Raw genomic sequence first — 72,089 nt, 5'->3', positions numbered from 1 at the left:
TTTTTGGCTTTTTTTGCTGTTAAAAAAAACAGTAACAGTGTCTCCCTGACTGGTCAGACACCAATATATATGTTTAAAAGAATCTTTTGTACGCCACATAACTATAACTGTGGTTTTGCAGTTCCACGGGTCAAATATCTGTATTATACTGTTTTTGGCATTTTTTGCCGCATAAAAAAACAGTAATAGTGTCTCCCTGACTGGTCAGACACCAATATCTCTGTTTAAAAGAGTCTGGTGTAGGCCAGAAAAATAGAACTGTGGTTTTGCTGTTCCATGGGTCAAATATCTGTATTATCCTGTTTTTGGCAATTTTTGCCATAAAACAAAACTGTAATACTGTCTCCATGACTGGTCAGACACCAATATATCTGTTTAAAAGAGTCTGGTGTAGGCCAAATAACTATAATTGTGGTTTTGCAGTTCCACGCGTCAAATCTCTGTATTATCCTGTTTTTGGCATTTTTTGCCGTAAAAAAAAACTGTAATAGTGTCTCCCTGACTGGTCAGACACCAATATCTCTGTATAAAAGAGTCTGGTGTAGGCCAGGAAAATAGAACTGTGGTTTTGCTGTTCCATGGGTCAAATATCTGTATTATCCTGTTTTTGGCAATTTTTGCCATAAAACAAAACTGTAATACTGTCTCCATGACTGGTCAGACACCAATATATCTGATTAAAAGAGTCTGGTGTAGGCCAGAAAAATAGAACTGTGGTTTTGCAGTTCCACGGGTCAAATCTCTGTATTATCCTGTTTTTGGCATTTTTTGTCGTAAAAAAAAACAGTAATAGTGTCTCCCTGACTGGTCAGACACCAATATATCTGTTTAAAATAGTCTGGTGTAGGCCAGAAAAATAGAACTGTGGTTTTGCAGTTCCACGGGTCAAATTCCTGTATTATCCTGTTTTTGGCATTTTTTGACGTAAAAAAAAAACTGTAGTAGTGTCTCCCTGTCTAGTCAGATACCAATATATCTGTATAAAAGAGTCTGGTGTACGCCACATAACTATAACTGTGGTTTTGCAGTTCCACGGGTCAAATCTCTGTATTATCCTGTTTTTGGCTTTTTTTGCCGTTAAAAAAACAATAATAGTGTCTCCCTGACTGGTCAGACACCAATATATCTGTTTAAAAGAGTCTGGTGTAGGCCAGAAAAATAGAACTATGGTTTTGCAGTTCCACGGGTCAAATCTCTGTATTATCCTGTTTTTGGCATTTTTTGCCGAAAAAAAAACTGTAATAGTGTCTCCCTGACTGGTCAGACACCAATATAACTGTTTAAAAGAGTATGGTGCACGCCACATAACTTTAACTGTGGTTTTGCAGTTCCACGGGTTAAATCCCTGTATTATCCTGTTTTTAGCATTTTTTGCTATAAAAAAACTGTAATAGTGTCTCCCTGACTGATCAGAGACCAATATACATGTTTAAAAGAATCTGGTGTACGCCAAATAACTATAACTGTGGTTTTGCAGTTCCACGGGTCAAATCTCTGTATTATCCTGTTTTTGGCATTTTTTGCCGTAAAAAAAAACAGTAATAGTGTCTCCCTGAGTGGTCAGACACCAATATATTTCTTTAAAAGAGTCTGGTGTAAGCCAGAAAAATAGAACTGTGGTTTTGCAGTTCCACGGATCAAGTCTCTGCATTATGATGTTCTTGCAATTTTTTGCCGTGAAAAAAAACTGTAATAGTGTCTCCCTGACTGGTCAGACACCAATATAACTGTTTAAAAGAGTCTGGTGTACGCCACATAACTATAACTGTGGTTTTGCAGTTCCACGGGTTAAATTCTGTATTATCCTGTTTTTGGCATTTTTTGCCGTAAAAAAAAACAGTAATAGTGCCTCCGTGACTGATCAGACACCAATATATCAGTTTAAAAGAGTCTGGTGTAGGCCAGAAAAATAGAACTGTGGTTTTGCAGTTCCACGGGTCAAATCTCTGTATTATCCTGTTTTTGGCATTTTTTGCTGTAAAAAAAAACTGTAGTAGTGCCTCCCCCACTAGTCAGACACCAATATATCTGTTTAAAAGAGTCTGGTGTACGCCACATAACTATAGCTGTGGTTTTGCAGTTCCATGGGTCAAATCTCTGTATTATCCTGTTTTTGGCATTTTTTGCCATAAAAAAAAACTAGAATAGTGTCTCCCTGACTCGTCAGACACCAATATATCTGTTTAAAAGAGTCTGGTGTAGACTAGAAAAATAGAACTGTGGTTTTGCAGTTCCACGGGTCAACTGTCTGTATTTTCCTGTTTTGGGCATTTTTTGCCGTTAAAAGAAAAACAGTAATAGTGTTTCCCTGACTGGTCAGACACCAATATATCTGTTTAAAAGAGTCTGGTGTAGGCCAGAAAAATAGAACTGTGGTTTTGCAGTTCCACGGGTCAAATCTTTGTATTATCCTGTTTTTAGCAATTTCTGCCGTAAAAAAAAAATGTAATAGTGTCTCCCTGACTGGTCAGACACCAATATATCTGTTTAAAAGAGTCTGGTGTAGGCCAGAAAAATAGAACTGTGGTTTTGCAGTTCCACGGGTCAAATCTCTGTATTATCCTGTTTTTGGCATTTTTTGCCATAAAAAAAACTGTACTAGTGTCTCCCTGTCTAGTCAGATACCAATATATCTGTTTAAAAGAGTCTGGTGTAGGCCAGAAAAATAGAACCTTGGTTTTGTAGTTCCACGGGTCAAATCTCTGTATTATCCTGTTTTTGGCATTTTTTGCCGTAAAAAAAACAGTAATAGTGTCTACCTGACTTGTCAGACACCAGTATATCTGTTTAAAAGAGTCTGGTGTAGGCCAGAAAAATAGAAATGTGGTTTTGCAGTTCCACGGGTCAAATCTCTGCATTATCCTGTTTTTGGCATTTTTTGCCATGAAAAAAACTGAAAAATTGTCTCCCTGAATGGTCAGACACCAATATATCTGTTTAAAAGAGTCTGGGGTAGGCCAAAAAAGTAGGACTGTGGTTTTGCAGTTCCACGGGTCTAATCTCTGTATTATCCTGTTTTTGGCATTTTTTGCTATAAAAAAAACTGTAATAGTCTCCCTGACTGGTCAGAGACCAATATATATGTTTAAAAGAATCTAGTGTACGCCACATAACTATAACTGTGGTTTTGCAGTTCCAAGGGTCAAATCTCTGTATTATCCTGTTTTTGGTATTTTTTGCCGTAAAAAAAAACAGTAATAGTGTCTCCCTGACTGGTCAGACACCAATATCTCTGTATAAAAGAGTCTGGTGTAGGCCAGAAAAATAGAACTGTGGTTTTGCTGTTCCACGGGTCAAATATCTGTATTCTCCTGTTTTTGGCAATTTTTCCCATAAAACAAAACTGTAATACTGTCTCCATGAGAGCTCAGACACCAATATATCTGTTTAAAAGAGTCTGGTGTACGCCAAATAACTATAACTGTGGTTTTGCAGTTCCACGGGTCAAATCTCTGCATTATCCTGTTTTTGGCATTTTTTGCCTTAAAAAAAAACTGTAGTAGTGTCTCCCTGTCTTGTCAGATAGCAATATATCTGGATAAAAGTGTCTGGTGTACGCCACATAACTGAAACTGTGGTTTTGCAGTTCCACGGGTCCAAGCTCTGTATTATCCTGTTTTTGGCTTTTTTTGCTGTTAAAAAAAACAGTAACAGTGTCTCCCTGACTGGTCAGAGACCCATATATATGTTTAAAAGAACCTGGTGTACGCCACATAACTATAACTGTGGTTTTGCAGTTCCACGGGTCAAATATCTGTATTATCCTGTTTTTGGCATTTTTTGCCGCATAAAAACACAGTAACAGTGTCTCCCTGACTGGTCAGACAGCAATATCTCTGTATAAAAGAGTCTGGTGTAGGCCAAATAACTATAACTGTGATTTTGCAGTTCCACGAGTCAAATCTCAGTATTATCCTGTTTTTGGCATTTTTTGCCGTAAAAAAAAACTGTAATAGTGTCTCCCTGACTGGTCAGACACCAATGTATCTGTTTAAAAGAGTCTGGTGTAGGCCAGAAAAATAGAACTGTGGTTTTGTAGTTCCACGGGTCAAATCTCTGTATTATCCTGTTTTTTGGCATTTTTTGTCGAAAAAAAAACAGTAATAGTGTCTCCCTGACTGGTCACACACCAATATATCTGTTTAAAAGAGTCTGGTGTAGGCCAGAAAGATAGAACTGTGGTTTTGCAGTTCCACGGGTCAAATTCCTGTATTATCCTGTGTTTGGCATTTTTTGCCGTAAAAAAAAACTGTAGTAGTGTCTCCCTGTCTAGTCAGATACCAATATATCTGTATAAAAGAGTCTGGTGTACGCCACATAACTATAACTGTGGTTTTGCAGTTCCACGGGTCAAATCTCTGTATTATCCTGTTTTTGGCTTTTTTTGCCGTTAAAAAAAACAGTAATAGAGTCTCCCTGACTGGTCAGACACCAATATATCTGTTTAAAAGAGTCTGGTGTAGGCCAGAAAAATAGAACTGTGGTTTTGCAGTTCCACGGGTCAAATCTCTGTATTATCCTGTTCTTGGCATTTTTTGCAGTAAAAAAAACTGTAATAGTGTCTCCATGATGGGTCAGACACCAATATATTTGTTTAAACGAGTCTGGTGTAGGCCTGAAAAATAGAACTGTGGTTTTGCAGTTCCACCGGTCAAATCTCTGTATTATCCTGTTTTTGGCATTTTTTGCCGTTAAAAAAAACCTGTAATACGGTCTCCCTGACTTGTCAGACACCAATATATCTGTTTAAAAGAGTCTGGTGTAGGCCAGAAAAATAGAACTGTGGTTTTGCAGTTCCACGGGTCAAATCTCTGCATTATGATGCTCTTGCGATTTTTTGCCGTGAAAAAAAACTGTAATAGCGTCTCCCTGACTGGTCAGACACCAATATAACTGTTTAAAAGAGTCTGGTGTACGCCACATAACTATAACTGTGGTTTTGCAGTTCCACGGGTTAAATCTCTGTATTATCCTGTTTTTGGCATTTTTTGCCATAAAAAAAAACAGTAATAGTGCCTCCGTGACTGATCAGACACCAATATATCAGTTTAAAAGAGTCTGGTGTAGGCCAGAAAAATAGAACTGTGGTTTTGCAGTTCCACGGGTCAAATCTCTGTATTATCCTGTTTTTGGCATTTTTTGCTGTAAAAAAAAACTGTAGTAGTGTCTCCCCCACTAGCCAGACACCAATATATCTGTTTAAAAGAGTCTGGTGTACGCCACATAACTATAGCTGTGGTTTTGCAGTTCCATGGGTCAAATCTCTGTATTATCCTGTTTTTGGCATTTTTTGCCGTAAAAAAAAACTAGAATAGTGTCTCCCTGACTGGTCAGACACCAATATATCTGTTTAAAAGAGTCTGGTGTAGACCAGAAAAATAGAACTGTGGTTTTGCAGTTCCACGGGTCAAATCTCTGTATTATCCTGTTTTTGGCAATTTTTGCCGTTAAAAAAAACCTGTAATAGAGTCTCCCTGACTTGTCAGACACCAATATATCTGTTTAAAAGAGTCTGGTGTAGGCCAGAAAAATAGAACTGTGGTTTTGCAGTTCCATGGGTCAAATCTCTGTATTATCCAGTTTTTCTCATTTTTTGACGTAAAAAAACTGTAATAGTGTCTCCCTGACTGGTCAGACAGCAATATAACTGTTTAAAAGAGTCTGGTGTACGCCACATGACTATAACTGTGGTTTTGCAGTTCCACGGGTTAAATCTCTGTGTTAATATGTTTTTGGCATTTTTTGCTATAAAAAAACTGTAATAGTGTCTCACTGACTGGTCAGATACCAATATATATGTTTAAAAGAATCTGGTGTACGCCACATAACTATAACTGTGGTTTTGCAGTTCCACAGGTCAAATCTCTGTATTATCCTGTTTTTGGCATTTTTTGCCGCATAAAAAAACAGTAATAGTGTCTCCCTGACTGGTCAGACACCAATATCTCTGTATAAAAGAGTCTGGTGTAGGCCAGAAAAATAGAACTGTGGTTTTGCAGTTCCACGGGTCAAATTCCTGTATTATCCTGTTTTTGGCATTTTTTGCCGTAAAAAAAAACTGTAGTAGTGTCTCCCTGTCTAGTCAGATACCAATATATCTGTATAAAAGAGTCTGGTGTACGCCACATAACTATAACTGTGGTTTTGCAGTTCCATGGGTCAAATCTATGTATTATCCTGTTTTTGGCTTTTTTTGCCGTTAAAAAAAACAGTAATAGTGTCTCCCTGACTGGTCAGACACCAATATATCTGTTAAAAGAGTCTGGTGTAGGCCAGAAAAATAGAACTGTGGTTTTGCAGTTCCACGGGTCAAATCTCTGTATTATCCTGTTCTTGGCATTTTTTGCAGTAAAAAAAACTGTAATAGTGTCTCCATGATGGGTCAGACACCAATATATTTGTTTAAACGAGTCTGGTGTAGGCCTGAAAAATAGAACTGTGGTTTTGCAGTTCCACCGGTCAAATCTCTGTATTATCCTGTTTTTGGCATTTTTTGCCGTTAAAAAAAACCTGTAATAGAGTCTCCCTGACTTGTCAGACACCAATATATCTGTTTAAAAGAGTCTGGTGTAGGCCAGAAAAATAGAACTGTGGTTTTGCAGTTCCACGGGTCAAATCTCTGTATTATCCTGTTTTTGGCATTTTTTGCTGTAAAAAAAAACTGTAGTAGTGTCTCCCCCACTAGCCAGACACCAATATATCTGTTTAAAAGAGTCTGGTGTACGCCACATAACTATAGCTGTGGTTTTGCAGTTCCATGGGTCAAATCTCTGTATTATCCTGTTTTTGGCATTTTTTGCCGTAAAAAAAAACTAGAATAGTGTCTCCCTGACTGGTCAGACACCAATATATCTGTTTAAAAGAGTCTGGTGTAGACCAGAAAAATAGAACTGTGGTTTTGCAGTTCCACGGGTCAAATCTCTGTATTATCCTGTTTTTGGCAATTTTTGCCGTTAAAAAAAACCTGTAATAGAGTCTCCCTGACTTGTCAGACACCAATATATCTGTTTAAAAGAGTCTGGTGTAGGCCAGAAAAATAGAACTGTGGTTTTGCAGTTCCATGGGTCAAATCTCTGTATTATCCAGTTTTTCTCATTTTTTGACGTAAAAAAACTGTAATAGTGTCTCCCTGACTGGTCAGACAGCAATATAACTGTTTAAAAGAGTCTGGTGTACGCCACATGACTATAACTGTGGTTTTGCAGTTCCACGGGTTAAATCTCTGTGTTAATATGTTTTTGGCATTTTTTGCTATAAAAAAACTGTAATAGTGTCTCACTGACTGGTCAGATACCAATATATATGTTTAAAAGAATCTGGTGTACGCCACATAACTATAACTGTGGTTTTGCAGTTCCACAGGTCAAATCTCTGTATTATCCTGTTTTTGGCATTTTTTGCCGCATAAAAAAACAGTAATAGTGTCTCCCTGACTGGTCAGACACCAATATCTCTGTATAAAAGAGTCTGGTGTAGGCCAGAAAAATAGAACTGTGGTTTTGCAGTTCCACGGGTCAAATTCCTGTATTATCCTGTTTTTGGCATTTTTTGCCGTAAAAAAAAACTGTAGTAGTGTCTCCCTGTCTAGTCAGATACCAATATATCTGTATAAAAGAGTCTGGTGTACGCCACATAACTATAACTGTGGTTTTGCAGTTCCATGGGTCAAATCTATGTATTATCCTGTTTTTGGCTTTTTTTGCCGTTAAAAAAAACAGTAATAGTGTCTCCCTGACTGGTCAGACACCAATATATCTGTTAAAAGAGTCTGGTGTAGGCCAGAAAAATAGAACTGTGGTTTTGCAGTTCCACGGGTCAAATCTCTGTATTATCCTGTTCTTGGCATTTTTTGCAGTAAAAAAAACTGTAATAGTGTCTCCATGATGGGTCAGACACCAATATATTTGTTTAAACGAGTCTGGTGTAGGCCTGAAAAATAGAACTGTGGTTTTGCAGTTCCACCGGTCAAATCTCTGTATTATCCTGTTTTTGGCATTTTTTGCCGTTAAAAAAAACCTGTAATAGAGTCTCCCTGACTTGTCAGACACCAATATATCTGTTTAAAAGAGTCTGGTGTAGGCCAGAAAAATAGAACTGTGGTTTTGCAGTTCCACGGGTCAAATCTCTGCATTATGATGCTCTTGCGATTTTTTGCCGTGAAAAAAAACTGTAATAGTGTCTCCCTGACTGGTCAGACACCAATATAACTGTTTAAAAGAGTCTGGTGTACGCCACATAACTATAACTGTGGTTTTGCAGTTCCACGGGTTAAATCTCTGTATTATCCTGTTTTTGGCATTTTTTGCCGTAAAAAAAAACAGTAATACTGCCTCCGTGACTGATCAGACACCAATATATCAGTTTAAAAGAGTCTGGTGTAGGCCAGAAAAATAGAACTGTGGTTTTGCAGTTCCACGGGTCAAATCTCTGTATTATCCTGTTTTTGGCATTTTTTGCTGTAAAAAAAAACTGTAGTAGTGTCTCCCCCACTAGCCAGACACCAATATATCTGTTTAAAAGAGTCTGGTGTACGCCACATAACAATAGCTGTGGTTTTGCAGTTCCATGGGTCAAATCTCTGTATTATCCTGTTTTTGGCATTTTTTGCCGTAAAAAAAACTAGAATAGTGTCTCCCTGACTGGTCAGACACCAATATATCTGTTTAAAAGAGTCTGGTGTAGACCAGAAAAATAGAACTGTGGTTTTGCAGTTCCACGGGTCACCTGTCTGTATTTTCCTGTTTTGGGCATTTTTTGCCGTAAAAAAACAGTAATAGTGTCTCCCTGACTGGTCAGACACCAATGTATCTGTTTAAAAGAGTCTGGTGTAGGCCAGAAAAATAGAACTGTGGTTTTGCAGTTCCACGGGTCAAATCTCTGTATTATCCTGTTTTTGGCAATTTTTGCCGTTAAAAAAAACCTGTAATAGAGTCTCCCTGACTTGTCAGACACCAATATATCTGTTTAAAAGAGTCTGGTGTAGGCCAGAAAAATAGAACTGTGGTTTTGCAGTTCCATGGGTCAAATCTCTGTATTATCCAGTTTTTCTCATTTTTTGACGTAAAAAAACTGTAATAGTGTCTCCCTGACTGGTCAGACAGCAATATAACTGTTTAAAAGAGTCTGGTGTACGCCACATGACTATAACTGTGGTTGTGCAGTTCCACGGGTTAAATCTCTGTGTTAACCTGTTTTTGGCATTTTTTGCTATAAAAAAACTGTAATAGTTTCTCACTGACTGGTCAGATACCAATATATATGTTTAAAAGAATCTGGTGTACGCCACATAACTATAACTGTGGTTTTGCAGTTCCACAGGTCAAATCTCTGTATTATCCTGTTTTTGGCATTTTTTGCCGCATAAAAAAACAGTAATAGTGTCTCCCTGACTGGTCAGACACCAATATCTCTGTATAAAAGAGTCTGGTGTAGGCCAGAAAAATAGAACTGTGGTTTTGCAGTTCCACGGGTCAAATTCCTGTATTATCCTGTTTTTGGCATTTTTTGCCGTAAAAAAAAACTGTAGTAGTGTCTCCCTGTCTAGTCAGATACCAATATATCTGTATAAAAGAGTCTGGTGTACGCCATATAACTATAACTGTGGTTTTGCAGTTCCATGGGTCAAATCTATGTATTATCCTGTTTTTGGCTTTTTTTGCCGTAAAAAAAACTGTAATAGTGTCTCCATGATGGGTCAGACACCAATATATCTGTTTAAAAGAGTCTGGTGTAGACCAGAAAAATAGAACTGTGGTTTTGCAGTTCCACGGGTCAGATCTCTGTATTATCCTGTTCTTGGCATTTTTTGCCGTAAAAAAAACTGTAATAGTGTCTCCATGATGGGTCAGACACCAATATATTTGTTTAAACGAGTCTGGTGTAGGCCAGAAAAATAGAACTGTGGTTTTGCAGTTCCACCGGTCAAATCTCTGTATTATCCTGTTTTTGGCATTTTTTGCCGTTAAAAAAAACCTGTAATAGAGTCTCCCTGACTTGTCAGACACCAATATATCTGTTTAAAAGAGTCTGGTGTAGGCCAGAAAAATAGAACTGTGGTTTTGCAGTTCCACGGGTCAAATCTCTGTATTATCCTGTTCTTGGCATTTTTTGCCGTAAAAAAAACTGTAATAGTGTCTCCATGATGGGTCAGACACCAATATATTTGTTTAAATGAGTCTGGTGTAGGCCAGAAAAATAGAACTGTGGTTTTGCAGTTCACCGGTCAAATCTCTGTATTATCCTGTTTTTGTCATTTTTTGCCGTTAAAAAAAACCTGTAATAGAGTCTCGCTGACTTGTCAGACACCAATATATCTGTTTAAAAGAGTCTGGTGTAGGCCAGAAAAATAGAACTGTGGTTTTGCAGTTCCACGGGTCAAATCTCTGTATTATCCTGTTCTTGGCATTTTTTGCCGTAAAAAAAACTGTAATAGTGTCTCCATGATGGGTCAGACACCAATATATTTGTTTAAACGAGTCTGGTGTAGGCCAGAAAAATAGAACTGTGGTTTTGCAGCTCCACGGGTCAAATCTCTGTATTATCCTGTTTTTGGCATTTTTTGCTGTAAAAAAAAACTGTAGTAGTGTCTCCCCCACTAGTCAGACACCAATATATCTGTTTAAAAGAGTCTGGTGTACGCCACATAACTATAACTGTGGTTTTGCAGTTCCATGGGTCAAATCTCTGTATTATCCTGTTTTTGGCATTTTTTGCCCTAAAAAAAACTAGAATAGTGTCTCCCTGACTGGTCAGACACCAATATATCTGTTTAAAAGAGTCTGGTGTAGACCAGAAAAATAGAACTGTGGTTTTGCAGTTCCACGGGTCACCTGTCTGTATTTTCCTGTTTTGGGCATTTTTTGCTGTAAAAAAACAGTAATAGTGTCTCCCTGACTGGTCAGACACCAATATAACTGTTTAAAAGAGTCTGGTGTACGCCACATGACTATAACTGTGGTTTTGCAGTTCCAAGGGTTAAATCTCTGTGTTAACCTGTTTTTGGCATTTTTTGCTATAAAAAAACTGTAATAGTGTCTCCCTGACTGGTCAGATACCAATATATATGTTTAAAAGAATCTGGTGTACGCCACATAACTATAACTGTGGTTTTGCAGTTCCACAGGTCAAATCTCTGTATTATCCTGTTTTTGGCATTTTTTGCCTCATAAAAAAACAGTAATAGTGTCTCCCTGACTGGTCAGACACCAATATCTCTGTATAAAAGAGTCTGGTGTAGGCCAGAAAAATAGAACTGTGGTTTTGCAGTTCCACGGGTCAAATCTCTGCATTATGATGTTCTTGCGATTTTTTGCCGTGAAAAAAAACTGTAATAGTGTCTCCCTGACTGGTCAGACACCAATATAACTGTTTAAAAGAGTCTGGTGTACGCCACATAACTATAACTGTGGTTTTGCAGTTCCACGGGTTAAATCTCTGTATTATCCTGTTTTTGGCTTTTCTTGCCATTAAAAAAAACAGTAATAGTGTCTCCCTGACTGGTCAGACACCAATATATCTGTTTAAAAGAGTCTGGTGTAGGCCAGAAAAATAGAACTGTGGTTTTGCAGTTCCACGGGTCAGATCTCTGTATTATCCTGTTCTTGGCATTTTTTGCCGTAAAAAAAACTAATAGTGTCTCCATGATGGGTCAGACACCAATATATTTGTTTAAACGAGTCTGGTGTAGGCCAGAAAAATAGAACTGTGGTTTTGCAGTTCCACCGGTCAAATCTCTGTATTATCCTGTTTTTGGCATTTTTTGCCGTTAAAAAAAACCTGTAATAGAGTCTCCCTGACTTGTCAGACACCAATATACCTGTTTAAAAGAGTCTGGTGTAGGCCAGAAAAATAGAACTGTGGTTTTGCAGTTCCACGGGTCCAATCTCTGTATTATCCTGTTCTTGGCATTTTTTTGCCGTAAAAAAAACTGTAATAGTGTCTCCCTGACTGGTAAGACACCAATATCTCTGTATAAAAGAGTCTGGTGTAGGCCAGAAAAAATAGAACTGTGGTTTTGCAGTTCCACGGGTCAAATTCCTGTATTATCCTGTTTTTGGCATTTTTTGCCGTAAAAAAAAACTGTAGTAGTGTCTCCCTGTCTAGTCAGATACCAATATATCTGTATAAAAGAGTCTGGTGTACGCCACATAACTATAACTGTGGTTTTGCAGTTCCATGGGTCAAATCTATGTATTATCCTGTTTTTGGCTTTTTTTGCCGTTAAAAAAAACTGTAACAGTGTCTCCCTGACTGGTCAGACACCAATATATCTGTTTAAAAGAGTCTGGTGTAGGCCAGAAAAATAGAACTGTGGTTTTGCAGTTCCACCGGTCAAATCTCTGCATTATCCTGTTTTTGGCATTTTTTGTCTTAAAAAAAAACCTGTAATAGAGTCTCCCTGACTTGTCAGACACCAGTATATCTGTTTAAGAGAGTCTTGTGTAGGCCAGAAAAATAGAACTGTGGTTTTGCAGTTCCACGGGTCAAATCTCTGTATTATCCTGTTCTTGGCATTTTTTTGCCGTAAAAAAAACTGTAATAGTGTCTCCCTGACTGGTCAGACACCAATATCTCTGTATAAAAAAGTCTGGTGTAGGCCAGAAAATTAGAAGTGTGGTTTTGCTGTTCCACGGGTCAAATATCTGTATTATCCTGTTTTTGGCAATTTTTGCCATAAAACCAAACTGTAATACTGTCTCCATGACTGGTCAGACACCAATATATCTGTTTAAAAGAGTCTGGTGTAGGCCAAATAACTATAACTGTGGTTTTGCAGTTCCACGCGTCAAATCTCTGTATTATCCTGTTTTTGGCATTTTTTGCCGTAAAAAAAACTGTAATAGTGTCTCCCTGACTGGTCAGACACCAATGTATCTGTTTAAAAGAGTCTGGTGTAGGCCAGAAAAATAGAACTGTGGTTTTGCAGTTCCACGGGTCAAATCTCTGTATTATCCTGTTTTTGGCATTTTTTGTCGTAAAAAAAAACAGTAATAGTGTCTCCCTGACTGGTCAAACACCAATATATCTGTTTAAAAGAGTCTGGTGTAGGCCAGAAAAATAGAACTGTGGTTTTGCAGTTCCACGGGTCAAATTCCTGTATTATCCTGTTTTTGGCATTTTTTGGCGTAAAAAAAAATTGTAGTAGTGTCTCCCTGTCTAGTCAGATACCAATATATCTGTATAAAAGAGTCTGGTGTACGCCACATAACTATAACTGTGGTTTTGCAGTTCCACGGGTCAAATCTCTGTATTATCCTGTTTTTGGCTTTTTTTGCCGTTAAAAAAAACAGTAATAGTGTCTCCCTGACTGGTCAGACACCAATATATCTGTTTAAAAGAGTCTGGTGTAGGCCAGAAAAATAGAACTGTGGTTTTGCAGTTCCACTGGTCAAATCTCTGTATTATCCTGTTCTTGGCATTTTTTGCCGTAAAAAAAACTGTAATAGTGTCTCCCTGACTGGTCAGACACCAATATATCTGTTTAAAAGAGTCTGGTGTAGGCCAGAAAAATAGAACTGTGGTTTTGCAGTTCCACGGGTAAAATCTCTGTATTATCCTGTTTTTGTCATTTTTTGTCTTAAAAAAAAACAGTAATAGCATCTCTCTGACTGGTCAGCCACCAATATATCTGTTTAAAAGAGTCTGGTGTAGGCCAGGAAAATAGAACTGTGGTTTTGCAGTTCCACGAGTCAAATCTCTGCATTATCCTGTTTTTGGCATTTTTTGCCGTGAAAAAAAGAATAGTAGTGTCTCCCTGACTGGTCAGAGACCAATATATATGTTTAAAAGTATCTGGTGTACGCCACTTAACTATAACTGTGGTTTTGCAGTTCCATGGGTCAAATCTCTGTATTATCCTGTTTGTGCCATTTGTTGGTGTAAAAAAACTGTAATCGTGTCTCCCTGACTGGTCAGACACCAATATAACTGTTTAAAAGAGTCTGGTGTACGCCACATAACTATAACTGTGGTTTTGCAGTTCCACGGGTTAAATCTCTGTATTATCCTGTTTTTGGCATTTTTTGCCATAAAAAAAACAGTAATAGTGCCTCCGTGACTGATCAGACACCAATATATCAGTTTAAAAGAGTCTGGTGTAGGCCAGAAAAATAGAACTGTGGTTTTGCAGTTCCATGGGTCAAATCTCTGTATTATCCTGTTTCTGGCATTTTTTGCTGTAAAAAAAACTGTAGTAGTGTCTCCCCCACTAGTCAGACACCAATATATCTGTTTAAAAGAGTCTGGTGTACGCCACATAACTATAGCTGTGGTTTTGCAGTTCCATGGGTCAAATCTCTTTATTATCCTGTTTTTGGCATTTTTTGCCGTAAAAAAAAACTAGAATAGTGTCTCCCTGACTGGTTAGACACCAATATATCTGTTTAAAAGAGTCTGGTGTACGCCACCTAACCATAACTGTGGTTTTGCAGTTCCACGGGTCATCTGTCTGTATTTTCCTGTTTTGGGCATTTTTTGCCGTAAAAAGAAAAACAGTAATAGTGTTTCCCTGACTGGTCAGACACCAATATATCTGTTTAAAAGAGTCTGGTGTAGGCCAGAAAAATAGAACTGTGGTTTTGCAGTTCCACGGGTCAAATCTCTGTATTATCCTGTTTTTGGCAATTTTTGCCATAAAAAAAAACTGTAATAGTGTCTCCCTGACTGGTCAGACACCAATATATCTGTTTAAAAGAATCTGGTGTAGGCCAGAAAAATAGAACTGTGGTTTTGCAGTTCCACGGGTCAAATCTCTGTATTATCCTGTTTTTGGCATTTTTTGCCGTAAAACAAAACTGTAATACTCTCACCATGGCGGGTCAGACACCAATATATCTGTTTAAAAGAGTCTGGTGTACGCCAAATAACTATAACTGTGGTTTTGCAGTTCCATGCATCAAATCCCTTTATTATCCTGTTTTTGGCATTTTTTGCCGTAAAAAAAACAGTAATAGTGTCTCCCTGACTGGTCAGACACCAATATATCTGTTTAAAAGAGTCCGATGTAGGCCAGAAAAATAGAACTGTGGGTTTGCAGTTCAACGGGTCAAATCTCTGTATTCTCCTGTTTTTGTCATTTTTTGTCTTAAAAAAAAAAACAGTAATAGCATCTGCCTGACTGGTCAGCCACCAATATATCTGTTTAAAAGAGTCTGGTGTAGGTCAGGAAAATAGAACTGTGGTTTTGCAGTTCCACGGGTCAAATCTCTGTATTATCCTGTCTTTGGCATTTTTTGCCGTAAAAATTAACTGTAGTAGCGTCTCCCTGACTAGTCAGACACCAATATATCTGTTTAAAAGAGTCTGGTGTTCGCCAAATAACTATAACTGTGGATTTGCAGTTCCACGGGTCAAATCTCTGTTTTATCCTGTTTTTGGCTTTTTTTGCCGTAAATAAAAACAGTAATAGTGTCTCCCTGACTGGTCAGACACAAATATATTTGTTTAAATGGGTCTGGTGTAGGCCAGAAAAATAGAACTGTGGTTTTGCAGTTCCACGGGTCAAATCTCTGTATTATCCTGTTCTTGGCATTTTTTGCCGTAAAAAAAAACCTGTAATACTGTCTCCCTGACTGGTCAGACACCAATATATCTGTTTAAAAGAGTATGGTGTAGGCCAGAAAAATAGAACTGTGGTTTTGCAGATCCACGGGTCAAATCTCAGCATTATCCTGTTTTTGGCATTTTTTGCCGTAAAAAAAAGTGTAGTAGTGTTTCCCTGACTGGTCAGAGACGAATATATATGTTTAAAAGTATCTGGTGTATGCCACTTAACTATAACTGTGGTTTTGCAGTTCCATGGGTCAAATCTCTGTATTATCCTGTTTGTGCCATTTTTGGCATTAAAAAACAGTAATAGTGTCTCCCTGACTGGTCAGAGACCAATATACATGTTTAAAAGAATCTGGCGTGCGCCAAATAACTATAACTGTGGTTTTGCAGTTCCATGGGTTAAATCTCTGTATTATCCAGTTTTTGCCATTTTTTGTTATAAAAAAAAACTGTAATAGTGTCTCCCTGACTGGTCAGAGACCAATATACATGTTTAAAAGAATCTGGTGTGCGCCAAATAACTATAACTGTGGTATTGCAGTTCCACGCGTCAAATCTCAGTATTATCCAGTTTTTAGCTTTTTTTGCAGTAAAAAAAAACAGTAATAGTGTCTCCCTGACTGGTCAGACACCAATATATTTGTTTAAATGAGTCTGGTGTAGGCCAGAAAAATAGAACTCTGGTTTTGCTGTTCCACGGGTCAAATATCTGTATTATCTTGTTTTTGGCAATTTTTGCCATAAAACAAAACTATAATACAGTCTCCATGACTGGTCAGACACAAATATATCTGTTTAAAAGAGTCTGGTGTACACCAAATAACTATAACTGTGGTTTTGCAGTTCCACTCATCAAAGCTCTGTATTATCCTGTTTTTGGAATTTTTTGCCGTAAAAAAAAACAGTAATAGTGTCTCCCTGACTGGTCAGACACCAATATATTTGTTTAAACGAGTCTAGTGTAGGCCAGAAAAATAGAACTGTGGTTTGGCAGTCCCACAGGTGAAATCTCTGTATTATCCTGTTTTTGGCATTTTTTGCCATAAAACAAAACTGTAATAGTGTCTCCATGACTGGTCAGACACCAATATATCTGTTTAAAAGAGTCTGGTGTACGCCAAATAACTATAACTGTGGTTTTGTAGTTCCACGCGTCAAATCTCTGTATTATCCTGTTTTTGGCATTTTTTGCCGTAAAAAAAAACAGTAATAGTGTCTCCGTGACTGATCAGACACCAATATATCTGTTTAAAAGAGTATGGTGTAGGCCAGAAAAATAGAACTGTGGGTTTGAAGTTCCACGGGTCATATCTCTGTATTATCCTGTTTTTGGCATTTTTTGGCCATAAAAAAACAGTAATAGTGTCTCCCTGTCTGGTCAGACAACAATATATCTATTTAAAAGAGTCTGGTGTAGGCCAGAAAAATAGAACTGTGGTTTTGCAGTTCCACGGGTCAAATCTCTGTATTATCCTGTTTTTGTCATGTTTTGCAGTAAAAAAAACCCTGTAATAGTGTCTCCCTGACTGGTCAGACACCAATATATCTGTTTAAAAGAGTCTGGTGTAAGCCAGAAAAATAGAACTGTGGTTTTGCATTTCCACGGGTCAAATCTCGGTATTATCCTGTTTTTGGCATTTTTTGCCATAAAAAAACTGTAATAGTGTCTCCTTGACTGGTCAGACACCAATATATCTGTTTAAAAGAGTCTGGTGTAGGCTAGAAAAATAGGACTGTGGTTTTGCAGTTCCACTTGTCAAATCTCTGTATTATCCTGTTTTTGGCATTTTTTGCAGTAAAAAAAAAAAAAAAATAGTGTCTCCCTGACTGGTCAGACACCAATATATCTGTTTAAGAGAGTCTGGTGTACGACACATAACTATAACTGTGGTTTTGCAGTTCCAGGGATCAAATCTCTGTATTATCCTGTTTTTGGCATTTTTTGCAATAAAAAAAACTGTAATAGTGTCTCCCTGATTGGTCAGACAGCAATATATCTGTTTAAAAGTGTCTGGTGTAGGCCAGAAAAGTAGAACTGTGGTTTTGCAGTTCCACTGGTCAAATCTCTGTATTATCCTGTTTTTGGGATTTTTTTGCCATAAAAAAAACTGTAATAGTGTCTTCCTGACTGGTCAGACACCAATATATCTGTTTAACCACTTCGCGCCAGAGCCTGTTTTTGCCTTCGTGACCGGGCCAATTTTTTCAATTCTGACCACTCTCACTTTATGAGGTAATTACTCTGGAACGCTTCAACGGATTCCCCTGATTCTGAGATGGTTTTTTCTTGACATATTGTACTTCATGATAGTGGTAAAATTTCTTCGATATCACTTGCGTTTATTTGTGAAAAAATTGGAAATTTGGCGAAAATTTTGAAAATGTTGCAATTTTCAAACTTTGAATTTTCATGCCCTTAAATCAGAGAGAGATGTCACACAAAATAGTTAATAAATAACATTTCCCACATGTCTACTTCACATCAGCACAATTTTGGAACCAAAATTTTTTTTTGTTAGGAAGCTATAAGGGTTAAAATTTGACCAGCAATTTCTCATTTTTACAACAAAATTTACAAAAACATTTTTTTAGGGACCACATCTTATTTGAAGTGACTTTGAGGGGCCTTTATGACAGAAAATACCCAAAAGTGACACCATTCTAAAAACTTCACCCCTCAAGGTGCTCAAAACCACATTCAAGAAGTTTATTAACCCTTCAGGTGCTTCACAGGAATTTTTGGAATGTGGAAGAAAACAATGAACATTTAACTTTTTTTCACAAAACTGCTACTTTAACTTCAAATTTTTAATTTTCACAAGGGCAGCCAGAAAAAATGGACCCCAAAATGTGTTGTGCAATTTCTCCTGAGCACGCTGATACCCCATATGTGGTGCAAAACCACTGTTTGGGCGCACGGCATGGCTTGGAAGGTAAGGAGCGCCATTTGACTTTTTCAATGGAAATTTGACTGGAATCGATAGCGGACGCCATGTTGCATTTGGAGAGCCCCTGAGGTGCCTAAACAGTGGAAACCCCCAACAAGTGACCCCATTTTGGAAACTAGACCCCTCAAGGAAGTTATCTAGATGTGTGGTGAGCACCTTGAACCCCCAGGGGCTTCACAGAATTTTATAATGTTGAAGTGTGAAAATAAAAAAACACATTTTTAACACAAAACTGCTACTTTAGCCTCAAATTTTTAATTTTCACAAGGACAGCCAGAAAAAAATGGACCCCAAAATGTGTTGTGCAATGTCTCCTGAGCACACTGATACCCCATATGTGGTGCAAAACCACTGTTTGGGTGCACGGCACTGCTCGGAAGGTAAGGAGCGCCATTTGACTTTTGGAATGGAAATTTGGCTGGAATCGATAGCGGACGCAATGTTGCATTTGGAGAGCCCCTGAGGTGCCTAAACAGAGGAAACCCCAACAAGTGACCCCATTTTGGAATTGACTCCCCTCTGGGAATTCATCTATGGGTTTAGTGACCATTTTAACTCAATGGATGATTTCCAGAAACAAGCACGCAATGGAAGGTTTAGATTCTGGAGAACCCCCCCTGGAAATTAAGTGAGCTCTACTCGAATGTGTCATTCACTAAATGAACCAAATGTTAGAATGACAAATTGGGATACATTTCTTACAGTTTAAAAACGTGGTTCTGTGTGGAATATTTTAAAGCAGTCAGTGACGCATAAGGCTGGCAATGATGGGCATTGTGGGCAATAGTAGCGGGTATCACGCCTCATTCCTCTCTTAGTACGTACACGACATCTTTTCTGGGGGTTCCTTCTTGTTTCCGTTGCTGGAATAAGTGCAATAAAATGTCGCTCAGTGAGTCTTTTCACATCCTCAGATTCTAATGGATGAGCGGGGCTAACACTTTGAAAGACAAGATTTTCAATTACCTTTTCTTGATAATCAAGAAAAGGATCTGAATTTCCTGCTTTTTTGTACAACACAAAAGAATTGTATGTGGCCACCTGAAACAAATAAATAACCAACTTTTTATACCAGGTATAGGACTTTCTTGATACCTGGTATGGCTGTAGAACCTGGTCTGCAAGGTCCACACCCCCCATGTGTTTGTTGTAGTCAATGACTGACACAGGTTTTTGCTTCGGAGTGGTGGATCCTAGTTCTACAATGGCCCTTGTGGCATCTGTGTGGATCGAGCTGAGGACAAAAATATCCCTCTTATCCCTATATTTCAGGGCAAGCAGCTGTCCGTTACATACAGCCCCTGACTGCCCCTTTTGGAACTTTTGGTTGACCAATGGCTGTGGAAACCCCTGACGGTTTTTACTAATGGTCCCACAAGCCCCGATGTTGTGTTCAACCAGACTTTTAAATAGGGGTATGCTGGTGTAATAATTGTCCACATATAGATTGTAGCCTTTTTGAAAAAATGGACTTATCAGCTCCCAAACAATTTTTCCAGATGTCCCCAGATAAGTAGGGCATCCTGGTGGGTTTAGTTGGCTATCTTTCCCCTCGTATATGAGAAAAGCGGATGTGTATCCGGTTGAACTTTCGCACATTTTATAGATCTTTATTCCAATCCTTGCCCTTTTAGATGGGATAAATTGCTTGAGGTGCAGTCTTCCTTTGAATTTTACAAGGGACTCATCTATAGAAATATTTTGTGTTGGGGTGTAGAGCCTTAAGAATTTTTCTGACAAATTTTCAATGATGGGTCTAATTTTATATAACCTATCATGTTCTGGGGCATTTCTGGGCAGGCATTGACTATTGTCGTTAAAATGCCAAAACCGCATGAGCATTTCATAACGGGTCCTAGGCAGAACGACTGAAAACATAGGGGTGGCTTGAACAGGGTGGTTGGAACAGTAGGATCGAATGCTCGGTTTTTTAACAAGCCCCATGGCAAATGTAAGTCCTAAAAATTTTTTTATTTCCGGGACATTAGTTGGTGTCCATAAATTTGCCCTAGCATAGTAAGATCGGGGATTCTGGCTTATGAATTGGGATGCATATAAATTTGTTTGCACGACAATATGCTCTATCAAGCTGTCTGTAAAAAAAAAATTAAAAAAATGAATTGGTCCAAAATCTTCCACCTCCACATTTATACCAGGAGTGGCGTTGAAATCAGGGCTGAATGGAGCAGCCGAATCCGAAGCCTCCCATCTGGGAAATGCTAGATCATGTGGCAAAGCCCCTTGTACACTGGCGTGCGCCAATTCACTAGTAGCAGGGACAGCGCTTGTACTGGGCAGTGTTCCCTGATTTGGAGACGTTTCTCCAGTAGCGCTATTTGCCCCTATTGCTGTACTGGTCCTTGGGCTTGAGGATGGACCAGAATCACTGCTCATTTCTGAGCTCTCAGTGTCACCGCTACTAAAGCCCTCAAAATCCATATCTCCATCTGAGATTGCACTGTCATCACTATCAGAACACAGCAGGGCATACACCTCTTCTGCAGTATAAGTCTGATGGGCCATTTTATTTTTATATTTTTTGACTGGACTGAACGGACCGGACTGGACTGACTGGACTGACCGGACTGACTGACTGACAGGACTGACTGACTGACAGGACTGACTGATCTGACAGGACTGACTGATCTGACAGGACTGACTGACTGGACAGACTGATCTGACAGGACTGACTGATCTGACAGGACTGACTGACAGGACAGACTGATCTGACAGGACTGACTGATCTGACAGGACTGACTGACTGATCTGACAGGACTGACTGATCTGACAGGACTGACTGACAGGACAGACTGATCTGACAGGACTGACTGACTGACAGGACTGACTGACTGACTGATCTGACAGGACTGACTGATCTGACAGGACTGACGGACTGACTGATCTGACAGGACTGACTGATCTGACAGGACTGACTGACTGGACAGACTGATCTGACAGGACTGACTGATCTGACAGGACTGACTGACAGGACAGACTGATCTGACAGGACAGACTGATCTGACAGGACTGACTGACTGACTGATCTGACAGGACTGACTAATCTGACAGGACTGACTGACTGACAGGACTGACTGATCTGACAGGACTGACTGACTGACAGGACTGACTGATCTGACAGGACTGACTGATCTGACAGGACTGACTGACTGGACAGACTGATCTGACAGGACTGACTAACAGGACAGACTGATCTGACAGGACTGACTGACAGGACTGACTGACTGACTGATCTGACTGACTGATCTGACTGACTGACTGATCTGACAGGACTGACTGACTGATCTGACAGGACTGACTGATCTGACAGGACTGACTGACTGACAGGACTGACTGATCTGACAGGACCGACGGACTGACTGATCTGACAGGACTGACAGGACTGACTGATCTGACAGGACTGACAGGACTGACTGATCTGACAGGACTGATGGACTGACTGATCTGACAGGACTGACGGACTGACTGATCTGACAGTACTGACTGATCTGACAGGACTGACTGATTGACTGATCTGACAGGACTGACTGACTGACAGGTCTGACAGGACTGACTGATCTGACAGGACTGATTGACTGACAGGTCTGACAGGACTGACTGATCTGACAGGACTGACTGACTGATCTGACAGGACTGACTGACTGATCTGACAGGACTGACAGATCTGACAGGACTGACTAACCCTAACTCTTACTTTCTTTTTTATTTTATTTTTTTTCAATTTTACAGTGGCAAGGCTGACAGCTCACACTGTTTCTCCTCTGCTCTCTCACTGAGATCGGAGGAGAAACAGTGTTCTATCAGCCAGATCGCCCGGGAAAGTTTGTTGCTAAAACAAACTTCCCTGGTGATCTCTCTGATTGGCTGGTGTGACGCTGACATCATCGAGACCTGAGCCAATCAGGTCTCGATGATGTCAGAGGTCACAGCACCGGGATCCCCGCTGCTCCCGAGGTATGTGGGGGGTCCCGATCGCCGACAACCGGCTGTCACTATCTTTTAAATGCCGCGATCGCTATGGATCGCGGCATCTAGAAGATAGGAACAGGTTAACATCATGGGGACCTGATCCAATCAGGTCCCCATGATGCCACATGTCAGAGCTATCGCTCTGAACCGGTACCGCAGAGCTAGCAGGACCCTGGGGGTCCTGAGCGCTGCGGGACCACCCACCGTTTTTAAACGTCGGCGCTGCACAGAGCCCAGCAAGCGCGTAAGTTTATTTACAGTGGGCGGTCGGGAACCGGTTAAAAGAGTCTGGTGTAGGCCAGAAAAATAGAACTGTGGTTTTGCAGTTCCACGGGTCAAATCTCTGTATTATCCTATTTTTGGCATTTTTTGCCGTAAAAAAAACAGTAATAGTGTCTCCCTGACTGGTCAGACACCAATATATCTGTTTAAAAGAGCTTGGTGTAGGCCAGAAAAATTGAACTGTGGTTTTGCAGTTCCACGGGTCAAATCTCTGTATTATCCTGTTTTTGCCATTTTTTGCCGTAAAAAAAAAACTGTAATAGTGTCTCCCTGACTGGATAGACACCAATATATCTGTTTAAAAGAGTCTGGTGTATGCCACATAACTATTACTGTGGTTTTGCAGTTCCACGGGTCAAATCTCTGTATTATCCTGTTTTTGGCATTTTTTGCCGTAAAAAAAAAACTGTAATAGTGTCCCCCTGACTGGTCAGACATCAAAATATCTGTTTAATAGAGTCTGGTGTACGCCATATAACGATAACTGTGGTTTTGCAATTCCACGGGTCAAATCTCTGTATTATCCTGTTTTGGGCATTTTTTGCCATAAAAAAAACAGTAATAGTGTCTCCCTGACTGGTCAGACACCAATATATCTGTTTAAAAGAGTCTGGTGTAGGCCAGAAAAATAGAACTGTGGTTTTGCAGTTCCACGGGTCAAATCTCTGTATTATCCTGTTTTTGGCATTTTTGGCCGTAAAAAAACAGTAGTAGTGTCTCCCTGACTTGTCAGACATCAATATATCTGTTTAAAAGAGTCTGGTGTAGGCCAGAAAAATAGAACTGTGGTTTTGCAGTTCCACGGGTCAAATCTTTGTATTATCCTGTTTTTGCCATTTTTTGCCGTAAAAAAAAACTGTGATAGTGTCTCCCTGACTGGTCAGACACCAATGTATCTGTTTAAAAGATTCTGGTGTTGGCCAGACAAAGAGAACTGTGGTTTTCCTCTTCCACGTTTCTAATCTCCTTTTTTTACCCTTTTTCCATTGATAGTGCGAGTGTAAGCTATTTTACTTCAATTACAATGGGCAAGGCGCGTGTGAAGGGACGTGGAACTGAACGTTCTGGTCATGGTGTGTGTAGAGGACGGGGCCTTGGCCATGGTGAAAATGTGCCACAACCAACAGCCACATCTTCTCGCTCCCACTTATTGACCGGATTAGTAGGGAAGCACACTATAACACCAGTGTTGCAAACTGATCAGTGTGAACAGGTTATTAATTGGATAGCAGATAATACTTCCAGACACCTGGGCACCACCACCTCCGGTCTGTCTTCCACACTGTCAAGTTTTAGTAGCCGTGAGTCTCGACCACATACTCCTCCTCACCCTGATGCTCCTTCCTCCCACCATGCCGAGTGTCGTCAGACAGCAACGGATACCACACTTGGACACTCTGTAGAGCTGTTCACTGGTCCATTTCCGTATTTGTGCCCCTCGCCTGCTCCACTTGAAGTGGTGGAAGAGGAGATCCCATGTAGTGATGCACAAATATTTGAACAGCCACGGCCAGAGGAAGTCGACTCTGGCAATTTGTCACAAGAGGTGGATGATGACGAGACACAATTGCCACAAAGTGAGGAGGAGGATCGTGGTGAGCAAGTGGAAGAGGAGGAGGTGGTGGATGATCTAGAAACTGATCCAATGTGGCAGGAGGACACGCAGAGCGAGGCCAGCAGCACATAGGGGGAGGGAGGCAGAGTACCCCAACAGGCAGGAAGAAGCAGTGTGGTGGCCGCACACAGAAGGAGGGTAACAGTTCCCCGTAACACCAACACGAGGGACGATGCCAGTACAACCGGTAGGTCTTCCAGAGTCTGGAATTTTTTTAAAGACTCTGCTGATAACCCCAAAAAGGCCATTTGTACCACCTGCCATGCCAGCATCAGCAGGGGTGACAAAACTACCAGCCTGACCACCACCAGCATGATCGGACACATAGCAGCAAAGCACCCGACTTTGTGGGTCAAACCCCAGGGTCCAGGACCAGTGTCAGCGGGTGTCACCACTGCTTCTTCCGCTGTTGTGCGTGTAATAGAACCCCCTGTTGTGCGTGCAAGGCAATCCCCTGTCCATACTGCCTGTAAAGATGCCCCCTCCTCTCAGTCTTCCCTTGTTATGGCAGTTTCTCAAGAAACAGCATCAGCGTCCACTTCCCACCGCAGCGTTCAATTGTCCATATCCAAGAGCTTTGAATGAAAGCGCAAATTCGCAGCCAACGCTCCACAGGCCAAAGTCCTAAATTCGCACATTTCATGGCTGCTTGCGTTGGAAATGCTGCCTTTTAGGCTGGTGGAGACGGAATCATTCCGCAACCTTATGGCGGTGGCCGTCCCTCAGTACTCGGTCCCCAGCCGACACAATTTTGCCCGGTGTGCCATCCCCGCACTACACAAGCACGTGTCCCAAAACATCTGCCATGCCCTCAACAACGCAGTTACTTGGAGAGTCCACCTGACAACAGACACGTGGACAAGTGCTTGTGGCCAGAGACGGTACATCTCCCTGACGGCACACTGGGTAAACATAGTGGAAGCCGGGACCCAGTCGAACCTTGGGACGGAACACATCCTCCCCACACCGAGGATTGCGGGCCCTATGTCAGTCAGAGTTGCCCCCACAGTGTACAGCTCCTGCGCATCATCCTCCTCCTCCTCATGTTCAGCCTCCATCTCAGATATCACCACATCAGTTACAAGCTGGAAGCATTGCAGTACTGCCTCAGCCAAGCGGCAACAGGCTGTGCTGAAACTCATAAGCTTAGGTGATAAACCTCACACAGCTTGTGAGTTGTGGACAGCTGTGAAAGAGCAGGCAGATCTGTGGCTGAGACCGCTGAACCTATTTCCAGGCATGGTCGTGTGTGACATTGGCCGTAACCTGGTGGCGGCTCTGAGGCGAGGTGAGATCACACACGTACCATGCCTGGCTCATGTGTTTAACCTCGTGGTTCAGCGGTTTCTTAAATCGTTCCCCGAGTTGCCAGATCTGCTCATCAAAGTGCGCCGCCTGTCAGCTCATTTTCGCAAGTCGGCTACAGCTTCTACCGCCCTTGCTGTGTTGCAGCAGTGTTTGCAAATTCTGGCACATCCACTGGTGTGTCATGTCCTCACACGTTGGAACTCTACCCTCCACATGTTGCAAAAGATTTGTCAGCAGAAGAGAGCAGTTGTGGAGTACCAGATGCAACAAGGCCATCGATATTCAGGTCAGACTCCACACATAAGACCTCAGGAGTGGACCTGGATGTCTGACATATGTACCATCCTGACAAACTTTGAGGAGTTCACCAAGATGGTGAGTGGCGATGACGCCATCATTAGTGTCAGCATCCCACTTGCCTGTCTTTTGCAACGCTCTCTGCAGACAATTAAAGAGGAGGCATTGCAGCCAGAGTTTGATGAGATGGATCAAGAACCTGTAATGGGCGATTACACACAGCCCAGCCTCTTCTCATCCCAACGTGCATTGGGGGACAATGAGGGAGAGGAGGAGGAGGAGGAGGCGGAAGAACAGGAGCTGGTATCATGCGCTGTAGACGGTAGTACCTGTACAACTATCATACAGTCGGTTCAGCGTGGGTGGCCTGAGGACAGGGGGGAGGAGGAGGAGGAGAGCATGGTCAGTCGTCATCTTGGTGAGGACACGGAGGTCTTGCCCGTTACCAGTCTGGCACGCATGGCTGACTTTATGTTACGCTGCCTTAACCGTGACCCTCGCGTTGCCAAAATGTTGGGTGACAGTCATTACTGGTTGGTGACACTTTTATACCCCCTCTACAAGGAGAACTTTCACTCTCTTATTCCTGAGGTGGAGAGGTCTACAAAAATGGGGCAGTACCAGAAGGCCATTGCTGCAGAACTGTTAAAAAAAATCCCATCTGAACACGCTAGCGGCAGAGGCCACAGTTCATTGACCAACCTAGGCGTACAGGCGAGAGAGACGCAACTCCAATCCAGCAGAGGCAGGGGAACACTGTCAACATTCTGGGACAATTTTCTGAGACCCGCCCAGCTTACAGGCCCTGAGGTGCGGGGTACTCTCACAAGGAGTGGAAAGTTTCAAAAGATGGTTAGGGAGTACCTTGTCGACCGTACCAGCGTCCTCCGTGATTCCTCTGTGCCTTTTATTTATTGGGCATCCAAGCTGGACACTTGGAATGAACTCGCTCTGTATGACTTGGAGGTCCTGGCCTGCCCTGCCGCTAGCGTGTTATTGGAGCGTGTTTTTAGTGCCGCTGGGGGAATTATACCTGCTAAGCGCACTCGCCTGTCAAGTGACAATGCTGACGAGCTGACCCTTATCAAAATGAACAAGGGCTGGATTGGGCCAGACTTCTCATACCACCAAATGACAGCAGAGTAGCATAAAGTCAAATCCACTGTGTTATTTCGGGAGGTGTATTCCCATGCACCGCTTCACAACCACATATGGTTAAACGCTTCCTCATTTAGGCTTTTTTTTGCTTTTCTACTTATCCTCAGCCTCCACCACCACTATACCACCATGGTGACAGTGGTCCATGTTGCCAGCATTGCAAGTTCCTCCATCCTAATTTTTGGCAGCTTTTGCTTGGAAGGCATAGGCAAAGACTATGGGAGACCCACTCCACAATAATGGGAATAATGTTTTTAATATGCTGTACTGCATGGCTCTTGCAAGGGGGATTAAAACCATCTTGTTAAACCACTCTGACCTCCACGTCTCCTCCAAGGGGCATTTAAACCATCTTGTTAAGCTACTGCAACCTCCACGTCTCTTCCAAAGGGCATTAAAACTGTCTTGTTACGCTAATGCGACCTCCACCACTTTTCTAAGGGGCATTAAAACTGTCTTGTTAAGCTACTGCGACCTCCACGTTTCTTCCAAGGGGCATTAAAACCATCTTGTTAAGCTACTGCAACCTCCACGTCTCTTCCAAGGGGCATTAAAACCATCTTGTTAAGCTAATGCGACCTCCACCACTTTTCCAAGGGGCATTAAAACCGTCTTGCTAAGCTACTGCGACCTCCACCACTTTTCCAAGGGGCATTAAAGCTGTCTTGTTAAGCTACTGTAACCTCCACCACTCTTCCAAGGGGCATTTAAACTGTCTTGTTAAGCTACTGCAACCTCCACGTCTCTTCCAAGGGGCATTAAAACCGTCTTGTTAAGCTAATGCGACCTCCACCACTATTCCAAGGGAAATTAAAACCGTCTTGTTAAGCTACTGCGACCACCACGTCTCTTCCAAGGGGCATTTAAACCGTCTTGTTTAGCTACTGCAACCTCCACGTCTCTTTCAAGGGGCATTAAAACCGTCTTGTTAAGCTAATGCAACCTCCACCGCTTTTCCAAGGGGCATTAAAACCGTCTTGTTAAGCTACTGCGACCTCCATGTCTCTTCCAAGGGGCATTTAAACCATCTTGTTAAGCTACTGCGACCTCCACCACTTTTCCCAGTGGCATTGATATTGTCTTTCTATTCCACTTCGACCTCCACCACTCTTCCAAGGAGCATTAAAACCATCTTGTTAAGCTACTGCGACCTCCACCGCTTTTCCCAGGGGCATTGATATTGTCTTTCTATTCCACTGCGAACTCCACCATTCTTCCACCGGGCATTGCATTTCCTCCTAATTTTAGTCAGCTTTTGCTTTTCAATGCATAGGCGAACACTAAGGGAGGCCCACTCCCCAATAATGGGTAGAAGGTTTTTAGTATGCTGTAATCCACGTCTGTTTCAAGGGGCATTGCAATTCCTCATAATTTTGGGAAAGCCTTCCATTCACTGCTTAGGCCAACAGTGCACAGGAGACCCAGTTGCTATGAATGGAAAAAACGGTTTAGTTAAGGCCCTCTGACCTCCATGTCACTTCCATTGGGCATTGGAATGCCTCGAAATTTTTGATAGGCATTGCACTCACTGCATGCCCTATAACTGTGTAGCCTAACCTCTCCTTTTGGTACAGAAGCACATCCTACTAGACATGTGTGGTTGACTGGCATGATATTGATGTGAATGGTCCCTGTTCCTCCTGCTCTTTCTCCTTGGCCACCACTTCATCCATCATTCATCACCTGAAGCTTTGTTTTAACGGAAGTCATAGAACTGGGATAGTAGCAGGAAAACTTCCAGCAATCCTCGGAGGAGGTAGGATATGCGCCAAAACGCTCACCACCTCAGGCCTAGCCGTTACTACATACATGCGCTTGCATTCCAAGAAAACAAAGCAGATGCTAACTTCTATCATCATCACCATGCTCCTCACCTTGGCACTCTCAACTCCCCTGATGGAGAAGCCAGGGCCCACCGGAGGAGTCTGGTTCTCTGGTGGGCTCGTCCAATGCTGCCCTAAAGCAGGCCGGGCTAAGGAAAGTGTAGGGCGATGTTCCAAGGAGAAATAGGGGCGGCTGGGGACCGATTATGGACACCCGGCCGCCCCCATGCGGCTGGGGACCGTGTGAGGATACCCGGCCGTGGGGTGGCTGGGGACCGAGTACGGACACTCGGCCGCCCCCTTGCGGCTGGGGACCGAGCGTGGACACCCGGCCGCCGGGCGGCTGGGGACTGAGTATGGATACCTCGCTGCCAAAGCAGCCATGAGGTAGTGGCCAGCTTCGGCCTCCTCCAAACTAAAGGGCCCCATTTCAAGTGCAAGCAAGCTAGCAGTATGGTATTGCAGCCTGTGGGTGGGTGGGTGGCAGGCTGCATACTTGCGCTTGCATTGCAAGGAATGGGGGAGGTACTATTGAACACTGCCCTGGGACAAGGAGTTGCACGGGGATAGTTGCAAGTCTGCATCTTCTGATGCGGAAAGGATCACTTCTGATGGGCACACTTTTAGGCAGTGACCTGGGTGTCAGAGATGCTTCCAGGGGTCTTCCCCATGCTGTTCCCATGTCTTTTCAGCACTGTATGCATGTGTCACACAGCACATGGCCAGATAAGATTGTAAAATGTTAAAATGACATTTCCCGGTGAATGCATTTGTCACGGTTGAAAGCAATACAAAAGTGCAAAAACGCATAAAAAATGCTACTTGTGAACATAGCCCAAGGTGTGGAGGAGTATTTTTGTTTTTGGTTATTTATTTTACTTTATACACAAGTCTTTACCCTGGAAAGGAAGTTCCTTAACATATTTCACAGGAAAACCGTTTCAGTTTAGTTTTTGAACGTTTTATTGTGAGCCCATTAAAGTGGCTTAATACCTCTGACCACTTTGTTGACAGCAGTGACCTGGGGGTCAGACATGCTTCCTGGGGCGATGCCCATGCTGTCCCCATGTCTTTTGAGCACTGACACTATCGTTTTGGGCACTTCTTAGGCTTTCTACAGACTGACGGGGGTGCCGCCGCAAAAATTCTCGGGTCTCCCATAGACTAACATTGGGTTCGTTGATCAGGTCGAGCACGCGAGTATCACGGCGAGCTCGGGCCGAGCTTCGCGCACCCGAGCATTTTAATGCTCGCTCAACACTAATTATAATTAATCCCTTAACATCATTTGACGTATAGGTACGTCATCGGTCGTGTCCTTGCCTCCAGCGCTGAGCCCCCATCTTTCCTTGCAAATAACAGCTGCCTGTCATTGTAAATCTCATTCATAGGAGATTGTGATTTCTACAAATCCCATCCACTATGCTGTAACATCTGGCCACTGCGGATTGGAAGCCATGCAGCTAATACTGATCACGTGCACATACCCTCATACAGATTGGGAGCCGATGATCGCACACTGACAGCCCTATCCCTACCTGTGTGAAGGTGCATACTGCTATAATAAATCCCCCTGATCCTCAGCAGTGCGGCCATAGATAAAGTTCAGGATCCGGCCCTGGACATGTGAACAGTTGAGCAGCATCCGGCCACCTCCTTCCTGTACAAATTGCATAAATCTCCTGCCTCTATCACTTCACGGAGCCCTGACTTACCAGGATCCTGAGATGTCTGACCTCCCATGCTGCTGCTGCTCACAAGCTTCTCTGTGTTGGGAGGAGGAAGGTCAGAGTGAGGTGAGTGGTGTCTGCTGTGCAGTGATGCAGCCGGGGACACCTATACATATTTAAAGGCACCATACCAGCCGCAGCCTCTGAAGCAGCAGATGGCCGGGCAGCCCTTCATAACTGCTTGGGGACCGGCCTGGAGGGCATGTGCCAGTCTGCCCCCTGGCCCAGTCTACCACCCGGTCCAGTCTGCCCCCCAGCCCAGTCTGTCCCTGAGTGTCAGCCAATCACAGGTGCGCACACAGTGCACATAAAACGGAGTCTGTGATTTTCTGACAGGGGTGAGGCACAAGTGTCACTGCAGCACTGTATAAGGGGCCCCTCTTCAGTCTCCCCCTTTATAGTAGCAGATGATCATAACAGGAATCCAAAAGATCACCCCCAGAGGAGTAGCTAGGGGTTCAGCCCTGGGGAGGGGCAAAATATCTTAGTGAGCCCCTAACCCCTGATTACAACTAAGGTGGGTATTGGGGAACCTCAGCAGATGACCCTGCTGCAACTGAAAAAATATCTCCATAAAGACCAACACTGATATTACCGCCATATGGTGACATATAGTGGTAGATTCCAGTCCTGCAAGACATGTAAGAGATTACAGTACAGTTATAGATAATGACTTACAGGTGACGTTCTTTTTGATAGTTGTTTACTTTTCCAACTGGCCCAGACCGACATGACAACTTCTCCAGTTAGGACTCGTCTGCAGAGATTACAACAAAGACACATTTGACTTCTCACATTTCAGGCACCATCCCCATCTATCTCCAACCTGCACAAACTTCACATCCTGCTGATACCCCAATGCTGATCCGCTGCTGCTGTATGTGTCCTTATTACTGCACCTGCTCAGGCACCGTCCCCATCTATCCCCAACCTGCACAAATTTCTCATCCTGCTGATACCCCAATGCTGATCCGCTGCTGCAGTATGTGTTCGTATTACTGCACCTGCTGTGTGACACAAAAGCAAGGATCCTCTTACTGCCTCACATACAAATGTCATTACTGTGCCCTTTACATAGTAAAATGTTTCTTTTGTGCCCTCACAGTAGCCCCCACAATCTTTAATGGTCACCACAGTAGCTCCCACACTGTATAAAGGCCCCCCACAGTATTATCCACACTGTATGATGGCCCCCACAATAGCCTTCATACTGTATAATGGCCCTTGCATTAGCTCCAACACTGTATAAAGGCCCCCGCAATAGCTATCACGCTGCATAATAGCCCCCGCGATAGCTATCACACTGTATAATGACCCCTACATTAGCTCCCATGGTTTATAATGGTCCCCAAATTAGGTCTGACGCTGTATAATGGCCCCCTGCATTAGCTCCCATACTTTATAATGGCCCCCGCATTAGGTCCCCCGCTGTATAATGGCCCCCTGCATTAGCTCCCATTCTGTATAATGACCCCCGCATTAGCTTCCACGCTGTATAATGGCGCCCACATTAGCTCCCTCGCCATTGATTCTGGTCTCTGTCTGTGGGCTGCAAATTGCACAGCCCTGGTATATATGACAAAGAGCTAAATAGAAGAAAATAGACAGACCTGGTACTGTAGGTGCATATAGAGACCAGCATACGGGTATAGCTCCCTGAATGTATCCAGGTGACCCTAAAAGGAATACTCTTGCCTGGACAAGACCCCAAAGAGGGGAATGGAAAGAGAGAGGGAATCAGAAGAGGGAGGTAGAATATTACACATGTAAAGAAGAAAGTGAGCCCATCTTATCCTCTCTCTTTCCCTTCTCTCCCCTTGGGGGGTCTTGTTATCCAGTCTGAGTATACGTTCAGGGGCCTGCACCTATATATGATAATCTATATGCACCTATTGTCTGTTTCTATTTTTTCCATTTGCCTCTTTATCATATATATTCATCTTCAACTTTGTGAGGATTTATTTTTTTAATAAAAGATTTTATAATGTTTGTCACCCTATATTTACAATATGAGATGATACAAACACTGCACTGATAGGACCCTGACCCCAGCTACAGGACTACATCACTAGATAGATAGATAGATAGATAGATAGATAGATAGATAGATAGATAGATAGATAGATAGATAGATAGATAGATAGAGGGTTGTCCAAAAGTAGGTGGACAGAAAATAACATTTATGTTGATTTATATATAAAATTATATTTACTAACACAAGCATAACATTGACAATTACATTTTATTCTGAACAATAATACAAAAGCCCTTACATTTTATCAGCGCAGGTGCTCAAACTGTTTTCCATTACAATTTGCACAGCTTTGAAGTCGCCTCTTACGTTTCGACAACCTTTTTTGCACAAGTCTCTTTGGGTATTAATTACTTGAAATGCATCTCTTATGTAATTTTTCAAATCACTGACACTTTTTGGTTTTCGACTATAAACTTTGTCCTTGAGTACTCCCCAAAAGAAAAAATCCATTGGGGTCAAGTCTGGTGAACGTGCCGGCCAATCAAGTGGGTGTCTTCGGCCAATCCATTAATTAGGAAATGTTTCATCAGGATACTCGCAGACTACTCTTGAATAATGTGGAGGGGCCCCATCTTGTTGGAAATCAAGGTCATTTGAATTAGGCTGTTGCTGTAACTGGGGAACAACTTGATTCATTAGAATTTCGAGATACTTATCTCCTGTGACTGTTCTGACGCGCCCCCTGGGCCATGTGTGAGGGAATACCCGGAGCCGGGTCTCTATGTAATGCTGGGGGTTTGTAGTCTCCGTAGCGGCAACCCGGTCCCGTGGCTCAGGGTGGTCAAACCAGTGGCAGATCTGTTTATTCGGTTTTTTAATGTTTAAATGTCCGACTACGCCACCCGTGGATTGCGGTCACTGAGAACCACCGCTGCAGGGCAGACCTCTGAGGCTGATGTTGTGTGGGCAGCAGAGGGCAGTAGAACTCCCCATGGGAGGAGTATAGCCTCAGGGCAGTGAGTGCAGATGGTGGGGGTGATGGTGCGCGGGAGCAACAGTAATGACTAGAGTCCAGTGATGCAGTCCAGGGTCTTTACTCACAGTTTTACACTCCAAGCCACTTCTGCAGGTAATGGCTGCCCACGTCGTACTGCGCTCACCAGGTGAGGGGCTCGGCCAACTCCCAGGTACCTTTGGAATGCTTTTCAGGACTCCCTTCGTGTGTCCTTTCTCTGGCCCATCGTACCCCACAATTGACCACGTTTCTGTCCAGCTGCCTCGGGCCTTGGCGGGCAAACGTATGTTCCGTTTCCCTGGGCCCTATATGGTGCCTTCCTAACGGGTGTAGTGAGGGGCCATAACACGTGCAATGCCACGGCCTCCGGTTACTAGCTGAGGGTAGTTGCTCTCCTCCACTAGATGAGGGATCCGGTTCCCTTTCTTGGCCTGACCCCCCTACTCTGGTAGCGGCGGGCGTACGGTAGCGACTGGCCGGTCCGCACCCCTGGGGTCCCTTCACTCCACTTCTGGAGCCTCCTCCGTTCCTCTCCTCTCCTTTCTTCTCCACCATGCCCAGGCCTTGTGACTTGGCCTGCCCGCGGAGCAGAGCTCGTACAGAGCCCCTGCTCCCTGTCTTCTTCTCTCTCTTCTCTCTGACTGAACTCTTAAGATGGTGCCCACCTTATATACTCCTCCTTCAGTGCACACTGGATCTACTCTCCCCACCCACACACTACCGGGTTCCCCCTTTCTAGGTGTTCCCTCCCCCACTCCAGCCAGGGACAGGGGCAGTCGTGCTCACTCTTGGGAGCATTGTCGCCCTGCCCCCCGGAAATGTGGTGTAGTGCATGTGGGTGTTAGGGTCCTGAGCCATACTCCATCCTTACCTGGAAGTGAGATATCACACCCCTGGGTAAGATGCAATACCTCTGTAGCGACCGAACCCTCATGGCGCTACAGTTCCATCAAAAAATATTGGTCCTAAATCACCAAAACTTGAAATACCACCCCAAACATTGACACCAGGGTCATTTAGTTGTTGCTCTAATGTTAAATGCATGTTCTCATTATACCAGTAAATACAATTATGTCTGTTAATATGGCCGGATAATTTGAGAGAAGCTTCATCACTCCACATAATGTTATCTAAAATTACTGGATTTTTTTTTGATAAATCTCCCCCTTCATAACCTTATTACACTATCTGTCCACCTACTTTTGGACCACCCTGTGTATATATATATATATATATATTATATTATATTATATATATATATATATATATATATATATATATATATATATATATATATATATATATATATATATATATATATATATATATATATATATATATAAGAGGAAAGAGACATACATCATCCCACCATGAGATTTATGGCACCTGCTTTGAAGTCTTTTACAGATCGGGTGATGCTCGGGCGATTTGCATTGACAGAGACATCGATCTGTTTAAAAGTTAAAGCAGCCGCCATAAATCTACTGTACCTCAGATAGTAAGAAAGCAGATACAAGATAGGAATCCAGCAGCCAGCACTTGTCATGAGGTGAGCAGCGTCCTGCCACCTCCTCACTGCACAGACCCCTCCACTCCTGGTGCAGGCAGCAGCCTGAGCTCCTACTTACAGCACCATGTTGTCTCCTGTCCTGCTCCTCTCTGTCGGGAAGATGCTGAAGTATTGCATCCTATCATCTCTACTACATAAACTGCTCACCCAGCGGGTAATGTGGGTGTGCCTGCAGTATGCCGGAGGCAGCTGCCTATCACATAGGTACACTGCCAGGCAGAGACGCCGTCCCACTCAACTCCTTGCTCCCCACGCTCCCCGCTCTGTGTTCTCCAGCGCTCCTCTTCCTGCTGCCGGCGCGCGCAGCTCCCCGGGCACTGTGCTTAGGGCGCGCGCTCCCTCCCTCTTAAAGGTGCCGCGTGCGCCGTCCTAAGGAGTCCCCGGCCAATAGCCGAGGGTCCTCCCATTTATAAGGCACCTCCTCCAAAATGGAGGTGCCCAAGCAAAAGTTGTTGCACAGTGTTTCTGACCTCTGCTTCAGCCCTCAGATCCCGCTGCTAGCCTGACTACCAGTCTTGCCCGCCAGCCTGTTACCTGCCTGTTACCTGCCGTGCCTGCCAGCCCGCTCACCTGGGAGCACTTGCCTGTTGCCTGCCTGTTACCTGCCGTGCCTGCCAGTCCGCTCACCTGGGAGCACTTGCCTGTTGCCTGCCTGCTACCTGCCAGCCCGCTCACCTGGGAGCACTTGCCTGGGACCTGCCTGTTACCTGCAGCAGACCTCTCTTCCTTTCCTGGGCTATGTTATATCCCAGACAGGCCTACGAATGGATCCCGAGAAGCTCTCTGCTGTCCTAAAGTGGCCCCGTTCGGAGGGGTTGAAGGCGATTCAGCGATTCCTGGGCTTCGCCAACTACTATCGTCTTTTCATCCCGCACTTCTCTTCCCGGACTGTTCCCATATCTGCGCTCACCCGTAAGGGAGCAAATCCCAAGGAATGGTCGCCCGAAGCTGAGGAGGCCTTCCTTTCCTGAAAGCAAGCCTTCTCCTCTGCCCCAGTGCTGCACCGTCCGGACTGCAACAAACAGTTCTACCTGGAGGTTGGTGCTCACCCAAAAGTCTTCATCCGGGAGAATGGTAACCTGCGGCTTCTTCTCCAAACTCTTCACCTCGTCTGAGCGCAACTACTCCATAGGAGACCGAGAACTCTTAGCCGTTAAATTGGCGCGGGAGGAGTGGCGTTACCTGCTTGAAGGGGCTCTATACCCCGTGATCATCTATACGGATCACAAAAACCTGGCATATCTACAGAATGCCCAAAGACTCAATCCGCGTCAGGCCCGGTGGTCTTTGTTCTTCGCCCGCTTTGACTTCGTCTTACATTTCCGCCCGGTGGACAAGAATGTCAAAGCCGACGCCTTGTCCCGATCCTTCCTGTCCTCCGATCAAGAGGAGGAGCCTATGCACATCATCGACCCCTCCAAAGTGATGAATGTGGCCCCCTTGGATCTGACTCGTCTTCCACCCGGTAAGACGTTTGTAGCGGTACAAGATCGTGAGAAGGTTCTTCACTGGGGTCATTCATCTAAACTAGCCGGCCATGTTGGCCAAAAGAAGACCTTCGTACTCATTACCCGGCATTACTGGTGGCCTACCCTGCGCAAGGATGTGGTAGACTTCGTCTCGGCCTGTTCGTCCTGTGCCCACAACAAAGTTCCCAGACATCTTCCAGCCGGTCGCCTCCTGCCTCTTCCCGTACCTGCTGCCCCGTGGCAGCACATTGCCATGGACTTTATTACTGATCTCCCTGTTTCTGCCGGTTGTACAGTCATTTGGGTGGTCGCCGACCGCTTCTCTAAGAAGGCCCACTTCATTCATCTGCCTGGTCTCCCGTCTGCATCGGAGCTGGCCAAGGATTTTTTCCATCATATCTTCCGTCTCCATGGCCTACCCCTCCACATTGTGTCGGATCGAGGGGTTCAGTTCACCTCACGTTTCTGGAGAGCTGCTTGTAAGCTACTGCATGTCACCCTGGATTTCTCCTCTGCTTACCATCCACAGTCCAATGGCCAAGTGGAGCGTATCAACCAAATCCTTACCAGCTACCTCCGGCACTTTAACACTCACCATACCGATTGGGTGGAGCTCCTACCATGGGCTGAATTCTCCTACAACAACCATGAGAGCGAATCTACTTCTAAATCCCCGTTCTTCGTGGTCCACGGTCAACATTCCCGGATTCCGTTTCCCATCTCCACCTCGGTGGACAACCTTGCCGCGGAGGCTCTTGTCAGCGAATTCTCCACCATTTGGGAAAATAATAGGTCTGCACTTCTTCAGTCCTCCGAGCGGATGAAGAAACATGCTGACAAGAGACATCTGGATTCGCCTCAATTCCGCCCGGGAGATAAAGTCTGGCTCTCTTCCAAACATGTCCGACTCAAAATACCCTCCTATAAGTTGGGTCTTCGGTTTATCGGTCCATTTGAAGTTCTCAAACAAATCAACCCAGTGGCCTACAAGTTAAAATTCCCCGCCACCTTACGGATTCCCAACTCCTTCCATGCATCTCTCCTCAAACCAGTTGTGTTTAACTCTTTTTCCAATCTAGGTACTCCCCCTGCTCCGGTTTCCGCTGAGGACGTTTTTGAGGTAGAGAACATTCTGGCCACTAAGAGGGTAAGAGGAAAAACCCTTTTTCCAGTGGATTGGAAGGAGTTTGGCCCAGAGGAGAAAACTTGGGAACCCAGGGAGAACATTCATGCCCCGCTTCTCCTTGAAAAATTCCTTTCTGGCCTAAAAAAAGAGGGGGCATAAAGGGGGGGGTACTGTAGTATCGGCGTCTCTGCCCCCTGCCAGGCAGAGATGTCGTCCCACTCACCTCCTCGCTCCCCGCTCTGCGTTCTCCAGCGCTCCTCTTCCTGCTGCCGGCGCACGCAGCTCCCCGGGCACTGTGCTTAGGGCTATTGGCCGGGGACTCCTTAGAATGGCGCGCGCGGCCCCTTTAAGAGGGAGGGAGCGCGCACGCGCCATCCTAAGTAGTCCCCGGCCAATAGCCGAGGGTCCTCCCATTTATAAGGCACCTCCTCCAAAATGGAGCTACCCGAGCGAAAGTTGTTGCACAGTGTTTCTGACCTCTGCTTCAGCCCTCTGGTCCCGCTGCTAGCCTGACTACCAGTCTTGCCCGCCAGCCTGTTACCTGCCTGTTACCTGCCATGCCTGCCAGCCCGCTCACCTGGGGGCACTTGCCTGTTGCCTGCCTGTTACCTGCCGTGCCTACCAGTCCACTCACCTGGGAGCACTTGCCTGTTGCCTGCCTGTTACCTGCCAGCTCGCTCACCTGGGAGCACTTGCCTGGGACCTGCCTGTTACCTGCTTGTTACCTGCCGTGCCTTTCCGGAGGCTCCTCCCGTCACTTGCCGTGACCACCTAGAGACTCCTGCCATCACTTGCCGTGACCACCTGCCAGCCCACCTAGAGACTCCTGCCGTCACTTGCCGTGTCTACCTGATAGGCTACCTGGAGGCTTCTGCTCGCCAGCCTGCCTGCTGTGCCTACCTGCTATTCCAGTCAGTCCCTGCCATCTATACCTTGGGAGTCACCTGCTCCCTTACAAGGTCGTCCCCAGAGTAGCACCTGGTCCCTCGGCTGGGTCCCTCCCTGGTCACGGAGTCGTTAGCCTCCGTACGACCAGGGTCGGTCCGGGTTGATACTTAGTTACAGGGAGTGCAGAGCAGCCCCAGCTTCATGGAGATCCATGCAAGAGGAGCAGAGGGACATACACGGTGTACTGCTCAGTGTGATCGCTCGCTCCCTGCTGCACCGCGTGTCTCCTGCACAGCTCCTGTCAGTGGTGGTTCCATCAATAACAGGAGAGGGAGAGGGACCCGTGACGCTGTAATTTGCAGAGTGAAGCATAGAGGGCCCCCTCTGTCTGCAAATGAGAGCGGAACGGACCCTGCCTTTCCTCATAGTGTTCCTGCTGCCTTTGTCTCTATGATGCACCAAGCATCGTGGGTAGTTCTTTGGACCCCCCTCCTTCAGGGCCCCTGTGCAGCTGCACCAGCGGTATGTCCGCCCCTGAATCAGACACAGTCAGGAGACATGTCAGGTACTGCTCTCAGGTGACCGTGGGCGTTACTGCAGAGTCTCAGTTATGATACATCGCTGGCACCCACTGAAGATCTTGCCTGCTCACTAGTAGATCGTCGTGCCGTAGATGTACTGCAGTTTGTTGTGTGGGAATGCACTTTCCGAGGCATCGTACATGTATGGCGGATGTCTTGAAGGGGTTAATTTTGACTAATCAATTCCTAATCTGTGGGGGCTCATTCGGTGTATAGGAGGCTGTGTGTGGGCTCATCTTGTATTTCGGGGGCTATGTGAGGGCTCATATTGTATATAGAGAGGCTATGTGAGGGCTCACACTGCATATAGAGAAGCTATGTGGGGGCTCATACTGCATATAGAGGGTTATGTGGGGGCTCATTGTATATAGGAGGTTATGTGGGGGTTTATACTGTATATGGGGGCTGAGTGGTCTCATTCGGTATAAAGGGGATGTCAGCATATTTCATTCTGTTCAGTTTTAAGTGATACAATTACTATTAATATAAATAATACTGATAATTAATATGTTAATATTAAGATTGAGCAGAATTAATTTCAGCCGGTTGATTCGGCCTGCACGACAGTCACCGTTTCGCATCTGGCCCATCAGGAATATTAATTGCCACCCCTGATCTAAATGATTTATAACTTGGGTCACTGATCTTTAATTCTTCAATAATTGTCACGGTTGTTAATAGTAATCTGCAATCAATGAGTTAAATGTTCCATGGTGAGAAAAAGACACATAAGAAATATACACAGTGTTTCCAATAATATGATTGAGTATATCTTTAAGGTATGTTCAGTATTGGAGGGTTTTTTTCAGCCTTTTTATTTTCTACAGATTAAAATGCTGCACTTTATAGTACCAGATTAGAAAATGAGATTTCTAAACTCTCAGTCACACGTTGCATTTTTTTTCTGCGTTTTTTTAAATTTGCAGCTTGTCAGTTCTTTTGGGGTTTTGCAAAGTTTTTCACCCATTCAAATGAATGAACAAAAAAAACTAATAATGCTGCAAAATCAAGTTTTTCCTGCTACCACTCTGGTTTTTGGGGTAGAAAAAAATGCTCTAAAAATGCAACGTGTGAACATACCCTTATCTCGGTTGGGTTCTAGTTGGACATAAAAGAGAACTGCCATAATAACATGGTGACGTGATTAATTCTATAGTGTTTCCACTTTCAATATTGCTCGCCAGCATCTATTTGTGTAGAGCCGCCGTTTAAGATTCTATCACTAGATTCCATTATGACATCACTGGTGATGGTCGGCTATTATGACATCACAGCTCACAGTCACTATTTATATAATGTACACAGGGTCACGGGTGCCTTTCTTGGCTTCATAGTGACTGAAAGCTTTTGCAGTTTTTCACTATGGCTGAATTTCTTCTGGATAATCTTCAGGTAGAAGCACTATTGGGGATTCTTATCAACAATCGCCCTGACACTGTGCTTCTACCACCTGATGGCGTCCTCAGCTTCACTCACCGGCTGGTGATGGAGCTAGTAAATGACTACCTGACCAAATACTACCAAGGTCATCTAACGTCAGAGTATCTGACGGATTTACCTCAGAACATCAGGACATTACTACAGCAGGTAAATGGCGGACACTCGGCACAAAACTTCTCCATAATAATAGATAATAATAGCGGGATAGACGTTTCTTCTTTCCTCCAATATAAAGCGTGATGAATCCCCAGATAAGGAGCCATTGTATCTGCAGACAGAGGAGCAAATGTCACATACAATGGCCGCCTCCATTGTGCCTTTTCTCATCTCAGGATTTTCTTTTTAATTTCTTTTCTTTTTTTACAGGCTGAAAAAAGATTTCAAAATGGCGATTTGACTTTTATTAAAGAACTCGCCCATAAAGTCATGTCTGTCCTGGAACGTCCGGCCCGCTCATTGGAACGCCTGGTAAGGAGCCGTCATCTTTTCTATCACACGTCCTTGTTCTCTGATCTTCTCCAGATCACCAGTCAGATATCAGATCTGGTGGTAGATGTTACAGGCCTCCTGTCAGCTCCGAGCATGCACAGCAGATGTGACTCGCCCCCTGAGCCGTGGGGCACTCGGATCCGGGCAATAGGGGAACGATGGGGGTAGTAGTGGCTACCCGGTTCCGTGGCTCAGGGTGGTCAGACCAGTGGTAGTCTGCAATGCGCTGTTGGTGTGTCCGACTACGCCACCCGTGCGGACTGCCGCTGCCAGGTAGACCGCTATGGCTGATGATGTATGCAGCTGGGATAGTGTGACTCCCCACGGGAAGAGTGCGGCCCCAGGGCAGTATAATGGAGGATGGGGGTGATGGTGTAGGGCGTCCCAGTACCATTAGTGCTGGAGGAGCAAGGAGCACACAGACAACAGGTTGCAGTCCAGGGTCTTTACTAGAACAGGTGAACTGACCCACAAACAGTCCCGGCTAGGAGGGGACCTGGATGTCTGAGAGCAATTGAGAAATTGGCCCTGGTCAGGGTGAGGGTGTAGGCCTACCGTGCTCTCTGCGCTCCTTCTGGCTATCTCCTCCTAAGTAACAGCCCACGGTCACAAGCTCACCATGTCCTCTCGCCCGTATGGTTTGCAACGTGGGTTCCTTTCTACTCCCGGCCTGGTACGGCTCTGCTGGTCCCTTCTGGTGTGGCGGAACCTCCGGGCTTCTTAGGCCAAGGAACATACAGTCCCCTGCGGACTGGTTATCTGCTGTAGGACGTGGAATCCTCACAGCCTCAGACACCAAAGTCTGGTAGAGTAGTCTCTTTGTCTGCCAGGACAGGCGTACTTCACCTCTTGTCCCTGGCTTGTGGCTCTCCTACTGCCACACGTCCTCTTAGGGTGCAATACAACTGTCCCTCACTGCTCTGGGACACTTCTCAATCCTGAGACAGGTTGTCCAGTTCTCCCTAACCCTGCCCCCAGTTCCAGCTTTTATAGGGGCAGCCTGCTCCCCCTTCTGGCCTGAGACAGGAGGTATTGCATGCTAATGTTCCCCTGACCAGAGAACCTCCCCCTTGCTCTCAGACACAGCTTTATTATATTTGTGGCATCCAGGCCAGGGTGACACAGATGTATGGTCGCTAGTCTCTGCTTCTCCCTCGCCTGTGAGGACAGTCTGTATTCTGCTGATGTAGTCACAGCTCAGTGGTGGGAAGTCTGTGTTTCCGCCTCTGTCTATCACTATTCTCAGGGTCTTCCTGATTGTAAATGCTGCAGCTGAGATAATAGGCGATATTACAGAAATGCTGTGCATACAAGTCTCTTATACAGTATATTAATCTGGACTTGTGGAGAGGGGCTGCAGTGTAAAGCAATTCCACCCAATACTGTAGGGAATGACGTACAAGATGTACGTGTGATATAAAGAACGCAGGTAACACAGCTCTGGGATATCACAGTGCAGAAAAGTCGAAGCTTACACTGAATGTTTGATTTTTCTATCTTAATTTATCTTAATCCCCCTAAATGACAGAACTTTCTGAGAAAAGTTACCAAGATGGCGCATTACTTGTGTAGCTACAATTGCTGCATCTGTAAATGCAGGTTTAGTGCTTCCTGATTTATGTATTTGGTGATTTAGTGAAATCTTCCACATATTAAATATATATATTATATCTATTAGGAAACAGCAGAAGGCGAGACCGAAGATGGGCAAAATCTACACCCAGAAATAATCTCTGACCCTAATATGGGTCAGCGGGAACTGACCAGCGATCTGATCACAGGTAAGCCGATCATCCGCCCTTCTATAAGAAATATCCAGATATTATAGAGAACAGGGATAATGGTAGATTTACTCTCTGCTCTGTGTAAAGGGAACCTGTCAGCACATGTGACATATGACGTAGTGGGGTGACTGTACGGGCCATTTACCTCTAATATAGAGGAACCCTTTAAGGCAGAAATCCAATGTCTCAGTCAGGAGAAATCTCACGTAGAAGCCATATACAAATCTAGATGGAAGTGCACTGGGAGAGTGGAAGAAAAGTCTGAGTGCGGTGACACGCCCCCAGTGCACTTCCAGGCTAATTTACATATGGCTGCTCTGCTTGAGCTCTCTCTTCCCATCACTCACATGTACAGCGAGGGTGATGAGTTCCTCATTCATGTGATGATTGTGGATTCCTCCATTATTTATATCACATGTATCTGTCTATGGATGCGCCGTACGTGCTCATATTTAGAATCCCCATATAATTAGTAATAATCCCATTTACAGATGTCCAGCCATTTCTCCGTTATATTGTTGTATTATAGTAGGATTAATATTGTATAATACATTTTATTTATTTATTGTTTTATTACTATTTTAGATACATCTGTGCTGGCAGATCCTGACAGTGGAATCTGTGAGATCCCGGAGATCCAAGAACCTGCCGCTGTAAGTATCATAGAGGGAGAAGTCTGTATATCACCGGATCATGGGGTGGGAATGACACGTCCAGTATTATCCCCCATATATCCAAGGGACATCTCTATTCCATATGTAGATGACACTAATGTATTAGATAATAGCATTTATACTAAAGGGAATCTGTCACCAGGTGTTCCTACCTTAACTGAGGGCAGCATGATGTAGGGGCAGGGACCCTGATTCCAGCGATGCCACTTACTTTACTGGATGCAGCAGTTATGATAAAATCACACTTTTCTCCAGTGCAGATCTAGCAGTGCTTTGAATGCTGAGCCCTGTGTAACCCTGCCCACACCACTGATTGGCCGCTTTCTATACAGTACACTGTGAATAGGCAGAAATCTGCTAATCTGTGGTGGGGGTTGTGTACTCAAAGCAATAGACTACATGGCACCAGACTAGCCCTGTAGTGATCGCTTGCGGATTATATACTGATTTTAATAAAACAATGACACACAGCCTAGTAAGTGACACATCACTGGAATAAGGATTTTAGCCTCTACATCATGCAGTTCTTAGATTACATATAATAATCTGCAGACAGATAAGTTCTCCTCTGTGATCTCCCCTATTATTCAGCACTGTACAATGATTCCGGTGTATGGAGGATCTCCCCATGTCTGTGGAGCGTCCTGCTGGTATCATCCCCTACATTCAATCAGTGTAAATCAGCTGGGACATAATATAGGAGGAAGAAGTTTTTATATTTGCAGCTTTTTTTCTTGCAGCTTTTTTATCTGAATATCATTTTTTATTTTTTTATAGGGTGTGATCGAATCAATGATCCCGGCGAGAAAGTCGCGTATGAGCGACTTTGAGACATCAAAACTGATCGGCAGTGGAGCTTTTGGGTGAGATTTCTGTTGGCATAATCCATATTTCTCAGGGTTCCCTATGACAATACTTCTGCCTCTGTGCTCTGACATTCAGTGTTATCATAGGGAAATGATCTGAGTCCACATCACTGTTCATATCTAATTCTCACTATTCTGGTCAGTTATATGCAGCTGAGAAAACGGAACAGTAACAAATTAGACTGCAAGGGCCTGTGCACACATTGCAGATTTGTCGCATTTTTGTAGTGTTTTTTCTGCGCAGATTTGTCACAAAACCTGAGGGATTTCCTGATGCCGGCAAAGTGAATGGGATTCCTAAAGTCTCATGCACATGACTCGCCCCCTGGGCCGTTGGGTACCCGGAACCGGGCCTTCTTGTGTACGGTGCTGATGGGGGTAGTAGTGGCAACCCGATCCCGTGGCTCATGGTGGTCAGGCCAAATGCTGTGGCATTTGGGAATGTCCAACTACGCCACCCGTGGATTGCGGTCAGAGATAACCGCCGCTGCGAGGCAGACCACTGAGGCTGGTGTTGGTGTGCAGCACAGGGTTAGGACAACTCCCCACGGGAAGAGTGTAGCCTCAGGGCAGTGTAGGTGAATGCTGGGGGTGATAGTGCCGGCCGCAATAGTAAGAGTTCAGAGTCCGCTTCAAACAGTCCAGGGTCTTTATTGCAGATGTTATTACTTACCCAACAGGAGTACCCGTTAGGAGTGGGCCTGGGTATCTGAGAGCATTCGGGCGAGCCCCACTGGTCAGGGTGAGTGTGTAGGCCTACCGTTCTCTTTCTATGCTCTTGCTGACTATCCCCCTTTTCGTGGTGTAATAGCTCACGTCCCTGAGCTGGCCGTGTACTTTGCCTGTATGGCTTGCGACTCGGGCCTTGGGTACCTTTTGCTTCTCCGTGCTGTACTGGTCCCTCTATGTGGCGGAGCCTCCAGGCTTCTTAGGCCAGGGGACCTGAAATCCCTCGCGGGTTGGTTCTCTGCTGCTGGGCTTGCAACCCTGACAGCCTCGGACCCCAATGTCCGGTTGTGTGCTTCTCTCTGCCAGGACCGGCTCTCGTCGCCCCTGTCCCTGGCTCGCAGTCTCTCCTCTGCCTCACGGACTCCTCAGCTGCTGCTGACCTGTCCCTCTTCTCTGAGAACCCTTCTGGACACATCAGAAGTGGGTTCTGGTCTCTCTAACCCTGCCCCAGTTCCAGCTTTTATAGGGGCAGCCTGTTCCTCCTACTGGCCTGGGACAGGAGGTGCTGCATGCTAATGGACCCTGACCAGGGAACCTCCCTCCTGCTCTCAGACACAGCCTTTAATATTTGTGGCATCCAAGCCTGGGGTGACACATTCCCCCCTAGTAAAATTTAGTACTCCGGGACTAAGCCTTTTTGGCCAACAACAAACAGGGTATAAACAATAACATAACATATATACAAGTACATTTTGTCCTTAAGGTCACGGCACTTCCGTGACGGGGTGTCCATATCACCCAACAAGGTGAAGTTTTCCATGGTGTGGGGACCTGTCTCCATAAACCCCAAGTTCCTGGCCTTGGGCGTGGCGACAAGGCCCAGCTAACTACTTTGGGCCACAAGGGAGCCACGCCGGACAGGTTTTTCTTCTGTGGCCATCTTCACAAGAGGGCACCTAGTGCAACTATCTACAAGACAGCTCGGCCATTCAGTGTCCATGACCTGTCAGTCCATTATACTAGGAAAACCTGGAAAAAACATTATTAATTATCAGGTAACAACCATAAAACATTAAATATTTACAGGTAAATGTAGACTTTGTACTTAGATCTTCCAGCGAGCCGGTACTTGACTCCTAGTTCTCTGGGTTGACCTGCGTAACCCACTGTCTGGTGGTGGTCTAACCTGGCTTTCCCCACTAGCATTTAGGGTACAGCTACTAGCTGGGCTCACAGGCAGGGCAGGCAGCTGTCTGCCTGTCCTTTGGCTTACCGCAGGCATGGCAGGCTCACAGTCAGCAGAGGGTTGACTCTCCTGGGCTGCTGGTATGGGTTCTTCTGCCTCCGGGGCGGCTTGTTCTTCTTGTTATTCCTGCTCTCCTGTAGGCTTCTGCTGGGTAGGTTGAAGGAAGAGTAGGACGGGTACCACTATGGCATCGTTTATCCGAGTCCCGGACCGGGGGAACTCTCTGAGAACGGTGCTGATCATTTCTTCCTTGTCCACTGTGGGCTCAAGGTCATCTTGATCTTCACTTGGACTCTGCAGTTGCTTGGGGCACCGCTTTAGGTGGTCTCTGGAGACAGTGCTTGTGGTTTCTCCTCCATCCCTGGTAATTACACATACCTTCAGGTTGTCGTGGTTGGACGACAGTACTGTGTACAGGTCGCTCTCCCACTGGTCATCTAGCTTGTGAAGCCTTCTCTTCCGCTTCAGGACCTGCTCACCAGGTTCCAGGGGACCAGCAGGGGCGTGTTGGTTGAAGAGCCTCTCTTGTTTTTCTCTCGCTTGAGCCAGACTCCTCTCCACACTCTCCTGTACCTTCTTGTACTGTAGCCGCCGTTCCGTATCCCAGTCCGCAACAGGGGAGGTGTCCTCGGGTGTCAGGACTCCCATCTCCAGGTCCATAGGCAGCTTACCTGGTCTTGCTCGCATCAGGTAAGCCGGGGTGCAGTTGGTAGCATTCACCGGGATATGGTTGTACAAGTCTATCAGGTCTGGCAGCTTCTCCGGCCACAGGCTGCGTTCTTCCAGGGACAACGTCTTGAGGAGATCAATGATGACATTATTCATTTTCTCACACAGCCCGTTGGTTTGCGGGTGGTAAGGCGTTGTCCGAATCTTCCTACAGCCGTAGAGGTTGCAGAACTCCTGGAAGACTTCCGCCTCAAACGCTGTACCATGATCTGTCAAGACCTGTTCCAGATACCTGTGTGGACTGCAGAAGTGTTGTTAGAAGGCTCTGGCCGCGTTTGGGCCGTCAAGTCTTTAACCGGGACCACCACCAAGAACCGGGAGTAATGGTCCACAATCGTGAGCGCATAGTTATAGCCGGACCAGCTTGGAGTTAACTTCACATGGTCCAGAGCTACCAGCTCAAGAGGCTGCCTGGTGACGATGGGCCTCAAGGGTGTCTTCTGGCTGATACGGTCCTTCCTTCTGAGGTGACATGGGCCGCAGTCCCTGCACCACTTCTCTATGGCCCCTCTCATACCGATCCAGTAGAACCGCTCTCTCAGTAGGAACTCCAGTTTCTTCCACCCGAAGTGTCCCGCTCTGTCATGGTAGGCCTCCAGGACCATTGCTGCATCCCGTCTCGGGACCACTTCTTCTGCACAGCTTACCTTCGCAGAGGAATAGCCTGCTTTTCTCCTTCCATAACTGCTTGGATTCCTCTGGAGCGTCCGGGCCAGGGTTAGCGTCTGCCTGGGTTAACAGGTCTTTCAACAGGCGAACTGCAGGGTCACTATCTTGCATTTCAGTCCAGCCGTGGTGGGGTAAGGGGTTGAACATGACGGTGGTTAGGTCTTTGTCTCTTGCCCGGTGAGAATACTGAGTGGCCCCATACCGGTGGAACGCAGGGAGCTCTACTTCCTCCAGCTCTTCCGAGTCTTCTTCTCCTTCGGGTAGGTGGGGCACTCTTGATAGGGCGTTGGCGTTGGTTCTGCCTGTCCGGTATTTGATTGTGAAGTCATAATTTGATAGCCGGACCATCCACCGCTGTTCTAGGGCACCTAGCCTTGCATTGTCCAGGTGTCAACGGGTTGTTGTCCGTGTACACAGTGAGCTTTGCGGAGGCCAGGTAATGTTTAAACCATTCTTTGACGGCCCACACCACTGCCAAGAATTCTAGCTTGAAGAAGCTGTAATTCTCCGGGTTCCTTTCAGTGGGCCTCAGCTTCCGGCTGACGTACGTGATCACCCTTTCTCTGCCCTGCTGGTTTTGGGACAGTACGGCTCCTAACCCCACATTACTAGCGTCTGTGTGGAGGATAAAAGGCTGGCCATAATCGGGGTAGGCCAGGATCTCATCCCATGTGAGGGCCATCTTCAACTGGTGGAAGGACTCCTCTTCCGACTTGTCCCACTTGAAGGGTGGCTTTTGACTTCTGGATTTAGACTGACCTATCAGGAGGTCCTGCATTGGAGCCGCCATCTTTGTGAACCCGGGGATGAACCTTTGGTAGTAGCCTATCAACCCGAGGATCTGCCTCACTACTTTGATGTTTGAGGGGCTTGGCCAGCTCTTGATTACTGTGACCTTGTCGGGGTCGGGGGCTACTCCTTCTGCACTCACCACGTGCCCCAAGTACTGTACCTTCAGCTTTAACAGATGGCACTTGGAGGGTTTCACTTTCATGCCAAAGCCTGCCAGGGCCTCGAACACCTCGGCCAGGTGCTTTAGATGGTCCTCGTAAGTGTTTGAATAGACAATTACGTCGTCCAGGTAAAGTAGGACCGTCTCAAAGTTTCGGTGCCCTATACAGCATTCCATCAGCCTCTGGAAGGTCCTGGGTGCATTGCAGAGCCTGAATGGCATACAGTTGAATTAACTCAATCCCATCGGGGTGGTGAAGGCGGTCTTCTCCTTGTCAGCCTCTGCCACAGGAACCTGCCAGTACCCGCTAGTAAGGTCCAAAGTAGAGAAGAAATTAGCTGATTTTAGTGCGGCTAAAGACTCCTCTATCCTAGGTAATGGGTACGCGGCTTTATGGGTGATACGATTGATTTGTCTATAGTCCACGCACATTCTCATGGTACCGTCTTTCTTTTTTACCAGAACCAAGGGGGCTGCCCAGGGGCTACAGCTGTCTCTAATGACCCCGACTTCTTTCATTTCTCTCAGCATGCCCTTTGCATTCTGATAATGTGCATGGGGTACAGGTCTGTATCTCTCTTTTATTGGTGGATGGCTCCCCGTGGGGATGTGGTGTTCTACCCCTTTCACCCTGCCGAAGTCTAGCGGGTGCTTACTAAAGATTCTCTCGTACTCCTGAACCACCCGGTAGACTCCTTGTTTTTGGTGCAAGGGAGTGGAGTCAGCACCCACGTGGAGTTTCTGGCACCAGTCCTCCTTAGGTTTCTGGGAGCCATTACCCTCCGCCAGGGGAGATGGAGGCAAGGGTTCCACGGCCCTGACAGCATTGTGTTCAACAGTATACAATTTGGCTAGTGTAGTGTACCGGGGCAAGTGTACTTCCCTTTCCCCAATGTTTAAGATCCGGACGGGCACCCTTCCATGGCGGACATCAACCACCCCCCGGGCTGTCAAAATGGTGGGCCTGCTGTCCGAGTACACGGGTTCTACCATGGCTTGGTAGTCTCTCCCTCTTAACCCGATTGCAGTCCGACACCAGATCATCATTTCACTTTTGGGAGGCATGGCAATGGGGAACGGGTCTCTCATCCTCACGCTACCGATCTCCCCACCAGACAGTTCTACCTGTTGCCGTCTCATCAGGGCTCTTATCTCCTTCTGGAGGACCCTCTGTTGGCTGGAGCTCGCATTCATCGCCACCTGCTGCAAAATTGCAATCACTTCTGAAAGACAATTTTCAATCACGTTAGTACCCAAGGTTATTTTAGGGTGACTTTCTCAACGGTCAATGTCCACAATGATCACTCTCTGTGCCGGCAGTTCAACTTTACCAATCTTAATGGTCATCTCTCTGAACCCCACCTGCGGCACGGGCTGGCCATTGCTGGCGATGATGCTCAAGTCACTGTCTGGATAGCGGGTTATGTCAGTGCCACTCCAGTACTGCTTGAAAAATAAATAGGGGATGGTAGTCACTTGGGACCCGGTGTCCAGCAGTGCACTCATGGGGATACCGTCCAGCACTACGGGTAAAACCGGGCGTCCCCCTACATACTTATCACACCAATTAGATGGGCCTGGTGACCTTATGCCTGGGGGTTGGCCCTCTGCACCAGGTTGGACCCATTTAAAGTACAGTACCTGGCTATGTGTCCCGGCTGGCTGCAACGGCGGCAAATCGGCTGTCCATCCTCAGTGTAATGATCAGCGGGCCTCCCTCTGAACGACTGGATCCTCCTCCATCGACGCCACGGAACATCCTCCGGACTGGAAGCCAGCTTGATTGGTCCTGATGGGTCCATCTGTAACGACTGTACGGTCCTGGTCAATGCAGCAACACTCTTTGTCAGTTCTTGGACCTGATGGTGCAGGTTTGCAGGCGGGGATGGGTTTAGGGCCTGCGCATCAGCCCCCACAAGGTCTGCAGGGTAGGGCGCTGCCTCCTGGTGGTAAGTGATGGCAGGGCGCCGGGAAACTACAGCGCCACCTGGTGCGGGTTCTCGGAGCACCCGGATGGCCCTATCTTTGAACTGTGCAAAAGTCAAATCAGGGTTCTGTAGGGCCATGAGGCGCAGTTGGGTTCTGTGGGCGCTGGACAGTAGACCTTCTATGAACTGATAAGTCAACAGTTTATCGGTATCCTGCACGCTGCCAGGGTCAGCTTGCTTAATTGCCCCCAAGGCTTCCTGTAAATTTAGGGCATAGTCTCTGATGCTATCTTGAGCTCGTTGCTTACATCCATAGAACCGCATTTTGATTTCTGCTGAGGTACGGGTATCAAAGGTGTCCCATAGACGGGTCAGAACTCCCCTTACAGTCCTTTTCTCCTCAGCTGTCCAAGACTTTACCTCCCGCTGGGCCGCACCAGTTAACTGCCCTATCAGTATGCTTACTTTCTGTTCTTCTGTCAGGGGGTAAACTTTGAACAGGCTATACAGCCTTTCTTTAAAGTCGCCCAAGGTATCCGACTCGCCGGCATACTGTGGCAGCCAGGCCGCTCCGGGGATATAGGGCATGGAAAATGGCATCACAGCTGCAGTGGCTACGCTTGTGGTAGGGGGTCCCTCCGCGTCCGACATCTTCCTCCCCCCTAGTTAACCGTGGCCTACCTTCCGGCGATCCTCTTCTGTAGGCCGCGGCTCCGCTCGCAATGCTCTGGGCGAGGACCTTGCGTCGCACGGTGATGACGTCGGCGTCCTCTGGATTTCCTTCCAGGACCTTGCGCAGCGTCTCAGCGTAGGGCGGGGCTTCAGGTCTCGCGCGTTTTTGACGTCCACGCCCCTCTTCTTCCCGCGCGGCGTCCCGAAGATGGCGCCCGATGGCGGGAAACTTCACTCAGGTAAGTATAATGTCTTTTTCAGGCACGCAATACCCGTTTGTGGCGGATTGGTCACAATCCTGCCGACTACGCCAAAGCTGACTCGCCCCCTGGGCCGTGGGGTACCCGGAACCGGGCCTTCTTGTGTACGGTGCTGATGGGGGCAGTAGTGGCAACCCGATCCAGTGGCTCAGAGTGGTCAGACCAAATGCTGTGGCAGTCTATTTATAGATTTGGGAATGTCCGACTACGCCACCCGTGGATTGCGGTCAGAGATAACAGCCGCTGCGAGGCAGACCACTGAGGCTGGTGTTGGTGTGCAGCACAGGGGTAGGACAACTCCCAACGGGAAGAGTGTAGCCTCAGGGCAGTGTAGGTGAATGCTGGGGGTGATAGTGCCGGCCGCAATAGTAAGAGTTCAGAGTCCGCTTCAAACAGTCCAGAGTCTTTATTGCAGATGTTATTACTGACCCAACAGGAGTACCCGTTAGGAGTGGGCCTGTGCATCTGAGAGCATTCGGGCGAGCCCCACTGGTCAGGGTGAGTGTGTAGGCCTACCGTTCTCTCTCTATGCTCTTGCTGACTATCCCCCTTTTCGTGGTGTAATAGCCCACGTCCCTGAGCTAGCAGTGTACTTTCCCTGTATGGCTTGCGACTCGGGCCTTGGGTACCTTTTGCTTCTCCGTGCTGTACTGGTCCCTCTATGTGGCGGAGCCTCCAGGCTTCTTAGGCCAAAGGACCTGAAATCCCTCGCGGGTTGGTTCTCTGCTGCTGGGCTTGCAACCCTGACAGCCTCGGACCCCAATGTCTGGTTGTGTGCTTTTCTCTGCCAGGACCGGCTCTCGTCGCCCCTGTCCCTGGCTCGCAGTCTCTCCTCTGCCTCACGGACTCCTCAGCTGCTGCTGACCTGTCCCTCTTCTCTGAGAACCCTTCTGAACACTTCAGAAGTGGGTTCTGGTCTCTCTAACCCTGCCCCAGTTCCAGCTTTTATAGGGGCAGCATGCTCCCCCTACTGGCCTGGGACAGGAGGTGCTGCATGCTAATGGTCCCTGACCAGGGAACCTCCCTCCTGCTCTCAGACACAGCCTTTAATATTTGTGGCATCCAGGCCTGGGGTGACACACACACGATGCTTATTTTTCCTTGCAGATTTGCAGCAGATTTACCGTATATTCCGGCGTATAAGACGACTTTTGAAGACTGAAAAATCTTCTGTCTAGTCTGGGGTCGTCTTATACGCCGGTAATGCTTTTAAACTTTCAGAAATTGACATGCGGGGATACTCTGGGGGTGTTAATAAGCTGCCGTGGCCGTATCCCTGCCATGTCGGAGTTAATATAAGGTGGAGGGAGTTAAAATACGGCGGCGGTAGGTCCAGACAGTCAGCGCTTCTGTGCTGAAACGGACACATCGCTGCGTATTCCCAGCTCCGGACACAGCGCAGGGCTTCTGTGCTGACAGCTTTCACTTGTCACAGAAGCGCTGCGCTGTGTCCGGAGCAGGGAAGTTCGCATCGCTTCTGTGACAATATATGAAAAGCCGGCAATTCAGCAGCGGCATAAGCCGGCACCCGACAATTTAGAATAGAAAGAATAGAGCTTCACACATAGATTAGATAGAAACATGTCAGTCACATATATATGAAGTACAGTGACAGTATTGCTTACTGTACTTGTCATTTAGTGTAAAGGATTTATTAAAACAAATAATAGTGTTTTCATGCACCGTCTCTTTAAAAAAGCCGGCCGGCAATTCAGCAGCGGTACCCGACAATTTATAACAGACAGAATAGAGCTTCACACATAGATTAGATAGATAGAAACATGTCAGTCACATATATATGAAGTACAGTGATAGTGTTGGTTACTGTACTTGTCATTTAGTATTAAAATAAAGGATTTATTATTAAAAAAATTGGCGTGGGGTTCCCCTTAATTTTAGGCTCTAGCGGAGGTTAAGCAGACAGCTGGGGCAGATGTTTGAAGCCTGGGAAGGGGGTAATACCCACGGAGCTTCCCAGGCTACTAATATCAGCCCCCAGCTGAATACCTAGTCTTTACTAGCTATTAAAATGGGGGACCCCCCCAAAAAAATGACGTGGGGTCCCCCCTAATTTAATAGCTAGCAAAGGCTAGGCAGACAGCTGGGGGCTGATATTAATAGCCCAGGAAGGGAGCCATGAATATTGGCCCCCTCCCAGGCTAGAAACACCAGCCGTCAGCCGCCCCAGAAATGGCGCATTCATAGGATGCGCCAATTCTGGCACTTAGCCTCGCTCTTCCACGCTGCCCTGGTGCGGTGGCAGGGGGTAATAGGGTTGGGGTTGATGTCAGCTTATAATGCCAGCTGACATCAAGCCCAGGTTAGTAATGGAGAGGCGTCTATAAGACACCCCCATTACTAACCCCATAGTCAAAGTTAAAAAAACACAAACACCCAGAATAAAGTCCTTTAATTGAAATAAAGACACAATTCTTTATTGTTCTAAATTAAACCATACTTACCATCACACCCATTCCAGCTGAAGCCAACGATCTCCTGCAATAAAAGAAAAATAATAAAGCAACCTCATCCTTACCTTTCCATGGTTCCCAGGACGGGTCCGGCTCTGCTACATCGAGATGACAGGCTGGACCGCAGCAGAACGCTGCCATCCAGCCTGTCATCCCGCAGACACTGAGAAGCGCAGGCATGCTTGCGCTCTGCAGTGTCTGGCTGTGACGGCATCCAGATGAGCCGACAATGAACTCAGCTCACCTCCTGGACGTCCGTCACTGACAGCGTGGGAAACTTCTACTGCGCATGCGGGGAGCAGGAGAATTTTCCCACGCTGTCAGTGACGTGCATGAGGTGAGCCGAGTTCATTGGACATGATCTCGGCTCATCTGGATGCCGTCACAGTCAGACACTGAGGAGCACAAGCAAGCCTGCGCTTCTCAGTGTCTGCTGCATGGCAAGCTGAACGGCAGCGTTCTGCTGCGGTCCAGCCTGTCATGTGAATGTAGCAGAGCTGGACCGGTCCTGGGAACCATGGAAAGGTAAGGATGATGTTGCTTTATTATTTTTCTTTTATTTCAGGAGATCGTTGGCTTCAGCTGGAATGGGCGTGATGGTAAGTATGGTTTAATTTAGAACAATAAAGAATTGTGTCTTTATTTCAATTAAAGGACTTTTTTCTGGGTGTTTGTGTTTTTTTTAATTACTTTACTAGAAATTCATGGTGGTCATGTCTAATATTGGCGTGACCCCATGAATTTCGGGCTTAGGGCCAGCTGATAATGCCAAGCTGGCCCTAACCCCTTTATTACCCAGTGAGCCACCGCACCAGGGCCCTGGATGAGTTGGGTACAGCGCCAGAAGATGGCGCTTCTATGAACGCGCCATTTTCCGGGGTGGCTGCGGACTGCAATTTGCAGCGGGGGGGGCCCAGAAAGCTTGGGTCTCCCTGCGCTGCAGATTCCAGCCCCCAGCTGCCTAGTTGTACCTGGCTGGACACAAAAATAGGGCGAAGCCCCACGTCTTTTTTTTTTAATTATTTCATGAAATAATTAAAAAAAAAAGGGCTTCCCTATATTGTTGTGTCCGGCCAGGTACAAATAGGCAGCTGGTGGTTGGGGGCAGCCCGTTCCTGCCTGCTGTACCTGGCTGGACACAAAAATATGGCGAAGCCCACGTCAACATTTTTCGGAAAAATTAATTACAAAATTAATAATAATTTAGGGACTGCATCTTTATTAACCCCTCAATTGTCATTTAGTGTTAAAATAAAGGATTTTTTAAAAAGAAAATTGGCGTGGGATCCACCATCATTATAGTCTCTAGCGGAGGTTAAGCAGACGGCTGGGGCAGATGTTTGAAGTCTGGGAAGGGGGTAATACCCACGGAGCTTCCCAGGCTACTAATATCAGCCCCCAGCTGAATACCTAGCCTTTACTAGCTATTAGAATGGGGGACCCCCCCAAAAAATGACGTGGGGTCCCCCCTATTTTAATATGTTTATGAGTGACAGTTTTCCTGCTATATACCTGCATGTCATAAGAATTTAAATTAAAAAAGGACCATGTTAAATTCAAATCTGTTTTTTTTTAATTTTTACCGGTGTTTGGTATGCGTTGGAAAAGGGGTAGTCTTATACGGTGAATATATCCTAAACTCTATATTTTAACAGGAAAGTAGGGGGGTCGTCTTATACACCAGGTCGTCTTATACGCTGGAATCTGCAGCATTTCACTTCTTGCATGTTTTTTCTGCAGATTTCACACATAATAATGATCAGGGAAAATCTGCAACAAAAACGCAGGTGAAAAAATGTGCAAAAAATGCACTTATTTTGCTCAGTGTTTTTCCTGCCAAGAGATGTAGATAAGATGTAGAAATTTCTGCTGCAAATACTTAATATGGGCACATAACCTAAGGCTATATTGATGTTTTTGCTACGTTTTTTCCGCAGGCAAAACCTGCTCTCTTGGCAGAAAAGAAGCATTGCCAAATATGCAGCATTTGCATTGTTTTTGCTGCCTTTTTTACTGCGTTTGTCAGGAAAATTCAGCTTTGCTTCCACCACAGAAGCATGAACACAGGTCACCAATGCAAGATATTTGTTCATGAAATAATACACATTACAAATGTAACAACGGGGGGGAGGAGCATTGGTCGGGAATAGTTTACCTAACACATTGGAAGTGCATTGACTTTGTAGGACACTGATTACTTTCACACATTGGTCAGCACTTAAGTTGTTCAGATATTGTTCATTTCACATCTTAGTCAGCCAATGTTTACTTTAATTTAATTAACTTGTACTAATCCCAACTGTCATCTCAGGTGACGATACCAAGACATTATGGTTTAAACTTGGGAAAATCACAAAAATAAATGGGTTTCACATACTGCTGTGCCTGCTTTTTTCACTAAAAACGCAGCAAAACCTGATTCCTGCGTTTTTTGCTGTGTCTTTGCACTCACTCATTGCTTTCTATTGGTGAAAACACGCTGAAAAAAGTGACATGCTGCAGTTTGCAAAAACACAGCATTTTTCCAAATCAGTCAGGAAAAGAAACCAATGTTTGTGCATGAGATTTCTGAAATCTCATAGCTTTTACTGGTACTGTAAAACACAGCTTAAAATTAGCAAAAAAAAGCAGCAAAAACGCAATGTGTGAACATAGCCTTAGGGAAAGGGATTAAAGTAATATAATACATTCACCTGTCCTAGACCCTCATCTGTTCTTATGCTGCCACCTCCACCAGTGCTTCCATGACCCCCTCAACAGACTTTGTTTTTTTCCGGGGCTCCATTATGGAGCTGATCAGAGTAATTGGCTACATACGGTCACGTGAGGATTGACACGATATTGACATCAATGACATCTGCACCCACACACTCCACCATGACCATGTGAGCCCAATCACTGGCATCAGAACCAGAAGGGAGCACCAGAACAAACAAAGACTGGCACAGAAGATAGACAACTGCAGTGATGGACAGGTGAGAGCCTGGGACCGGTGGGTAGAATGTGTTTTATTATTTTTTAACTACTTCCTTCCCCTCCATTTCTTATGCCTTTAGGGTATGGGAGGAGCATAATAAAATTCTTATTACAGCAATTGGAGGATTTTAAGTTTGGACTAATTTTACTAGGACAGAATCTTATCTACAGGTCAAATATAGCAAATCTGCCCAAGAAGAATTTCGGTAGATTCTCTCATCTCTAATGTGACATGGGTGAGAGATCCAACAGACACGGCATTATGCAGACCCCCTATAGCTGATCTATGTAGTGCTATTTTATGCATTTCTAGAAATGGATTTCCAGTGATGGCCAGACTTCAAGAATTAGTACAGAAGTTCTTAAAATGACTTCTATAGATGCACTGTTAATAAGGATTCATTATAAACCATAAATTCTCCTTCTCTCCAGGGCCGTCTATTTAGTGCAACATAAAGACTCCCGCCAGAACTTTGCAATGAAGACAATGGCCAAGTGTAACCTGGATACGCCAAAAAAAGTGGAATTGGCCTTTCTGGAAAGGGACATCTTAACATATGCTGATTGTCCCTTTGTGGTATCCATGGTCTGCTCCTTTCCAACTGAATCTCACCTGTGTATGGTCATGGAGCATGTAGGAGGTAGGACATGTACATTATGTTATATTCAACCCATGTCTGCTTACATCTTATCACCACTCATATAATTAGGATTTTCAAAGGGGTTGCTGACATCACCACAGTGCATTTACTATAGGTTATATATTACCAAGATGCCGGGAAATTTATTGATCTGTGTGCCATGGGGCCCATGAATCAGAGGAGCCCGACCCCACTTGGCACTTGGCACCATCCCTCCTCCTGTCATCACAATTTCAGTGGTATCCGCATCCTCAGAATGTGGATATGGCTGAACAGAATGGTGGATCAGGGAGCCAAAAGCACCCTGATCCACCATTCAGCCTGCAAAGTCTGAGACTCCGTGCATTGCAAGTGCAAAGTTGTCACAGCATCACGCCTGTAGTGCAGAGTCTCAGTACTCACACTGCACAGACCATAGCAGCATGCTGGGGTAACGGGGCAAGGTGAGTAGTTCTTCTTGAGGCCACATTCACATGTTCAGTATTTGTTCAGTATTTTACATGAGTATTTGTAAGCTAAAACCAGGAGTGGAACAATTATAGAAAAAGTATAATAGAAACACATGTACCACTTCTGCTTTTTTGACCCACTTCTGGTTTTGGCTTACAACTACTGGTGTGCAATACTGACCAAATACTAATAGTGTGACCATCGGCTTAATATCAGAATTTCTAGGGGTCAGAATACTGAATAGGTGGCTGAAGAGAGGCAATCATACTGATTGGGACACTGGTGGGGGCCATCATACTGATTTGAGGTTGATGGGGACCATGATACTGATTAGGGAGCTGATGGGGACCATGATAGTGATTGGAGGGATGGTGAGGGCCATAATACTGAGTGGTGGGGTTTGTGGGTGTCATAATACTTATTGGTGGGGCATATCGGGGCCATATTACTGAGTGTTGAGCCTGATGAAGGCCATAATACTGAGTGATGGTGCTGGTGGGGACCATAATACTGAGAGTTGGAGCTGGTGGGGGCCATAATGTTAAGATGGGGGGGCTGGTGGGGGACTTAATACGGAGAGTTGGGGCTAATGGAGATCATAATACTGAGTGAGAGGGGCTGGTGGGGCTATAATGCTGAATTGGGGGCTGTGGGGGCCAAAATAATGTGTGAGAGGCTATGGGAGACTGGGAATGCCCCCATATTGATTTGCTGACTGTAAATGCCCCTATACTGAGTGGAGTCCTCATACTGAGTGGTGTGCTGTGTGGCTCCTTCTGTGTGGGCGTCCTCATTTTCTGTTGGGCTCAAAATTCTGTGTGAGGTGCTGTGAGGTCCATTATACTGAGTAGGACATGTGGTTTCCATTATATGCTGTGAGGGCCATTATACTGAGTGGGACATGTGGTGGCCATTATATGGTGTGAGGTGCTGTGAGGGCCATTATATTCGGTGGTGTGACTGTGGGCGCCATCATACTGGGTAGGGGGCTGTGACTGGCCTCAAACTGAGTGGGAGCATCATAATGACTCTCTATATGTGGGGTGAACCTTTTGAGAGGAGGATTCACTGTGGGTATACCATACTCAGTGTGTGAGTGTGTGTGTGTGCGTGCATGCGTCCGTGCGTGCATGCGTGCGCGCGTGGGGGCACTTTTGAGAGCATCATACTTTAAAATGGCCAAAAAAAAGTATATTGCTTTTGAGAACACCAAGGGGCTTCAATAGATACATTATATATATATATATTTCTTTGATGGGGGGGCCTAAATCGAACTTTTTCTATGGGGCCCTGTGATTTTTATGAACTCCACAGTCTATGTGATCTCCCCTGTATGTCCACACTGAGCATGTCAGTATCTCCGGCTATTGATGAGATGTGACATCACTTTATGTTATTAGTTATATGGAGGACATTTCACCATTGCTTTAGACTAATATCATGTGCACTATACATTAAATCTGTACATATTCTCTCCTGCCCAATATTTCTGCTCACTTCTCATTCTGTATCATTGTGATCTGCTTTATAAACCCCTCACCGGTCACATTTCCTTTTTATTCTATAGGTGGAGACTGTGAGATCCTTCTCAGGGGGGGTCCGTTACCTGTCTCTTTGGCCCGCTTGTACTTTGCAGAAGCTGTTCTTGCTGTGGAATACTTGCACAGCTATGGTGTTGTGCACAGAGACCTGAAGCCAGAGAAGTAAGTGCCCCGTGTAGTATAAAAAGGGGAAACGGGAAGTTATCATTTATTATCACATGGTCTATAAGGCTAAAACCATCTTTTCTTTCACAGTCTTCTGATAACATCTGCTGGACATATTAAAGTTGCCGATTTTGGGCTTTCAAAAGTTGGTGTTATGATACCAAATACCAACGTGTACAAGCAATTAACAGAAGACATCACCAGAGAGTTCCTGGACTATGAGGTCAGCATCACTTACAGAAACCCAGCTTGTTCTTTTCAAATCTCATCAAATTACTGTTTCTTCTCTACGTTCTTCATTTCTAGAGAATTTTTCCACTGATATTTTATCTTATCTTCTGTCATTGTGTTTTTATGGCGAGAACTTGTCATAATAATGGTATCATCAATCTCATCTCTTTCTTCTGTTGGTTTCCAGGTCTGTGGCACCCCGGAATACATAGCCCCAGAGGTCCTCCTACAAAAAGGCTGTGGAAGACCCGTTGACTGGTGGTCGATGGGCATCATCCTGTATGAATTTCTTGTGGGATATGCACCATTCTATGGGGAATCCCTAACTGAGCTTTATAGAGATATCGTCGCTGGTAGGTAGAATAATGCAATTGTTGCATTGATTGGTTACATTGGTTTAGTTTTCCTTTGCTTTATCTTACAGTCCAATAACACTGTTTTATTTTCTGTAATTTTCTATTTTACACAAGACGTAGATTGGGATTGTAATCCCGTTCCACCCTTTCCTGCTCAGATCTTCATAACTGAACTGCTCAGAAAATATCCTGCACATACACTTGAGACAGGTAACAATTTACTTAATACACTTATCGCTTGTGTCCATGAGAATCAGCACTTATCTATCAGCTCATCCCTTTCTAGTTCTTCATAATATGACTTTCAATCTATTTCTTTCATCAATGTTGGCTCAGTTATGGAATTAGTTCAGATTAAAGGGGTACCCTGGATATGAAAAAAATTGTTTTACTGTCCCTGCACTTATAAAGTATAAAGATGAGATGGCTGTTACTCACAGTGAGGAGCTGAACACTGCTATGTGACGCATTCTCCGAGACTAGAGGGGGTGATCAGTCAGGAGCAGATCCTCTCACACTGAATTACAAATGTTCTAAAGATAATAGAAGTGTACTGGGCATCTCATCTTTATACTTTATGATGACAGGGAGAGTACAACATTTTAGTTATCTCCCCGGAGTACCCCTTTAATTTAAGCTGTTCAGATATGGAACCGTCACTGACAATATCCGCAACACATTTGTTTTATCTTTTCCAGCAGGAGCATTTGAGATCAAGGGTCATCCGTTCCTGCTTGATTAAGACTTTGACAATCTTCTAAGTCAGAAGCCGGAGTACGTTTCTCAGCTTGTGTCGGATGTTATCAGTAAGTAGAAGAAAACGTCATCTAGACTAAGTGGCTGTTTGTCTCATCTTCCATAATGAGACAATCGGTTCCCATTACTATTAGTGATAAATGATGACTGTGTTATAATGATATCCTCTAAAAATACTTCATTACCTATATCTTGTAGATCACTCTGATATAAATGAACATATGGTCTCAGAGGATGAGGACAGTGAGAGCCTTAATTTCCAAAATTTTACATCATCTTCTGAAAGGTTTTCTAAAGTAAGTATGAGATCAATAAATCCAAAATATGCAAAAAAAAAGACCTCTAAAAGTAAAAAAAGTATTTCATATCTTCTTGTTATCCGCATTTAGCTCTGTACCACCGCTACCAGGACGATGAGCAATGAGGATCCTAAGTCTCCTGCAGAGTGTACTCCAGCATCCAGCACAAACCTCTTAGAAATGTGAGTAGATTATAGGGTCATTACTGGGAGCTCCAAGCTGATAATAGTACAATCCCAAATATAGGATATAAATACCATAATATCAAATACAGCATCCATCGCCCCATGATTAGAAGTTGCTGTGCCTTTGACTTTAGAAACCGTTGGTGATAACACTCCATAATTGCAGCCAGTCATACATTTTACTGCTGCCCACACTATAGGAGAGATGTAGTACTACATGCCAGCCATTCTGGGTAGTTGTTTTTTGTCTTATGTAACATACCTGGTGGCGTTCTTGCATAGTGCTCCATCCCCCCCTATGCAAGATCGCAAACTTGATCACCAGTCCAGTCTGCTAGTCTGGCTTCTTTCTATGCTGTCTGCTTGCCTCTGTTCTGGCTGCCTAAGGGCGGCGCCCAATCTCTTCCTGCTTCTTGTAGCTGCTGTGGGCACACCCCTAATGCGTCCTCAGCCTATTGCTCTCCGTCACTGGATATTTAAACCAGCTTCACCTGGAAGCTGGTGCCTGAGCAACGTGTTAGTTCAGTGTGCTCTTTCACGCTGAATGTACCAGGTCATATTTTGTGTTTTCTTGCCTGTCTGGAGGCTGTATTTCCAGGCCTTTCTGAACATGCTCCTAGCCTGTTCGTCCCGCCTTCTGGGGGCCGCATACCCAGACTCGCTCCTGTATCTCGCTACAGTAACAGTTCCTGTCTGAACTGTCTCCTAACCTGCTTCCTGTTTCTCTCTATGTCCGTACCTTCCCTTTCTCCTGCATTGTCTGAACCAGCGCTTGGCTTTACCTTGGCTCGTTCCTGTGTTTGTTGCAGTCACGGTTCCTGTCTGAACTGTCTCATAACCTGTTTCCTGTTTTTCTCTTTGTCCGTACCTTCCCTTTTTCTGCAGAGTCTGAATCTGCTCCTAACTCCTACTCGTTGTCGCTGTACTTCCGTTTGTGAGTTTAGAGTCCACTCGCTACTTCATTGCAAGTATCTTGTGTGTATCTGGTTCTGCCTTTCCCTTCTAGTCTGTTCTGTGTGAACAGAGCCCTGTCCCTTCCGCTCTGCCTTGTTCGCCACTCTGGCGGTTTCTGCCCGCTCTGCCTTGTTCGCCGCTCCGGCGGTTTCTGCCCGCTCTGCCTTGTTCGCCGCTCCGCGGTTTCTGCCCGCTGTGCCTTGTTCGCCACTCCGGCGGTTCTTGCCTGTTCTGCCTTGCTCGCCGCTCCGGCGGTTCTTGCCTGTTCTGCCTTTCTCACCGCTCCGGCGGTTCTTGCCTGCTCTGCCTTGCTCTCCGCTCCGGCGGTTCTTGACTGCTCTGCCTTGCTCACTGCTCCGGCGGTTCTTGCCTGCTCTGCCTTGCTCACCGCTCCCGCGGTTTCTGCCTGCTCTGCCTTTGCTCACCGCTCCGGCGGTTCTTGCCTGCTCTGCCTTTGCTCGCTGCTCCAGGCGGTCTCGCTATGCTCTGCCTTTGCTCACCGCTCCAGGCGGTCTCCCTCTGCTCTGCCTTTGCTCACCGCTCCAGGCGGCCTCCCTCTGCCTTTGCTCACCGCTCCAGGCGGTCTTGCTCTGCTCTTGCTCACCGCTCCAGCGGTCTCGCCCTGCTTTGCTCTTGCTCACCGCTCCGGCGGTCTCGCCCCGCTCTGCTCTTGCTCACCGCTCCGGCGGCCTCGCTCTGCTCTGTTTGTCTACCGCATCTGCGGTTCTGTTCCTGAGTCCCAGTTTGCATTGGAACTTATACCGTCTGTGCTCCAACCTGCTAGTGCCTCCCTGTCTGCACTCTAGCCGTGCTTGCCTGTACCCCCTGCCTGCATAACCGCCTGCCTGCATACCAGTCGTGCCTGCCTATACCCACCAGTCAGTGTGCCAGCCGAAACTGCCTGTTCCTGTATTCCCCGGTGTGGGTCAACAGCCGTGTCCGGGGTCTGACCTGGAGTAGCACCTGGTCCCTCTGCTCGGTTCCTCCCTGGTGCACTGGCGTCGTTTGCCGTCGTGCGACCTTGGTCGGATTGGGCAGATACTTAGTTACGCCCCTCCAGGCACTCTCCAGTTCATGGTCCAGTGGGATCACTAAACACGCACACGCCAGTCAGTCCGGGCGTGTGCATAACAGTTTGCTCAGGCCATGGTTCCTGTTGCGCCCCACGGCCCTTCGCTCTCAGAGACATTTTGAATCCGTGTCCAGCGAATACGTGCATTAAAAAATAAATAAACAAAAAAATTAATAATTTTTTTTTCTCTAGCTATGGCCCAGGCGATGTACGCACCAGTCCAAATGGAGCTATCAGCACTCGTTCCTGCGGATCCGCCACGGTACTATGGGGATCCAAAACGAAGTCGTGCATTTGTGGAGCAATGCATGCTGCATTTCAAGTTCTATCCTCACTATTTTCCTATCGATCGGGTTAAAGTGGCATTTATGATGTCCTACCTAGCAGGTGATGCCTTGAAACGGATCACCCCCCTATCGGAAGCATGGGATCCTATCGTCCTTGACCTGCAGGCCTTCCTGTTGGCCTTTCTAATGGTCTTCGATGACCCCAATCCTGAAGCCTCTGCTAATGCTTCACTTCCCAGTATCCCGGAGCAGCCCCGATGGGTAATGTGTGTGGGTAGCGCACCAGTTCTCCTGCCCGAAGAGACTGATGCCCACCCAGAATCCACACAGGATGACTAGGCTCCGCAGAATACTTCTCTTCCCAACCTCAAGAGGCAGTCCAGACGTGCTAGGCGTAGAGGCAAACCATCACGCCAGGTTCTGTCCTCCCAAAGACCTCTTATTCCCCAGCCTGCAGAAGCAGCTACTCGCACTGAATCCATGAAGGTTGACCATGTTCGTCAGGCGAAGCAGAGGCTGGAACTCAGTCACAAAATCGGATTGCAGTCCCGCTGCGGTTGTTTGGGTCCCCCTGATTGTCTTTGTCCAGTGAAGGTTGGAGAATCCCAAGACATTAGGCCTGTAGGAGAGGCTGCCCTGGGCCTTAGTGTTTCCTCTCCACAGATGACCATGACTGTCTCCGTGGCAAGTAAAAGCCTTGGATTTACCGGAAGTTTCGGGCTTAAAGCCTTGAAGAGTCAGTGTCTGATTCCCGTCCGAAAACTCCAGAAGCCGGTTTGGGCATTGTCTGCAGAGGGATGAGCCCTACTCAGAAACAGTCAAAAGATGTCTGTACAAATTAAGCTCCAGATTAGAGCATTACACTTGAAGAAGCTTTCCTTTCAGGTGCTGACTGGTTTACCCACAAGTCGTCCAGAGCCGAGAGATCTAGTGCCCGCTCAGGTCTGGAGACCCTGCATGGTGTATCGTGGGGGACTGTTAAGGTACAAGGGGTGTCCAGTCCCCATATCTTCAGGACAGTCAGCAATGTCTTCTTCTTCTTCACCAGATCTGCTAGTCGCTGACTCGCTGTGCGCTGAAGTCTCCGAAGGAAGAGAAGCGGAGGCAATGTCCCCACACAGTCTCGACGATTGTACCAATGATCTGGCTTCAGGTACCATCCCGCCTCACAGACATGTCATTTCTGAAACCAGTTTGAGGATGGTCCCAAAGCATGGACCCTCCATCTCTAATAAATCTGGCCTTGCTTCCATCGAGGCGGTGGATACCTCCAAGTCTCTGCACCTCTCCAACCAGGCGGAGGACCTCCAGCTGCCTCCTGAATCCTCCGGGGTACTACAATGATAACAAATGGAGAGACTTTCCTACACCCTGTACCTGATACCTCGCCCACTTCATCCAGTGAGCTTGACCAAGTGGACCCCGAAGCAGTGGTTACCCCCGAGTCTTTGCACCCCTCCAACCAGGCGGAGAACCTCCAGTTGTCTCCTGAACCCTCCGGGGTGCTACCTGATAACAAATGGACAGAGACTTTCTTACACCCTGTACCTGGTACTTCACCCACTTCTTCCGTTGCTGAGGATGGCCTGATGGGAGGAAGCATCCTAGCTACCAAGATAATGAGACCAGGTTCGTTTCCTCTGGTGGACAGAAGAGGTAGTCCTCTTAAAGAGAAGGATTGGCCTCCAAATTCTCTGCAGAACATACTTGCAGGCTTGAAGAAGAGGGGGCGTAAAGGGGGGGGGGGGTACTGTAACATACCTGGTGGCGTTCTTGCATAGTGCTCCATCCCCCCACTATACAAGATCGCAAACTTGATCACCAGTCCAGTCTGCTAGCCTGGCGTCTTTCCATGCTGACTGCTTGCCTCTGTTCTGGCTGCTTAAGGGTGGCACCCGATCTCTTCCTGCTTCTTGTAGCTGCTGTGGGCACACCCCTAATGCGTCCTCAGCCTATTGCTGTCCGTCACTGGATATTTAAACCAGCTTCACCTGGAAGCTGGTGCCTGAGCAACGTGTTAGTTCAGTGTGCTCTTTCACTCTGAATGTGCCAGGTCCTATTCTGTGTTTTCTTGCCTGCTTGTCTGCCTTCCTGGAGGCTGTATTTCCAGGCCTGTCTGAACACGCTCCTAGCCTGTTCGTCCCGCCCTCTGGGGGCCGCATACCCAGACTCGCTCCTGTATCTCGCTACAGTAACAGTTCCTGTCTGAACTGTCTCCTAACCTGCTTCCTGTTTCTCTCTATGTCCGTAACTTCCATTTCTCCTGCATTGTCTGAACCAGCGCTTGGCTTTACCTCTACCTCGTTCCTGTGTTTGTTGCAGTCACGGTTCCTGTCTGAACTGTCTCCTAACCTGTTTCCTGTTTTTCTCTATGTCCGTACCTTCCCTTTTTCTGCAGAGTCTGAATCTGCTCCTAACTCCTACTCGTTGTCGCTGTACTTCCGTTTGTGAGTTTAGAGTCCACTCGCTACTTCATTGCAAGTATCTTGTGTGTATCTGGTTCTGCCTTTCCCTTCCAGTCTGTTCCGTGTGAACAGAGCCCTGTCCCCTCCGATCTGCCTTGTTTGCAGCTCCGGCGGTTTCTGCCCGCTCTGCCTTGTTCGCCGCTCTGGCGGTTTCTGCCCGCTCTGCCTTGTTCGCCACTCCAGCGGTTTCTGACCACTCTGCCTTGTTCGCCGCTCCGGTGGTTCATGCCTGCTCTGCCTAGCTCACCGCTCCAGGCGGTCTCGCTATGCTCTGCCTTTGCTCACCGCTCCAGGCGGTCTCGCTCTGCTCTGCCTTTGCTCACCGCTCCAGGCGGCCTCGCTCTGCTCTGCCTTTGCTCACCGCTCCAGGCGGTCTTGCTCTGCTCTTGCTCACCGCTCCGGCGGTCTCGCCCTGCTTTGCTCTTGCTCACCGCTCCGGCGGTCTCGCCCCGCTCTGCTCTTGCTCACCGCTCCGGCGGCCTCGCTCTGCTCTGTTTGTCTACCACATCTGCGGTTCTGTTCCTGAGTCCCAGTCTGTATTGGACCTTATCCCGTCTGTGCTCCAACCTGCTAGTGCCTCCCTGTCTGCACTCTAGCCGTGCTTGCCTGTACTCCCTGCCTGCATAACCGCCTGCCTGCATACCAGTCGTGCCTGCCTATACCCACCAGTCAGTGTGCCAGCCGAGCCTGCCTGTTCCTGTATTCCCCGGTGTGGGTCAACAGCCGTGTCCGGGGTCTGACATGGAGTAGCACCTGGTCCCTCTGCTCGGTTCCTCCCTGGTGCACTGGCGTCGTATGCCGTCGTGCGACCTTGGTCGGATCGGGCAGATACTTAATTACGCCCCTCCAGGCACTCTCCGGTTCATGGTCCAGTGGGATCACTAAACACGCACACGCCAGTCAGTCCGGGCGTGTGCATAACATCTTATAGTTGGTGTTATTCTAGTGAGACAATCTCTTTCATACTGCATTTACTTGTGATTTACACGTTTTTCTTCTTCAAGACAGGCAGAAAGAATCTTTACCTGTATGCAATAGAGACAATGCTAATTTCAGCTTGCCATTCTCGTTCCTATTGTCAGGTATGTATATGTATTGAGCACAAAAAATGAGAATGTTGACTTCAAAGCTCAAATGTTTCCATATGGTTTTTCTGTTATTGGTCTCCTATGTTAACCATGTCACATGGATCCCAATTATCCACAGGCCCAAACTATATCTCAATTTCCCTACTTTTGTACAGTTTTTACTGATTACCAGTTCTGGAGGAGACAGGACTAGAACAATTTTACTATATACAGGAAAGATACAAAGCAGTTCCTACAAGAATATATCATTATTGAGTTTTTTTTTATTTTCTCATCAGAATTTCCAGCTCAGGAGGAAAAATGCTTTTCAATAAATCTAAGTATAGAGCAACAAACCTCAGAAAATGAAGAAGAGGGGAAAAACAGACAAGGTAAGTGTGAGAATCAGCTCCATGTTGTATGATGTAAGTTAGTGAGAATAATTCATTTGGAACAGATGTTATTTCAGTGATGGGATTGTCAGCCGGGATGAGCGAACTCTAACAGTAAAGTTCAGGGTTCAAACCAGACACCTACTGGCTGGTGCAGAACCCCAAACACGGTCTTCGCCAATAAGTCTGTGTTACTTTTCATGTTTGACAGCCAAATAAATCTTATTGAAAGGTTGCAGCACAGCTAATCAGAAAGCTTCAAGGCTGTGGGCACTTCGGGACCCATCACAGCCATTCCAATTATCAGCATAGCTGTGATTGGCCAGCTCCACCCATGTACCGGCCCGTATGAATGCTGGATCATAAGTGGCATGAGGGTCAGTGTAAAAGATTAATTACCGTATTTTTCGGACTATAAGACGCACTTTTTTCCTCAAATTTTGGAGGAAAATGGGGGGTGCTTCTTATAGTCCGAATGTTGGGGGGGGGGGGGGGTGTATATTTGTGTGGTGTGGGGGGAGCGGGGCACAGGAGGCAGCAGCCGCCTACTGCAGCCTACACTGTCCCCGCTGCTAAAGAAAATGAATATTCACTGCTCCTCACGCCCATTGAGCGTGGGGAGCACTGAATATTCATGCTCCTTAATAGCGGTATACAGTGTAGCCGCGCTGCTGCTGCTGCCGGCTATCTCCTGTGCCCGCTGTTAAAGGGCATGAATATTCAATCTCTCTCCATGCCCATGGGCGTGGGGAGGGGGTGAATATTCATGCCCTTTAATGAGCGGGCACAGGAGATAGCCGGCAGCAGCAGCCGCAGCGCGGCTCCGCTGTGTGCCGGCTATGAAGGAGAGTGAAGTCACTGCTCCCCACGCACACACACCCGGCGTGGGGAGCAGTGACTTCCGGAAGCTAATCTCTCCTTGTGAGCCGTGCATGGCAGTGACATCATGCGCGGCTCACACGGAGAGATCAGTGCAGGCAGACAGGACGCAGCGCTGGAGGAGAGAAGAGAGGTGAGTAGGAGTGTTTCTTTTTTTTTAATGTGCAGCATGATGGGGATTGCTGTGCCATGCATACTAGGACAGGGATTAGGGGTGCCATGCATACCAGGACAGGGATTAGCGGTGCCATGCATACCAGGATAGGGATTAGGGGTGCCATTCATACCAGGACAGGGATGAGGGGTGCCATGCATACCAGGATTGGGGATTAGGGGTGCCATGCATACCAGGACAGGGATGATGGGTGCCATGCATACCAGGACAGGGATGATGGGTGCCATGCATACCAGGACAGGGATGAGGGGTGCCATGCATACCAGGACAGGGATGAGGGGTGCCATGCATACCAGGACAGGGATTTTGGGTGCCATGCATACCAGGACAGGGATGAGGGGTGCCATGCATACCAGGACAGGGATGAGGGGTGCCATGCATACCAGGATAGGGATTAGGGGTGCCATGCATACCAGGATAGGTATGAGGGGTGCCATGCATACCAGGATTGGGGATGAGGTGTGCCATGCATACCAGGACAGGGATGAGGTGTGCCATGCATACCAGGACAGGGTTGAGGGGTGCCATGCATACCAGGACAGGGATGATGGGTGTCATGCATACCAGGATATGGATTAGGGGTGCCATGCATACCAGGACAGGGATGAGGGGTACCATGCATACTAGGACAGGGATGAGGGGTGCCATGCATATCAGGATAGGTATGAGGGGTGCCATGCATACCAGGATAAGGATGAGGGGTGCCATGCATACCAGGATGGAGGGATGCCAGGCATACAAGGATGGGGTTTGGGACAACGTATAAAAGGAAGGGGGGGGGCTTATATACCAGGATGGGGGATATTGTAAGAATTGGTGGACATTACCCCTATACCAATGTCAGCTGAATACCCCCTCCCCCTTAAAAGTGCATCATGACCACATTTTTTGCTTAAATTTTAATTTTTTTATTTTCCTCCTCTAAAACCTAGGTGCGTCTTATGGTCCGATGCGTCTTATAGTCCGACAAATACGGTAATTAAAAAATGTTCTGGGGTCGCCCCTATTTTTTGGAACTAGCCAAGGGAAAGCTGATAGCTGGAGGCTGATATGCATGGACCTTCCCAACCTATTTATATCTCCCAACCTAATAAGACCAGATCTCAGCTGCCCGAGAAATTGCACATGCATTAGATGCTCCAATTCTAGCGCTTAGCCTCAACTTTTCCCAATTGCCCTGGTGCATTGGCAATCGGGGTAATGGGATTGTGGGCTTCATGTCAACAGCTGGCGCTGACATCAAGCCCATGGGTTATTAATAGAGAGCCGTCTATCAGACACCACCATTACTAACCCAATAAGTAAAAAGAGAAAAAAAAACACAAAATAATCTTCATTTGAAAAAAAAAATACCAAACCCATCTATTAAAGAAAAGAACAGTTCACTGTAGTCCACATGGAGGTCCCACGCTGGTCCGGCATAGTCCACCTGGAGGCACCACAACGATCCCCCATCTCTATCTTTCAGTGTATGGAGCCCAGTTGAGAGAACGGGGCTCTATAGACTGGAGCAGCAGCCACTGCCGGGTCTCACGCTGTACTCCGCCGGATCTCGTAGAGTAGAGCTTGAGAGCCGGAATTATGATCGGTGAAATGACCGCCAGTGACCTACGGAGCCTCGTACCGCACAGTAGTATCATATAATATGGAGTCCCATTACTTACATTCTAGATACAAAGAAGGTCCTATAAGAATGTATCGTTACTTAGATTTTTTTTACTTTCTGATCAGAACTTCCGGCTCCTGAGGAAAGAAAATCTTCAATAAATCTGACTATAGAGGAACAAACCTCAGAAAATGAAGAAAAGGGAGAAAAGAAGCAAGGTATGATAGAGAATCAGTTCTATGTTGTGTGATGTCAGTCAGTGAGAATAATTCATGTGGAGCAGATGTTATCTGTCAGTGATGGGATTGTTACATGTATGATGACTGACAATGATCCCTGATCTCTGTATGATAAGATTCCTATGCCGTTCAGCCACAGGGACCACACAGTACTATCAATGGGGCGAATTATTACTTGATACTAAAATATATATAGATGAAGCTAATGCGGCACCAGTACAAATATTCCCCAAGTGATACTTGTGGTCCTTATACGGAGTAATAGCCATGCTGCACCTGTGTATGGTGGTGCTTCCACAGTAGCACTAATATAGACGTTTGTTAAAAAATCAGGAAAGGATAGCACTCCCCACAGGGCATTGGTCTAAAGTCCTTTCTTCCAGGTCATGTGTACATGTGAGTGATGGGCACGGGGGATGCAATCGCCCTCGTTCACTCCCGCATCCCCCGTGCCCTCCGCTTACATGTACGTATGACCTGGAATAAAGGACTTTAGACCGATGTCCTGTGGTGGGTGCTATCTTTTCCTGATTTTTTTACAAAAGTCTATATTAGTGCTACTGTTGAAGCACCACCATACACAGGTGCAGCATGGCTATTACTCCGTATAAGGACCACAAGTATCACTTGGGGAATATTTGTACTGGTGCCGCATTAGCTTAATCTATATATATTTTAGTATCATGTAATAAGTCGCCGCATTACTTACATTATAGATACAAAGCAGATCCTATAAGTATGTGTCATTACTGAGGGTTTTTTTACTTTCTGATCAGAATTTCCAGCTCCCGAGGAAAGAAAATCTTCTATAAATCTGAGAATAGAGAAACAAACCTCAGAAAATGGAGAAAAGAGGGGAAGGAGACGAGGTAAGTGTGAGAATCAGCTCCATGTTGTGTGATGTCAGTCAGTGAGAATAATTCATGTGGAGCAGATGTTTTCTGTCAGTGATGGGATTGTCACATGTATGATGGCTGGCAATGATCCCTGATCTCTTTATGAATCAGACTCCTCTACCACACAGAAGTATCATGTAATATGGGGTCCCATTACTTACATTATATTTTTCTCTTCTCATAGGTTCACTCCTCCGCCGGATCTTATCATCCTGCCGGCGTGGATTATCTAGGGCTGCTCGCGTATTTGCGTGTTGTTACCGTCCCCCGAGAACCATCTAAAAGAC

The 72,089-nt window shown here is 45.9% G+C and overlaps 1 protein-coding gene across 1 annotated transcript; it reads left to right on the top strand.

Annotated features, from left to right (window-relative positions):
- Window positions 1-30,511: 30,511 nt before the first annotated feature.
- On the top strand, window positions 30,512-61,571 carry LOC141172306 (microtubule-associated serine/threonine-protein kinase 3-like). Its single transcript, XM_073656369.1, has 12 exons — window positions 30,512-30,763; window positions 41,128-41,229; window positions 42,929-43,031; window positions 43,620-43,687; window positions 44,486-44,571; window positions 57,579-57,787; window positions 59,805-59,940; window positions 60,034-60,166; window positions 60,362-60,527; window positions 60,645-60,740; window positions 61,229-61,336; window positions 61,485-61,571. The coding sequence occupies exons 1-11, from the start codon at window positions 30,695-30,697 to the stop codon at window positions 61,270-61,272; spliced, it is 1,212 nt and encodes a 403-aa protein (XP_073512470.1). The 5' UTR covers window positions 30,512-30,694; the 3' UTR covers window positions 61,273-61,336; window positions 61,485-61,571.
- Window positions 61,572-72,089: the final 10,518 nt, after the last annotated feature.

This window comes from Phyllobates terribilis, unplaced genomic scaffold (assembly GCF_046119375.1).
Source record: "Phyllobates terribilis strain yellow unplaced genomic scaffold, ASM4611937v1 Scaffold_1__5_contigs__length_1240528914, whole genome shotgun sequence".
NCBI classification, from domain to species: domain Eukaryota; kingdom Metazoa; phylum Chordata; class Amphibia; order Anura; family Dendrobatidae; genus Phyllobates; species Phyllobates terribilis.
The sequence above is the reverse complement of the archived record's forward strand: the minus strand, read 5'-3'. Positions and strand labels throughout refer to the sequence as shown.

What these genes read in the sequence shown, in the direction of transcription:
- LOC141172306 (XM_073656369.1), top strand. Translation starts at nt 30,695, where the DNA reads ATGTCTGACCTCCCATGCTGCTGCTGCTCACAAGCTTCTCTGTGTTGG. An exon ending in AGGAGGAAGGTCAGAGTGAG is followed by an intron (nt 30,764 to 41,127) that starts GTGAGTGGTGTC and finishes CTTTTTTTACAG; the next exon opens with GCTGAAAAAAGATTTCAAAA. An exon ending in ATCGGCAGTGGAGCTTTTGG is followed by an intron (nt 44,572 to 57,578) that starts GTGAGATTTCTG and finishes CCTTCTCTCCAG; the next exon opens with GGCCGTCTATTTAGTGCAAC.